Source organism: Etheostoma spectabile, chromosome 16 (assembly GCF_008692095.1).
Source record: "Etheostoma spectabile isolate EspeVRDwgs_2016 chromosome 16, UIUC_Espe_1.0, whole genome shotgun sequence".
NCBI classification, from domain to species: Eukaryota; Metazoa; Chordata; class Actinopteri; order Perciformes; family Percidae; genus Etheostoma; species Etheostoma spectabile.
In genome coordinates, this window is record NC_045748.1 from 25,956,982 (window position 1) to 26,029,070 (window position 72,089).

A 72,089-nucleotide genomic window follows, 5' to 3' on the forward strand; every position below is an offset into this window, starting at 1 on the left:
GGTAATCAGTTTAAATGAGCTCTGCTGATGTGTGAACAGCTGACCATTTATGTGCCCTATGTACAGTGGCTTGCATAAGTTTACACACCCTTCTGAAGTTGATTTAAAAAGAGGAATAAAAAAACATCTTTTGGAAATTGATCTTAATGCCTTAATCCAAAAAATTTACGAAAATCCAACCTTTTAAGGACACCGATTTGTGAATGAATAATGTATTGTAAATAAATAAATGATCTTTCTTTTAATACAGGGTGCATACACACCCCTATGTTAAATTCCCATAGATGCAGTCACATTTTTATTTTTAAAGGCCAGTTATTTCATGGCTCAGGATACTATGCATCCTGCTAAAGGTCCTTTGGCCTTAAGAATTAAAATAACCCCCCATCATCACATACCCTTCACCATACATAGAGATAGGCATGGGGAACTTTCCATAAGATCATCTCTCAATGCAAATCAATCCAGCTATTAAGCTAACTGAAATAACACCATGCCAATCTCTGACAGCCCATCAGTGACAGAGGAGGCCTCCCAGAGGTAACATTAAGTCAAATGGGTTTCATGCTTCTTGTAACCTAGTAACCTTCCTATTTAGTAAGAAATGGTGAACACTGATGATGGCTTCTAGCTGAAACACATTTTTGTTTTGCCCACATTAAATAAGAAGATAACTTATCTTTGAGTGACGTAGTTTTTAGTTTACTTTGATCCTGTCGCTGGACTCAATGCCCCGTCTAAGATTTAGCGCCTTGCTCCGACCATAGTCCTGAAGTAACAATGCTGTCATGAATGCACAAAGGATATGTCTGATGTGGGCTAGTCTATGTCCTGCAGTATATAAACACCTTCTCTGCTGTTTAGTTGCCACTTTGTGAAATAAAATGGTTAATTTTATAACAATGCTGTGCAGAGCCAGTGCTAATATATTTTAGCCTGAATAGATTAAAATTGACCGGTTTTTGTCTATATTGTTGTGTAAAAACCTTTTAGACTAAGCTTTGTTGGTTGAGCATGTTGTAGACAGTACTGCTATTGATGTTGTGTTGCAGTATACGTTGGAAGGTAAAATGGTTGCGGTTTTTTTCAGTTTGTCCTTTTTGCTACTTCTACATTCACACACTTTTGAAGTTGCCCACCCAAAATACTATTCCTGCCTACGCCTATGCATAACAAAGTGGCAATGTAGCAAACATAAGAGTCTGCTTTCCAAAAGTGTGAGTAACTTTCAAAAACTATTGTGAAAAAAAACAGGGAAGTGGTCAATGAAACACCTGGAATGATAACAGTATCACTAACTTGAAATTTCTGAGATATTTCTACATAACTGTACTCGAGAGGTCCTTCACATACTGTATTATAGAGGAATATGAAGATTGTAATTGATTAGACATTTTCAGGCCAGACATACAGTATGCACCATGTCCTTGTACAAATGTTGGCTGCCTTTCTTTTGTTTTTCTTGCTCTTTACGGAGTGGTGTTTTTTTGTTATCAACTAATATGCTGATGATGCAACACAATTTAATATTAAAGTCTCCAAACCAAGTTAATAAACCACTGTGGGAGTAAAACCATGGAAGTTGTCCATTGGTCTGTACTTTAGCGTCAGGCTCACATAAACAGGAATTGACTATGCAGAACAATATCTAGGATTTCAGATTAAAAGGTGGGTGGGTTGTAGGATGTAGTGAAGTTTGAATTAAGCCCACAACACCTCCAGAGGGATCAACACAAAGTTCTGGCACCAGAACCACCCACCTCCACATCAGCTCCCATTAGAGCGAGAGAAAACGGAGTGGGCACCTCTGGATGTATTGTGGTAATCTCCGTCAGGACCCTTCTCGTCACTGACACACTGATTTAATGCCCTCCTGGAGACGCCGATGCTTTTCATCTGTGGCCAACAGGTCTGCTGTGGTGCCAGAGTTCTGCTCTGCCTCTCTTTGAAATAAAACCAACCCTTATTATTGATATGGTCATATGTTCCTGTCCTCTGTAAAAAAAAAAACTGCTTAGAAACTGTTTAAACCACAAGTTACTGTATGTTTCCATTCAAAAGTTGGGGAAATTTACAAAACAAATGGCAAATTGTCTTTATTCTTTAACATATAATGGAGGCATGAAGCAGCATGCATCACTTGAAATGGAGTCCAGCTTTCTTCTTACACACCAACAATTGGAAAAATCCTGTTTAGTGCAAAAGGGAGACATGGAAATCTGGTTTTGGGGCTCTGTGGTACAGAATATTCCTACAGTTGATGTATGTTAGGGGGGAAAGTAGTAATAAAAGTCACAAACACACACACACACACAGCTGATATGGGCTCTGTCAGCTTTACAGAAAATTATGTTCCAGTAAATCTGCATATGCTGTAAAGGGGTTTTTATAGAAGGAAGGACCTCTGCACACACACACACACACACACACACACACCACACACACACACACACACACACACACACACACACACACATAAACACACACACACACACAAATCATTCGGTCTCCATTTGTTTGGGTTCATTATGTTTGCACCCTGCAGCATTTATTCACTTTGCATTAAAATAGCATCAAATTAGAATTGTATATATTACTGTTAGGTTGTGATGGTGCAATAGATAGGACACATGCCTTTGGTGTTGGATACCAGGGTTCAATTCCCACAGTGATACATCAACCAATGTGCCTGAGCAAGACACTTAACCCCTAGTTGCTCCAGTGCAACTTCTGACACATATAGCAATTGTAAGTCGCAGAGAACTGACGAGCAGTTAACCATAGTCCTCAGAAATCCACCGGAGGTTACAACGCCGACACGTAGAATGTGGAAGGAAACGGACAAAAAATCGGCAAAAATAAATGCATCCTGCAATTTCCTGCGGCACTGGAGCAATCCCGGAAGTGAAACATCGGGGATATAGACTACTCTCTCCCGGTCAGGGCAGATGGCTGCCTCTTTAAATTATAGTGTGGTAGACTGTAGACCTACTCTGTCTGTAAAATGTCCTGAGGTAACTCCTGTTATGTTGACACTATGGATGAAATGTAGCTCAGTGTGATTTCTTTAAGGAAGACCTAACCATTAATTGATGCACTCTTAAATCAAATCATCTGTCATTGAATGTATATATTATCATGGTGTGTATAAATGTCACATATCTGCAACCAGTCTCTCCTGACCTCCCTCTTAATCAATGCTCTACCTAACTCGAATCAGCTGTTGTTCACCTTCCTGCTAAACCAATCAGAATCGTTACACAATGGCAAGGGCCAATCACAGAGTCACAACCCTGCTTTAAACCTGTTTCTCCCTTTGCTATCAGCTGTCATTGCAGGCAAAGAGTGCAACCCTCCACCCCCCCTTCCACCTCCAGTCCTCTACTCCAGCTGACCGGTCCGGAGCCTCCTTCGGTCTGGTCTTCGGGCTCCTTCGTCACCACTGGTGTCTAGATTCTATCGGGGGGGGGGGGTCTAATGGTTCTTTACCCCTATATATAGATATACGAAAGATTCGTATAGCAATGGATTCCAATCGGCAAAGACTTTGGACATTTTTTTGAGCTGTACAATAAACCTCATTTGCATATCTGCCAACATGTCGCTCCTGATTGAAATGTAATTAAATTGAATTGGTCCACAAGATAAACTAAATCTTGTTATGCAAATTCCCTGACAAATGTGCATAAAATCTAAACACTAAAACAATTGACATGCAGTGAACGTGAAACTTTTGCCTCTGAGGGTCTGGGAAACGTACCCCGTTTGCCCAGTTAATAATGCAGTCTTGTCTTAGACAAAGCATTTTTCACCTAATCTAATGTTTTTTCAAGTGGTTCATTTAATCACAGGAGAGTTTTTCTTTCACTTGCACAACAAAAACATGTTTTTTACGGGTCAGCAATGGCATACGCAATACTTGTTATGTATCCATTGTTATTCTGTGTCTTTTAATGCAGTCTCACAATACAAATAATGTTAAAGTAAATCACCTGCAGTGCACTTGGATCAACCTTCCTTCTCTTGTAGCTCGTTTACTCCCCGGGAGCAATGTGTTCAAGTGGCAGAACATATGCAATTATTATATATACATACAGTAATTCATTAAATCTTTCCGGTATTATTCTCTCGACTCATTCATTTTTCTCCCATTGCTGCAGATCATTGGGCTTAAGAGCCTCATTTCCTCTGTGGGAAAGATGCTTGCAGTATTTAGGTCAATGCTACCTCAATCTCACTACCAAAACAAAGCTCTTCATCTCACTGCAGAGTTTCCTTTCTTCACATGCAGCCATACAAATGCAATCAGAAGCTCATGCCTACGTAACTCACCACACACACACACACACACACACACACACACACACACACACACACACACACACACACACACACATACTGTATATGGAAACAAATCAATGCACACAAACACACATAAAGCACATTCTGTTCTGTTCTCCATCCTCCCTGTCAGCCGAGCAGCTGCAGACACAAAACGCTCCTTCCCTCCCTCCCTCCCTCGCTCGCTCGCTTTCCTCTTTCTCGTTCTCTCGTACGCCATCTCATCGCCTCTCCTTCTGTCCTCCTCCTCTCCTCCTTTCTTCCTCTCTCCTGCCTGTCAGCCGAGCAGCAACGTGAAGCACCGATCAACGCCCACGCTCTCAGCCTTTTATATCGCTTCATGGAGTGGATGGCAAGGGGAAGATGGAGAGAAACATAAAGGGAGAGTGAGAGAGGATGACAGGGAAGATCACAAATATCGCTAGCAGTCAATTACATGGATAACTATGGCAGCCGACATAAACCACACAACATCTAACCTATGGAAGATGGATGGATGGATAAATGGGCCAGATCTCTCATTTCCAATTACCTTGAGAGAAATATTGATAACTACTAATTAATTTCATTATAAGATAATCTGCCAACCACTTTCTCGGTTATTCAATTAATCACTTTTAAAGTTAAAAGTTTATAGTAACATTAAACACTACAACAGATAAGACGTTTTCAGACAAAACCGCCACATGATACAAAAACATGAGCAGTATAACTAGACATACCCCTCTACATATACTATTATCAATTACACTAAATATATAAGAACTGAATATAGAAAAGATAAATCTTAGAACATCTTTGTATTCATATACATATTCCTATCATAGGTGCTATTGGCAAAGTACAAAAAAGCAGGAAGAAATACGGCGCACCCATGATGCGGCGACAGCACAACACACACACACACACACACACACACACACAAACACATCATCTATATACATGTAATGAAATACAGTGCAAAGTGCAAACTTTGCAAAACAGTGCACATTGAAAAACAACCAATCCTTTTAGGAAGGCCTTATACCATTTTGTATTTCTTTGAGATATTTTCCTTCAACTCTGGTCAGTTAGAAGACTTAGAGTCACTGAATGCCAGACTGCCAACCTGCATACTGAGAAAGTGTTCTTTATGAGATGTGTAATAGTACCATTGATGGGTGATTTTGGAAATCCAGGCTCTTTAGGTTGTAGGTTTTTAGGCTAAATGAAACCTCTCTCTGAATATTGTCTTTACTCTGTCTGAAAACAACATAAATTAGTGGATAAGATCATACTATTTCAGAATAATACATAATACACACACCCCACATCATAAAATGAACTGTTTTAGTTTAAAAGGAAGCTACAGAAATTGGGGCCAAGGCTTTGTATATGTAAAATTTTGCATGATGTTTTCATGAATTTATGTTCTACTACATGTAGTTTTTTTGACTATTTGATATATTCCTCCCCACTTTAAGAACAAGAGAATCCATATGCCGTGTCCAAAACAGTTCACCATCTAAAGTAACGCCAATAAGCTTTGTTTCCTCTACTTTTCCTTCTACAGCTACATTATTCAACATCAAATTCAGGTCTAGAGCTCAAGGAAGGATTTGTACCAAATGCAATGCTTTTAGCCTTTAACATGTAGAGAAGAATAATTTAGAATAATGTAGAATAATTCATTACTGGTAACCCATTCTAGTAATATGGTTATGGTTTTGTTTTTTCTTTGTCCTGTTTTCTCTCCCTTCTTCGTGTTCCCTCCCTGGTCTTGTGTTGTTGGTCCTGTCTCGTGTCCCCCTGAGTGTCTGTATGTTCTGTTTCCTGTTTTATTTTAAAGTCTGGTTGTTGTCGCGTCCTGTCTTTAGTTTTACTGCCTGTGTCTTCCCGCTCTTGTGATTACCTGATGTTTTCCACCGGCTTCCCTAACCCTCTTGTCACCTGCCTCTCGTTACATTGTTACCTTATCCTCTTGTTACCTTGTGTATATAATGTCTGTGCTTCCCTGGTCACTTGTCAGATTGTTTGGGTTCGTCTGCCTGTTTTTTTTTTTTTTTTACTACTTCGTCCTGCTGAGTAGTCCCGTTCCTGTGTCCTGTTTACCTGTGAGTCTTCTCTGCATTTTTTTTGTCCTGTTTGTTCTTGCCCTTTTTCCCCCGGGACCCCTGTGGATTGTGTGTTGTTGTTTTTTTTCCTCTTGGAGTTTTGGACAGTTTGTTCCCTTGTGGATCGTTCTGTTCTTTTTCAATAAATCATCCTAGCTTCGCCTGCCAACCTGCGTTTTGGTCCTCCTCCCTCTCCTGCTACACATCACAGCTATCTGCAACACTTTGTTGAGTGTTGCAGTTATTTCATTAATTGTAGGTGCATACGTGTAGATTGTTGTATCATCTGCATACATGGACACATGGGCTTTTTTAAAAAAAAAAGTGGAAGATCATTAATAAAAACAAAAAAATTGAAAAGGGCAAAGCAAACTTCCTTGTGGAATTCCACACTCTAAATGTTTTGTATCAGAAAAGCTTCCATTAAAGAAAACTTTATGTTCTGTAGGATAGATAACTTTCTATCCATAATAAAGCAGATGGATCGAAACCATAACATACAACTTTTTTTCAATAATCATTTGTGATCAAAAGCAGCAGCACTGCTACTTCCAAGGCTTAAATTAAAGATCTGGCAAATATGAGTAGTGTTTTGGTCAGCAACCATCCTCAATAGCTTTCCATTCAAGCTGTCAATGCCAGGTGGGTTCTCATTTTTGATAGACAACAAAACAGTTTTTCACCTTTTCTATATTCACTTTACACAATACAAAAGTACAGTTTTTGTCTTTCATTATTTGGTCTTTTACACCTTAATAAGATGGATCAAAACATGGCATTTCCTGCCTTGGTGTACACACTTTGCCAATTAAATGATCATTAAAATAATTAGCAATTTCTAAGACTGAAAGACTGATCTGACTCAGTGAAAGGTGGAGTTGGGTTACTCTTTCTGCCCATGATAGCATTAAAGGTACTCCAGAGGTTTTTTTCATCATACTTCATGTTATTTATTTTATTTTCATAAAACATAAGGGTTTATTTGGAGTTTGTATCCACATGACGAATATAAGTCGATATTGACTCTTCTTTAGTCACCACTGACTCAAGAGGAAAAAAATCTCGACCTCTTTAGCTGTTAAATTCTGCACTATGGTCACCAGTTCAGCTAGCTGCTACTTTTCTCCGCCTATGGTCTGGTTTTGGGCAGGTTGTGTAAAGTGTGTTCATCAGGGCTGAAAGCAGCTGCTTGCTGCTGCTGGAAAAGATCATAATGAGACCAATGAGATTGGTGGGCCAAAATACCAAAGCACTGAGCGAAACATCTAGTGAAGTGTATACTGATGACTATATAATTCAAACCTGTGTATGTCATTTTTTCCCCCAATAAATATATACATAGAAACTATCAAAATATCAGTCCCACAACTTCACATGGAGATCCACTCCACCAAGACTGGTGAAAATGCTTGAAAGGAGAGCAGAAGGGCACTTCACTGTTTCATATGTGACATTCTGAGGGTGCAAGAGAAAAATATCACCACATTTTTCTGAAGATTTATGTAGTCACCATACCAAAAATGTAGTCTGCAAAATCGATTGATTGTAAAGTTGTTTAAAGGACCGAGATCCAGAGGGACAGGAGTAGAAACGTCTTTGAACAAAAAGCTTCAGCCAGGGGGTGGGATATGAGTCAGAGAAAGATGAAAAATGTATGTACTGAAGACTATGTGGAGGGCAGCAAATGATGAGAGAGACACAGACAGGACCAGCCCGTCCATGACCTTCCCGCTGGGACGTCTATCCGGGGACAACACCACCCATCTGAAGCCGGCAGTACTAAAAGGTTGACAAGCTTTCAGTGTGTGAAAAAAAAACAGGACGCTGTTTGTCAAAATGGCTGTTTCCATAGATAGAGCCTGGAATGCATTAGAGAGTCCAGTGACCGGATAACAAATGACAGTCGATGTTCCTGTTTCGTTTGTGGTATATATGTAGCTCAGGGTAAATTCTTTAAGGGAGACTTCACTTCTATCTTATAGTGATAAGCTGTTTTGTGGCACTACTTTCAGTTAAACCAATTATTATCGGCCATGTGCTCACAAGCCAATCCCAGCGGGACACCCCTGTTTTAAATCTGTTCTGTCCTCTGCGGTTGTCATTTCAGGAAGAGTGCGGCCTTCCTCCTCCCCTTCTTCCTCCAGTCATCTTCGCTCAGGGCACCCTGGGTCTTCCTCCGGCTGTCCGATGGATCCGGTCTTCATGCTCCTTCACCACCACCAGGGTCTAGACTCCATCAGGGGGGTATGTCTGGGTTTAACATGGATAATACAATGGAGTCTAATCTCCAAAGACGTTGTACATTTCATATTGTTCACATGTAGCTTACTAATAAAGTTTTGCTTATCTGCAACAAAGTCTCTCCTGATTGAAATGTCTTTAAATCAGATAACATTAAAACGACTGCAGCAAAGGAAACATATGTAAATAACTGAATATTATGTCAATTGAGATTTTTAACAAGTCTCTTAAAGAGACTGTTAATGATTGCTTTTTTTAAGACTTAAGAAATCAAGTGATCCCTTGGCCCTGTGTTACCCCAGCCCTATGTTTTCTTAGCCCTGTGTTACTTCAGCCCTGTGTTACTTCAGCCCTATTTCCCCCCAGCCCCATGTTCCCTTAGCCCTATGTGATGTCTGGGGGTATTTTGAACAGGTAATTAATATATGTCTGAGGATGTCTCCAATGCGAGTGTGACATAGATTTTATGGTAAAATCTACAAAAAACAGTTGGAGCTGTTCAGGATTTTGCAAAGATTGCCGAGATTAAACTAAGCCTCTTAGTGGCAATTATATTTGTAGTGTAATGAGAGGTACTTCCACTCTTGGTTATGGGTAACCAGAGTACAAAGTCCCATGATCCTGCAGGGCCCATGGTGGATGGATGAGATGGTTTTGTCTGCATAGAGCAATGTTATTGGTCAACAAAGTTTGGGTTTCCACATTTATTGCCCCCCGATAACGTGTGTGGGGCAGCGGCTTGTTCATTGTTCCATACTAGCAGCCTAAAATCTTTTTAGCTATCTATTTTAACTGCTCTTTAATGTTTAATTTATCATACTGCAATGTCACTTTTATTATTTTAATCTTTTTGTGTAAAGCGCTTTGAATTGTTGCTGAAATGTGCTACACAGATAAAAAGCTGCCTTGCCTTGCCTATGTTCCCTCAAGCCTATTATCTGTGATTTTGTTCGGTATATGTTCCTGTGGCTTACTTTGGTTTATTAACCAGCATGCACACCGTTCATAGGCTATTTAAACAGTTTGTTGTGGGAGAACTTGACCAACCTGCCCAGAGCCTTGACCTCAACCCCTTCCTTTTGGTTCCTTTATCACACCTTGGTGATAAACTGGGACCCTTACTGAGACCTCATCACCAGACAAATCCCCAAAAGAGTGGAGGCTGCCATAGCAGCAGATTAATGACTCGGTCAACAAGCATATATGCAACCACATTCTTTGGCCAAGTATTTTGGGTGTGTCAAACGAGGGGCTACAACATATACTGAAATAATCTAGCAGTGATAAAACAGAGAGCCATATTGTTACCATGATTCATGTACTTTGTACATCATTGTTCACTTTGTGTGCAATCAGAGGTTGGGAAACGTAGGGGAAAAAATAGATTTAAAGTGTGATTTAAAGAAAATTGATGTTCTTCCTCTCTGCCCTGTCCATTATTGTCAATCATTTCCTAACATCAGTTATCGTTATGGCAGACATAAGTGCTCGCTGATTCTCCATTTCCAGAGCCAAACTCAGCACCACGCGGTTCTTCTTTTCTCCGTCTTTACCTCTTACCTCTGTGCTATTAGTCAAATGGATGAGGCTGCCAACTATTCATCTAAACATTTGCACTAATTGGTTTTAATGATCCTAATAACTCTCCTGGTAGTGCGCCCATGGACATCTGGTTCTTTGTGCAGAGAGCACTTCTCATTAATCGTCAAAGGAGGTCAGCACATTTAGATTGCAGGTGATTTTTATCCATGAGTCTCTCTCTGTCTCTCTAATGTTGGATAATTGTCCCCTACCAGCCACTAATGAACAGGGAATATGTTTTAAGTGTATGCCAAAAAGTGTTTAATGTGTTCATGTTAGACATGAGAGACAAACCACAAGTTCTGTCTGTGTGTGTGTGTGTGTGTGTGTGTGTTTGTGTGTTTGTGTGTGTGTGTGTGTGTGTGTGTTGTGTCCGTCCAGATGAAAAATGAGCAAACAAGCCAAAGGTGGTTTTCTCTTTAACAGTGTCATGTCAGCGCAGAAGCAGCTCTGTCTGCAGGATTTCATTAGCGCTCATTAATTGGATAACAGAAGCTAATTAAGCAATTAATCATTAGCTTATGTAGACGTGCTGCCCACCCCCTCCAACTCCCTCCCTCGGTGGGGCTCGGCTTTCTCTTCGCCGCCCCCGCCTCCATCCTTTCTCTTGCATGGCGAAAACCTTCGACTTTGGGCATCTAAAAAGTAGGGAAGGAATGACGTTACGATATTATGATGATACTTATGTCTGGATCCATTATTATTGTATTATATATATGGCAATTTATTACCTTTTTGGCAACATCAATATTAACTAGAACTGCAAGCAGTTAAAACGGGGTCCAAGCCTCCCCGCGCTAGTCGTCCCCAGCGACCCGGGGAAAAGTTCTATGTTGATGATAGCGCCCCCTAAGGGCCTGTCTTTACCAAATTTGGTACAGAGGCTCCGAGTGGGATGGTAAACAACCTTCACAAGTCTGGTATTGATAGCATTTATTGTGGCAGAAATATTGCAAGTGCAAATTTCCCATTTAAATGCATTGAGCGTATTGACAAAACTAATAAACGTTGATTATAGTGCTTCCTAATGTTCAATCTTTACCATATTTGGATTCGAGCACCAAGAGTGGGCCTAGCTGGCAACCATCAAAGTTTGTAAAATTCGGATCAGGATCCAGGGAACGCGTGGATATAAGGTTTTTGAATATCCGATGTACGGTTTTTTCTGCAATAGCACCACCTAGTGGTGGACATGGGTGACTTTTTGCGTCTGAGGTCTTTGCGGAGTTTTGGACCAGTCCTGTAAATGGCACGTTGCCACCATGTACGGTTTAGGCTGCTGCGGCAGTTTTATGTGGTGAAGAATAATGGAAAATAATCCCTAGGAAAACAATAGGGTTCCACAGCCCTGCTGTGTGAACCGAGTATCACGCGGTACACTCAGCCTCGGGCTTGGACCCCTAATAATGCATATTACATTTTATTTATAGGCGCCTTTCTTTGCAGTCGAGGACGCCATACAGGGTATACATACGTTACAAACATAAAAAAAAAAATACTATGCAACTAAAACAACAAAAGGCTGACATTCAAGTGGAATAGGCAGTTTGAATGGATGTCTTTTGAGTTTTGAAAAGAACGAATCAATGTTTCTTAGGTTTTATCTAAAAAAAGATACATTTCTCTGTTGTATCTCTGTATTTCACTTCAATGTTATAGCTGCAAACTCAACTGCACAGTCTAGCTGAGTGAAAAGGCCATTGAGTTTATTGTTCTAGCACCAAAAAGTTACAAAAGCTCTGAAAGGCAAAGTGAAAAAAAAAATTGTGGGTTTAAGTTTATCTCCTAAGTAGGAGATAGTATCTTATACGTATTGGCAGTTTCTGAGGGTCACAATTCTTCGGGACTCTGGCTGGTCACGGCGGTATTGGAGTCAATTTCACTGTTGGTAACGTGATAGGGATGGAATGGAGCATAGAAATCAACGGGAGCGGGATGGAGAAATGTGTGTTTTGAGTGTGAGAAGATCTCCGTTAGGAATTACGTAATGTGGGGCGGCCTCTGGCTCAACCGGTGGGAGTGTTGGCCCCATGTGGGCTGGGTCCTGCTGTGGTTCGGGTCCGGCCTGCAGCCCATGGCTGTGTGTCGTCCCCATCTCTCTCTCCCTTTCCTGTCTATCCACTCTCACTACAAGTGAAGGGAAAAGTAATGAAATCGCCTAGGCCTGCAGGTAATGCACGTATGGTGGAGCCTGAATTTCTGAGGCAACCTCAGTGATTTGACCTTGATTAACAAACTCGCACACAGGCTATATCAACTGGTCCCATATGCACGACGTCTCTTCCGCTGGGTAGCTCGCGGTGTGTCCACAAACGAGTCTGCAACAGAGTCTGATAACTTTAGGGACATGGGGAGAGGGACGGTATTCGGGAGTCTTTCTCTTGGGATTTTGCAGGACAGGATTTTTTTTTTGGGGAGGCAGTCACGTGATCAGGGTTTGACGGGAATATTTTCGGGGACTTGGGATGGATGGATGGAAACAACAATTGTTTCCTGTATCACCCTCTATTTGGCAGTGGCTGTCAGCGTCAGATATAAGGCAAAAAATCCCCCTTTAGCGTCTGTATGGAATGCACCGGGAAGAGCAGCAGCTACGCAGAGCTTGAAGGTGACGTGGTGTCAAGAGCGACAACGTTAGAGAGGCATATGAAAGCCGGAAAATCTGTGCAGGGAGATTGGTTTGGGTGTTGGATGGGTCAAACAACACAGGACTTTCACCCAGGAGACAGAGGTTTGTGTCTCGCGTGTCACCGAAACATACTTTTAATAAGCCCACCCATCTTTTCCAATTCACGAATAGTCCAGACTAAAATAAGACGCTAAAGCAGTCTATTAGCGTCGATAACAACTCCAAAGACACCTGACCAAGCATCTGTCTTTTACACAATGGGAGTGAGAATGTGTCGGTACGATATAGAAATTTAGGCTTTTGAGAGCGAGAAAGCTGTGCAGAATGAATCACACGAATCAATGGGAATTAATACACAATAATACAGCAATGATTTTACCTTCCAATAACAGGTATTTACTGTAAATCCGACAGAATGCAAGAGGGAATGAGAGGAGAGGGTTCGGTGGTTATTTATAAGAATACCAGAAGAGGCATGTCTGAGGTGTGGCCCCGCCCCTGCACCTATGATAGATAGCTTGAGTAACGAGTCAGTGGGTAATGTTGGGGCACTGCACTCAGTGTCTGATTGTTGAATGTTGTTCTGTACTGAAGATGAAACAGCCAAAGCATGCCAAATTAAGCTACTTGTTGGACTGCCTAGGGACTTTGTTGACAGATGCACTCTGCATGCATTTACTTTACACATATTCCTGATCTTTTTCAGACGTTATATAATTTGGATGGCACTTACGTAACAAGCTTGTCCATTCAGGTGTGTGGAGATTCCATCAGTCTATTGTTTGACTTCATTTTTCTCCCAGTGACTTCCGTTTACACCCTTTATAAACTATATATATATATATATGTGTGTGTGTGTGTGTGTGTGTGTGTGTGTGTGTGTGTGTGTGTAAACAACTGAAGTAAGAAATGTGCTTCGTGTTGGGTTGGCGGGACTAGCCTTCAGGTGTGCTCTGTGATGCAGTCTGCTTTTCCTGTTTACAGGGTGTGAAATTACCAGCAGCCACTTCTGATCAAGTCTGGCCACAGAGAGTAAGTCTGACTGCTGTAACACAAAGTCCACCCCGGTTACATCATGTCTGCAGTATGTCAACAAAAAGCCAAGACTGCCACTTGTGTCCGCCCTTCTGTAGCTGCTATTAAAAAAAACATTCAAACATTTATCCGTGACATTGGTCTCAGTGGCATGCATTTCAAAAGCCACCCAACAGGCCAGGTGTACACGATCATTATTGAAGCTCTAACCCTCATGTTGTCCTTGGGTCAAATTTGACCTGTCTTCAGTTTTTTTGGCACAAAAAATGGGCCGTCAAAATAAGCGCTGAAAATCCTCAATAACATCAAAAAAACACCCACAACACTGAAAAAGAGACAGAAAAAGGTTTTTTCATGGTTGACGGCAGTGGCTCATAGTCATGCAAAAGGTCAAATACACCACAAAATAATATAATCATATCTGTAGTGACTTTTTCAAACCTAACATCTCAATAAGCCACCGAGTGACAGCTGAACTTGTTTTGGGATGCATTTTCTAAGCAAAAAATGAACCTATGTCAAGCGTGTTGTATAATGTTAACCAAACACACACAACCAAACACAATTGTCCACAAATTCTGCGGGCCAATCACAGCATCACAACCCTGCTTTAAATCTGTTTCTCTCCCTGCTGTTGTCAGCTGTCGTTTCAAGCAAAGCGTGCAGCCCTCCCTCTCCCCCTCCACCTCCAGTCGTCATCACCCAGAGGCACCCTGGGTCTTCCTCCTACTGGATGCTCCGTCGACTCCTTCAGTCCGGTCTTTTGGCTCTTTTGCCACCACCACCACCACCAGTGTCTAGACTCCATCGGGGGGGATTGATGGAGTCTGAAGCTCCGAAGACTGTACATTTTATTATGATTATGTAATATAATAAACCTTTGCAAATGTGCAAACTAGTCTCTCCTGATTGAAATGCTACGTCATCTTCTCATTGACTTTTACATTGGCATTGTTTTCCGTGGTAGACTTTTCACCCATTCTGTGCCACCACCACATAATGCAGTAACACAGCTTGTGATCCTTCCACGCAATTCTGTGGGACCAGGCCGTGTATCATCATGTTTCCGTAGCTGGCAGAGACTGCTCAGGTGATCCTCTACTCTCTTCCCCTGTTGGCATGCATTGCTATGCTTTTCTTTGTCCTTCTTGCCCTATCCTGCACACAAGTACATTAACACTAAACTGTTTGGCAGTTCAGAGGTCTGTGCATCATGTCCTTTGCTCGAAACCCATCTCTGGTGCCCAGAGGTTCTTTATTCTTCATTACCTTGTCAATCAAGTGGGAAAAGACCTCTTCCTTTCTGAGAGCAAAGGTGGAGGGAATTGGTCTTCAATGGTGGAACTTAGTAGCCTAGAAATCTAGCTGCACCCTAGCAGCAGCAAATGTAATTTGCAGCCAGGGTCAGTCTAGCAACTCTCCGTTGGATTGCGAGCTGGAAAAAACAAATTGTGGTCATGCCAATCACATCGTGTACAGAGGCGGTGGGCGGGCTTAACATAAGGACGCTAGTGTTGCGACGGCTTAAAAACAAAGAAGATGGCTCTGCTGCTGGCGAACGGCGGTCTTTCCAATAGGGCTGTGCAATTAATTGAATTTAGATTTAGATTTTGGCTCCCAACAATCACCAAAATCAACAAAAAAAACATTATTTTACCATGTTCTGTTTTGCAATAACACTCTTATATTGACTTGTGTTCTGAATGACACGTGCATGTGCTCATCCACTGTGAGAAAGATGGCAGAAGGAGGGCAGCCACAGCACTGATTGGTGAGCAAAAAAGGCAAAACCAGCTCCCTTATCTGGGAAAAGTTAACGTTAGCTAACCCTGCGGCCCCTCTTCCTCCGCCCCCCCGCTGTAATAAATGATGATAAAGGACACTAAAAGATTGTTCCCCGGACACTATCCATTATAACCAAAGGTTAATGAGTAATGGTGTTAAATGATGGTGATTTCAATATATAGCGCTATTGTACTCGTGCCAAAAGACACCCGTTTATCTCGGCCTTTGGATTAAGCCCTGCCTATGGGGGGTTCCCAGACCCAACATCTGGGTCCGGGTCTGGCTTTTCAAGCTAGAAACGTAGCACGTTCTCTGTCCCACGCCTCCATACGCAAACAACGATAAAAGGAAAGCAGTCACTAGTAGACACACAGTCAGACTTATCTTGTTGCTGCTTTCTTGGGTAAGCTCTTCTTTTGAAAAGAGCTTTTTAATCTTCAGAGGAGCCCAGTGGTTAAATAAGTAAATAAATGTAATTTTTCTTATCTGTCACCTTTTCTTCTGCCTGTTCCCCTGAATCCCAAAGTATTTGAACATTGTCTTCACTTTCCCCAACTGCATTGTTAACTCTAATTTGTCATCCAATTTCTTGTCCCCTTAATGAGAATCCGTGTGCTGTCACAATTGGCAGGTACACGTCTTTCCAACTGTGGAGTAACAATTGAGTGTCATTTTATTTTGGGCCCTGCAGACTAGCAAGACAGATTTCAGAAGAGGAAGATTAATGCCAAAGACAACCTGGCTCACACGACAGTATTGAGAAAGTAAAGCCAGTATCACACTTGGTCTAAACACTCACACATGACAACCTTTCTGAACTGTGGATCCATTGGCTGCTTCTTTTGTTTTTGTCTGAGTACTTAAAGAGACAAATCACTCTTTAAGTCTTTACTTTCACAGTTGATCATCAGTTCAATCCTGATGGGGATGGGCAGATACAGCAGCAGAATGTGTTGTACTGTTACATTCTTTGTACGCTGACCAGTTTTATCTACTCAGCAATCATGTGCCACGTAAGGTTAGATGTGTAATAGAGAGTAAAACATTGGCTTTATGCTGCCAAACGATGATGTAAAGAATGCAGCTGGAGGGCCAGAATTGGTGCAATTTTTATTTTTTTTGTGTGTCAATTTGTAAGGTCAATTTTACAGTTCATTGTCCATCTGGATTTATTTTATATAAAAGCTTGTAAAACATCAACCCCGTTGTCAACAGTCAAGATATGACATTTTATTTAAGGACAAACTGGGTTATTGGAATATTTGGGCTGCAGTGAGGTCAGTTGAATGTTAAAAATGGTTGTAGGACCTTAAAGACGAAAAAATAAAATAAAATAGAACATGAATCTTCCAGATATGTATTGATATCACAGACAGATCAGTAAAACCTCTCTCTGTTCCTCTCTAAAACACTTCTCATATTTCTTGGGAGTCACACTGTGAAGAAACAACTTATACAGATGACAAAATACAAACATTTTTTCAAAGAAAGTCCAGACGCTTTTGCCCTCATGACATTTACTTATGCCAATAATAACATAATAATGTCATACTTATTGATATTACACCCACAGCAATGCTACACAAGCATTTGTGTTGTCTTAAAACAGTTCTCCTATATGCAAAAAATAAACACAATAAACATAACTCAAGTAAAGCACAAACTATTTACATTTCTTCAAAAAAGGCCCAAATATATGCCAGATCTCAAACCTGTGAGGCATTCTCCTAAATAATACGGTAGTTATCTATCTTGTCCGTTATGACATCTTTGATCACATACTAGACTAGTTTGACTTGGAGGATTACTATCTTTCCCACACTATACTCTTTGCTCTCGTTGTGGTAAATAAAACACATTCCAAAACACTAATGCATGTGGTCCGAGCCCTGTACTACAAAGCAAGATTTGACGTCAATCAGAATCAGAATCAGCTTTATTTTGCCACACATACGAGGAATTTTTCTTTGGAGCATCCTTACTCACACTGTGCTTACACATACAAAACAACCAAAACAAAATATGCACTCTAATAAATGCACAAAACTCTAAACAGAAACAATATGGAGGCATGAGAAGGTAACTTAAGGTTTAACCCAGGGTTTTCTGTATCACGACGGTGGATGCTGAACACCCAACCTGGTCGGGAGTTGTGTTGGAGATTTGAGATCAACAGGTGTAAAAGTATCGCCTACTGACAAATACTCGACAGCGTCACCATTCTTAGACAATCAACTGGACCAAGAGAGAGAGAGAGAGAAAGAGAGAGAGAGAGAGAGAGAGAGAGAGAGAGAGAGAGAGAGAGACTCTTAAAAGTTCAAAGATTTAGAGACCGAGAACCCCGTTAACATTCCCCGATGGGTATCTTTATGAAAAATAAAGATTTTCAGCGGAGGCTATTTTGTGTTTTACAATGAAAAAGGACTAATTGACTAATTATTTAAATGGCGCTTGGTGGGTTTGGTGATGGTAATTTCACCCTTAAATACACCCTTAAAATTAATAAATATAAAAATATATTTGAATGGGTCGGCTTCTTGAGCCGTGTGTTGCCAATGCGCGTATTTTAATTATGTTTTTTATATTTTTTATTTGCTCTCAGCTGACTTTTCACTGCCAGGGTATTATCCAAAATAATAGGCTAAAGAAATGACAGTTTATGGAATTCCAAGTGTAATCATGATCAGATCTCATGCTTTCCCTCATGGATGGAGAAGGGATATTGATGTGATATAAAGACAAGTGTTGTGATTTACACATTAACAGCATCTGCTTTTTTGCCAGCTTTCCTTCCGGTTTTAGGAAGCAGCGACTACATTTTGCCTGTAAATCTAAGTCTGTGTTTTTCATATTTATATAGTGTTATAGTTTGCTCTTCTTGTGTAAAATACATGGCTAGTGTAGATTTTTGCGATTGGTTGTGCTGTACACACACCGTCTCTTTTGTGTGAACGCGAGCTGCTTGATTGGGAAACCCGGTGTTGATTGAGCTAGTGGTTAACCACCGACATGACAGATTATGCGGGACTGCGGTGGTTAGCCTTGGTGAAGCCGGGTAACTGACAAAAAGGAATGATGATCTGGATTCGTAGTCCAGGCCTCTGCTCAGTATTAACATCTGGTTTAACGTGTTGTGAGATATTTATAGGTGTCCCGGGTCCCTACCGCCTGTCTGTTGTTGATGGTGCTTTGGGCGACACGTGGAATATGCCTGAAATCAGTGCACTTGTTCTTTGTTTATGACATGTTTTGCTGTTGGGACGCCTTGTCACATCTGTCAGTGTCACCCACAACAGGACCTTGACAAATTCCATTTTCGTCTCAATGACTGACAGTGAATGCCGCCTCACGCAACACTCCTACTCTGACTTTCTCCCCAGTTGACTAGACCACAGTGCTGTTCTGTGGCTCTGTGAAGCAGACACCGCCTTTTGATCTTAAATGATGATTTCTGCATTAAACTTCATTGTTTCTTCACTGGAACTGTTGCAACCTGATGTTTTAATGTCTATAATCAGCAGTTCAATATCCCTGAATGACAAAAATGATTGGGTCATGCCCCCCCCTGCCGTGACTTCCTCTCCGTGATAGCTGTGTTGTGTGAATGAGTTTTAGTTTAATTTCTTCCGTTTTGCCTGCTGTATGTTTGGTTTTCGGTCTGTGTTCTGTTTTCACCTTCATTTCTCCCAGTGTGTTGACACCACCCATCATGAGGTCATAAGGGGCAAGGTTACCTCCCCTTACACTTACAGTACATTAGATCTTCTACTTTGGGATTTTCTAACTTTTTTTTCTAGGGTTTAATTAATTTCTACCCTTATGCTGCTCAGTTGTAAAAAAAAAGAAAAGAGATCCAATAGCTGTGAAAAGGTAACGTATGAATGTATGCGTTCTCAAATCAAAAGTTTCAGACTTCCATCCCGTCTCACTCAGGGAAAGATTCAGTCTTTGCAAGGTTCGGGCAGGCCGATTGTGCTCCGTTTATTGTCCTTCCAATTAGTCAGCGAGACAGGTCTGGTGGAGCGTTTGTACACGAATCAGCCATGAGTCAACTTCTATTCAATTGAGGCATTGAAAGTGAACTGCCTGAGAGTTTGTGTGTGTGTGTCTGTGTGTGTGTGTGTGTATGTGTGTGGTGTGTGTGTGTGTGTGTGTGTGTGTGTATGCTCTTATTCTTCTATCTTTGCAAGGACTGGGAGTTTTAGACATAGGAACTTTGAAAAGTGAGGACATTTGGAACTTACTTTTTCAATGGTCGTGTTGGGTGGGATGTTCTGGGCCAGTCTGCCCTTCCTCAAAGAATGTGTTTTGGAAAGTAAGGATGTTTTGGTAAATCTTTTCTTTTTCTTTTTTAACGTAAGAGGGCATCTATGCCAATCATGGCTTCTAGTGAAGACATTTTGGCCAGTTACCACATCTTAGGGATTTTTTTTTTATATCAAGAATGGGCAGTTCTCATTTCTTTTTGGGAAAGTGAAAGAATTTGGCTAATTCAAAGGTCTTTTTGAAAAACATGACACAAAATATAGGTGTGTGTGTGTGTGTGTGTGGGTGTGTGCTCATTTAACTACATTTGTGGGGTCTGGACAGCTTTGTGGGGCCAAAATGCTGGATCCCACAACTTCAAAGGGTTGTTTGAGGGTTAAGACTTGGTTTTAGGGTTTACCGATTAGGGTTAGAATTAGGTTGTGTTAGTGTGAGGTTAAGGGTAAAGATTAGGCATTTGTTTGTGATTGTTAAGGTAAGGGTAAGGGGCTAGAGAATGCATTGTTTTAATGCCGGGTCCCCACAAAGATAGTGAGACACACTGTGTATGTGTGTTTTGCAGTGCTAACATTAGCAGGGTTAGAGGTTTTCATCCCTTTGGGGTCACCCATATTAAAACACATCTATCCATGCTATTGTTGCACTGTATGGCACTTTAGATAAAAGCTCTCTGAAATGGCAGGTGGTATTTCACAGAGAGATGGGTTGGTGTGTGCTCGGGTGGGTGCTTATATCGGGTTTTGTTTATTTTTAGGAAATGTTGAAAGGGCTCACTATGCCTTGCAAATATCAATCATTATATCACAAGCGTCCAAACAGGATGACCTTCCTGCCTTGCGTGGTCTCCAGACTCATTCACATTCATACGTCTCTATTGGCATTATTCAATAAGTTTATAATACTTTTAACCAAATTTAGATAGATAGATAGCACTTTATTGTCCGTAAACAAGGACATTTGTCTTGCAATACATGCTCCAGCAATTACAACACAACAACCTAAAGACAAAAAGTTAAAAACATATAGGCGTCATTAAAAATAAATAAGTAAAACATAAATAGATAATTAAATAATATGTGGGGAGCCCTTCGGTCTTTGTGAAGGTCAGTCATGGGATATGTTTTTTTCTTCAGATGTTTAAATTATGCCCTGTGTGCCAGTTTGTGGATAGGGTTCAAAAACACTGTAAGGTGGTGGTGGTGGTGCAGTAGATATGAAACATGCCTTTGGTGTGGGAGATCTGGGTTTGATTCCCACTGCGATACATCAACCAATATGTCCTTGAGCAAGACACGTAAACCCTAGTTACTCCAGAGGAATGCAACCTCTGACACATATAGCAATTGTAAGTCACTTTGGATAAAAAGGTCAGCTAAATGACATGCAATGTAATGTAATGGTAGCTATTCAACCCCCACAAGATACATAGTACAAATCCAGTAGCCCTGAATGAAAATATCACCAAGATTCACAAGATCTCTCTCGCTCAGTCTTTCTCTCTCCCTAGTTATATCCCTCCCAAATGAATCAACCCAGGGAGTTGGAGCTCTAATCTGAGATGTTGCCAAGGTGTATAGCCTGGAGCTGCTGCACTGATGATAAATAACTTGAGACTTTCATTGTCTGCAGAGTGTGTTTTCATTTACACAGTCAACCAGACTGGGTTGCTATAGACTCTGAAACAGAAATGGAGCCCATATTGTCAAGAGATCTGGTCGGATGTTGGCCCAATCGCCCATTGTCAGTCCTGTTTTCAATTGTTTAGCCACCACCCTAAAGCCAGAGCCCAAGTTCCAAAAAAGTGTCTGGTCCTATTATTCTGCTTCAGGGTTGAACAGCGTTGATCTTTCAAGAAATTATCTGTTCAATGGCAGTGTCTTAATGTGGCTCCAGCTTGTTATGCATCTGCTAAAAAAAAAAAGAAAGCAGGAGAATCAATGTCCCAAATAGCATTACATTTCCTAAACATGGCCTGGGGCAGCAGTGATCTTTACACCTGCCACAGAATTACATTTTTTTCCCCCTCCAACCTGCCTCATGGCAAACAGTTCCTTCAGTATGGAGATAAGATCAGACTTAATCGCTGTGCATCATTACTGCGTCCACTGACCAAGGCTGAGAAATGTAATCTTTTATCTCCCTTAAATCAACAGAATCAATATGACCACTGTTCATCAAAAGAAGACATGACACATTTTCTACAGACACCACCTGTGGAAAGGTGGAGAATCAGTAAAAAACAAACAAAAAACCCCACAATGGCTCATGTCAAAAGCCACTATTTTACGTTGTCTGAGGACAGACGCTATGAGGAATGTATCTGTCATGTATCTGTATTATCTGTTTATCTGTATTATCTGTTTTGTGCAATAACACTGGCCTGACATGTGTGCAATTTCAAATACTACAATTATTATTATTATTATTATTATTTAACTTTTCACCATTCCAAATCCTTAATTATGTTAATTATGTAAATAATGTATAATAACATTCCTTTATGTAAATACCGTACGTATCCAATTCTTATATTTCTTTATTTCTTGTATTTCTACTCTATTTATAATATTTGTGCAACTTCAACACAGAGTTTCCCTTCGGGGATCAATAAAGTATTTCTGATCTGATCTGATCTGAATACTCGATGGCTCCATTCTGAATATTCCCATGATACCAAAAAAAAACAATGCTCGTCCAGTTCTTCACTCCTTCACAGTACATGTTTTCTCTCTGGCTAAAAATAATGATGCATAGAAAGACAATAGCTAAGTTTTCCTCCACTTGTAAATGGAATTATCTGAAGTTTGGTGAAAAAAACTCATGCGAATAAAGCTGGTGAAAGTGATAAGAGTCCCCAAAAAACCAAGTATATCTGATGGAACGTGGCTGGTGAGGGTGGAGAGAGCAGATGCATGTAGATGGCAGAAGCTCAAGGATAGCTGGCTAGTCTAGAGAGAACAAGATGGTTTACACACTACTTCTGGAATGTAAAGTGCTTAACATTGACTGCACAGTGCCACACCACTAGTCGTGCATGAGAAGTAGAACATATATTATCAGAATCTGCACCAACTCGTTACTAAGGAGACATCTGGAGGCCCTCAACTCAGCACTGGAGTCTCCAAGGCCATTACATGAGAGCAGAGGGAGGCACTGTGGCATGTTTCCACCTCATTCTCACTCCTAACGCATCAAAAAACAATGCTTGGTCCGGTGCCTTTATTAGACGCTGATGCAAAAAGTCTTCTGTAGCGTCTAGCACGTGTCAAACTCAAGGTTCCCGGGCCAACTTTGGCCCCTTGTAGATTTAGTTCTGGCCGTATATCAATTTTGGTTTGGATTTTTTGAAGTTTTGGTCAATTTTTTCTATGGTGGCTATTTACGTCAACCAAACTGCAAGTGAGAAGACTACATGAGACATGCAATAATACAATCAAAGATATTTTACTTTTTCTATTTAACAAAAGCATGTCAATAAACTCTACATTGCCCTTGAAGTGATTCATATTTTCCAATGTGGCCCTTAGTGAAACTGAGTTTGACTCCTGGTCTAGCCCTTTGGTGTCATTTTTAGACTCTGGGACTCTTATTGATACTCTGGCTTCTGTTTTGGCCTCAACATTCGGTACCGATTTTGCCCAATATTTCAACATGCAGGGTAAAACCACTTAGTTAGGGCTAGGGAGCGATCATAGGTGGGTTGACAAAATGTACGTTTCAGTGAGAAACGGGACAAGAAAAGTACACAAACCCTGGTCTCCTGGGGAAAAGTCCTGTGTTGTTTGACCCATTCACCACCCAAACCTTTACCCCCTTTGCAGATTTTGGGTCTTTCATACTACTCTCTATCGTTGTCACTCTTGATACTGCGTCGTTGTCAGGGCCCATTAGAGCTGCTGCTTTTACAACAGTTACTTTATATGTATGTATTTGGTTTTCTGTATTTATTGTTACTTTCATATTAATATTTAACGTATGTTTGTTTATGTATGGACATTTTGCCAATGCAATTTCCACATGAGTGTACTTATTGTGGCAATCAAACCTTTTCTAATTCAGATTTTTGCATTTGTATCTGAAGCTGAGAGCCTCCAAGCATCGGTATTTGACGAGTTGGAAATAAGAACAAGAGAAAAAAAATGAGCAATCTTTTAATCAGCAAAACTGACTTTTCCTTTACATATAATACATAAAGAGGAATGCCGAAGGCATGTTTTTAGCATGCTGAGAATCAAATCAGCATCACAACTTGAAACTATAACAGAAAAGTGTTGTGTAGAGAACAGACTGAAGACTCTTCTGAAACTGACTTAGATGGGACATACAGTAGTCATGGCTCCGCCAAAACAACACAGGTGCATCCGGTGGACATCCAGGATGAAGAAGGTAGGGTGGGGGGTTCAACAATGAAAAAAAAAACATCATCCACCATCAACCAAAAAAAAATGGATGTAGATTTTAAGAGTTTGTTTTTTGTTCTTATTGGACAACATGTTGGCCTCATGGTATCATGTGTCCATTCCTTTATCGCATGCTTGATGTTCGTTAGCAGCTGCTAATTGTATGTAATAGTTGTATGTAATAGCACTGACGGCATTTAGTCAACCAGTTACTCAGTGGCTGATCTTTTAAATGCACCTTTTACTATGTCAGTAAGCATGGCTTTCTAACACATTTTAGACCAAGACTCCTAATACACTTCCACATATCTCTGTTTCTCCGCCGTTCTTTCCTCAGCTCCCTCTCTCTCCCTATGACTTCAAAGTCTCTGAGTAACAGGGTCCCTGACCTTGGGCGGTGCTGATAACAACCCTTTGAAACCCAAACTGGAAAGATCACACGTTCCCGGCGTGGCTCTCTCGCCCCGCGCCCCTCTCTCTTTACACCCCCCGCCGCTGCGCAGACACTCAACACTCATCCAGTCTGCTGTCAATCAGCGGCGTGCAGAGGCTGCTGCCTTCAGCCTCCGGAGCCGCGTGACGCTCTGAGTCGTGGAAAATGTCTCAAGTTCCGTGACAGCCGACAGAGTTGTTGTTAACGTCACATCAAGACGATGACCTTGTTGGCTAGACTTTTTATTGCAATGGTATATTTTTTAAGAGTTTGCAAAGCAGTGTTGTGATGTTACAAAGTAGAAATACTTTATTACTGTACTTAAGTAGAATTTTCACACATCTATACTTCCTAATTTATATTTCTGTAAACTTCTAACTTTTAATCTACTACAAATCCTGAATTAAATGTATACTTTTACTGCACTCACAGGTGTAATTTACAGGGGGGTTGGGGGGGGAACAACCCCCAATTATCCAAAACTGGCCAGTGCAACCCCCCCAAAAACTATTATCATTCCCTTGCAGCTTAATTTGATGCAGAAAAGGCACAAAGTGTTGCAGAACAGAACGCAGCAAAATGAAGTGTTTAATGTGCTCAAAAATGCCATTTTACACACAAGTTTAGAATTCCCCCCCCCCCCCTCCCCAATGTTAGACACTTGAGTGACTCCACTACATTTCCACTAAGTGGCTTCGTTACTCGTTACATGGAAGAGATGTTTTGGAATGAAGACTCTTTCTGGATAGTACTGGTCTAGATTTATAGGGATTGGTTGTAGTTTTCTTTGTGATGGTACCTGTTGCTCACATTTGTATTAGGGATTGATTATAGTTTTTTATAAACGTCTATTTATCCATTTATTTATCTGGATTTAATTGCACTGGCACTTTAAAATGGAATACTTGGCACCTTAATTTTGGATTATAGGACTTTAACCACTTTACATTGTGTGATTATTGTATTCCATGTGCTTATCTTCAGTGCTTCACTTGATTGTGCATTTCCTTTTGCTGTCGTTTGTTGTGCTGTGTATCTGATTACATGTACGCAATGCTGCAGCACAAATTGCTCCTCAAAGACGATATCAATGTTAAAAAGTACCTAACCCTAACCCTAACTTCTGAAGAATCTGTAATCTGAAAGTAATTGTTCATTTCTAAAACTGCACTTTGACTTTAATTCTTGTGTTTCAAACCTGTAGTATTCTATTTTCCATGTATTTATAGTCTCTTGACATGTTTTTAACTGATCTTTAAAGTTTTGTGTAAAGCATGTTGTCTCTACAAGTACTTTACAGAACAATTGTGTGTTTATTTAGCTAGTATCTACCTTCCACTCCAAGAACTCCTGCAGGTACTGCACAGTACTGTACTACCTCTGCCAATACCATACTCCTGGGAGATATAAATATTCATGTCGACACCCCCTCATGTCATCCCGCGCCGATTTACTTCAGCTGCTAGACTGCCTCAACTTACAACATGTTAATGTCAACACAATCCAACCACTCCTTCGGCTCTCCTGCCAACATCCACACTGACCACCTGCCTGGGGAGATAGAGGCGTACGCGCATGAAGCTCAACTTCCTTCAGCTGAACAGTTCCAAAACGGAAGCCATCTTAGTTGGCACACCACATCCGCTCCGCCTTTCCACCATCACCAGCATCACTTTCTCTGGCCAAAACATCTCCTGTCACCAACTTTGGTGTTAAAATGGATCCTTAACTCACCTTTGACACAAACACTCGATCACTTCTGTAAGGTATCATTCTACCAACTCGAGAACATGATTATAATTCATTTTAATTGACTTAGATTTCTTTAACTGCATTATATGCTCTGCAGCACTTTGAGATTGCGGTAATGTAAAGTGCAGTACAAATAAACTGAATTATTATTATTATAGTTGCAGTTAAACTCCATGCCTTCTCTTTTCTGGTGTTGTCTTTTATGAACAAACATCTGTGATGTCTATTATGTTTATTAACCTACAAGATAAATCTTTTGTCGTTCGAGGTATAGAGGAGACATTTGGGGGGGGGGGCTTTTGGTAAATTGACAGGATACTCTCGCTGTTTCACTTCCTGCCTGGCTGACCGGACACCCAGCGGCTCGCATGAAAATAGTCAAAAAACATCCAAAAAGCAGCCTGTCATAGGACCTTTAACAATGAAATATGGATCCTTTAGCACATGTTTGGGTTGTTTTGGTTTTGAACCATAGAGCGCCGCTCAGGTGGTTCCTCTTGAAGGGCTGAGATGTACAACAACAAGTGCATAACTCTTAGAACAATAGTGTAGATTTGGGGGAACTCTAGAATAAGACGAGAGCGTGTTGCTGACTTGTGCTTGCCAAGTCTTACATAACACCAACATCAGTTCCTATTACACATCAGGCCTGTGGTGGAACATGCACATTAAAAATGTAAGCGCCACAATTTAACAAGGCCACGTTGTGGTTTTTGGGAATCTCAAAAGTGTAAGCCGATCATCCTTACTTTACCTCTTATTCACAGACACACGCGCGCACACACACACACACACACACACACACACCACACACACACACCACATACACAGCAAGCCTTTTCTCTTATGTAAAGACACAATGTTTTAGGTTTCCCATCTTTGCACTTTGTTACAGTTGCAGTGCATTAACATCTCAGTGCATTAGTGTTGGCAGTCATTATCAAAGCCTTTATGTTCTACATCCTCGAGGCTCGACCAGCCACCACTCCGTCTATCTAGAGGAGTTCAACTTTGAGAAGATGAGTCAGCATACTCACCAATTTCAAGCCTTCATGCATTAATTCACTGCAGCGGCCATCTAAAGTGGTCGAGGGGTTTTGCGTTTTGCTCTAGCCCGCTTCAGTTAACACCACCTGTGTAACCCTGACACCTCTGTTTCTTTTGACATTTTCACTTTTTGTTGGATCAATGTCCTGTACTTTCCCTTCAGCAGCTTGTTAGTACGGAGTTTGTTCATAGAACCAACTCAAGTTCTGATGTGCAGGTTTTACAAAGTTACCAATACAACACTCACTAGTATTACGTACTACTGTATTAATTCATAAAAGAAAGGCTTGTACATTCTTTCTGATTTCACTGCCACCTTGTTTTTGAGTCTTTGCATGGGATTTTTCTGTTACTGAGTCTGGTTTAGATGTCTTCACAGGGCCACCTCAGGTCTTGGGTCCTGAGGTTTAGAAAGAGTTAACTGATGAGTGCAAGAAAATTACATAAATTGTTGCTCATCAAGCGTTGGAGCATCATGCTGTTATTGCTGCATCCCACTGTCGTAGGTCCCTTTCAGATCACTTTTATCTATTTTTTTGTCTTTATTTTTAGGTTTGGGTAGGTTTCAAGGGGGGCGTTACAGAGGACGTCCAAAATGTCCATTTTGGACAAGTTAACACATCTAATCTGTACAAAAGTTGATACAGCAAGAATGCTTCATTAAGTAAAGACAGATTCAAATTAAATTTGGATTGTTTTACTAGCATAGCCTTTGTCACCCAAATTATTTTGTGATGAAGTACTACAGTATAATTAGCCCTGCAATGTCTTGACACATCACATTTTGCTCTGGTAAATTTTCAGGTAAAGAAAGTATGACTAGAGGTGCACTTCTAGGTCGCAGACCTCCACCATTCAGGTGAATTTTCCTAGTCAGGAACTCCTTTTTCCGATTATACAGACACCACATGAATGCAGCACAATGCCCTATCTTGCAATGGTATTGAAAGTATTGCCCCGTGATTCAGAAGAAGATAGGCTCTTCTTTGGCCCACACTACACCCCCTCCCCCAAGTTTGAAAATCGGGCCAGAAAACAGACCTTGGTGAAGGTAATAAAGACTGAAGCAAATGGAAATTCTATTCTTAATGGATATTCATTCGTGGCAATGGTGTTTCCTAGTATTAACTTGACTAAACAAGAGCAGAGTTTTACAGAATGACTCGCTAATGGAAACCATCATCGAGTATTTCTTGTGTGTGTGTGTGTGTGTGTGTGTGTGTGTGTGTGTGTGTGTGTGTGTGTGTGTGTGTTTGTGCGTGTAGTGAGAGCTACTGTAGCCATCACCGAGTGCAGTGCAGATCAGCGGGTTTTGCCGGTAATGGCAGCTCCAGCAGCTTGTTTTAGCCTAACAAGAGCTGGAGCCACTATGACTTCAAACCGGCTTTTTCGGCCTGGTGATACGGAGCCCTGACAAGCTGATTTAAAGCTGTAGTCCTTAAAAAGGCATACCGAGTGCCAGCCACCATGTCATTAAAATTTGCTCCAAGACATGCTCATATAGGTGTCACGCTAGTCCTTCTTTCATTTTACATGGACTTTGTGGTTTCAGCAAGCCCAACATAAGCTGTAAAATGAACACCTTTCAAGCGCTTCTTTTACATTTCTGTACAGCAAATATGGTCCGTGAAAGATGTTCATCTTTGAGGTTTTGTCTCTTATGATATCAAGTGCTCACTGCTTTGTAGTTCCTGCAAGTTACGCAGTATGGCTGAGTCTCTAAAGTCATCGTCTAAAGTTTGGTTTTCTGTACGTGTCATTGTAGGTGTGTTGTTGGCTCTCTCTTCTAAACAATCCAGTTATTTTTATTTCAATCAATGCAGGGATAGCACAGGTAGAAGACGCCAGGGAAGTACAGTGTGTAAATATCAATACCATACACACACTGTATGAGAAAAAAAATGGTGTCCAGCAGGCATCTATTAAGTAGTCTTTAATTCTTTTCAGTGGTAATTATTGATTGTTTTCTGCTTGAAATTCACGTCTCCACTGTTGACTGTGAATGCTCCGTTCCTTAAATATGACATTTACAAAAACGCAACTTGAGCTCTTAAGCACTTAAAAGCAGTTGCACTTTTTAATGGGGTTCAGCCACAAATGCAGATTTCTGCCCTACTTTGTTCCAATTTGTCTACAGAACAGTTTTGTTTATGTCTCTACTGCTGCAGAAGACAGCGTCACTATAAACAGAAATATGAGTCATAGTTGCTTGAACAAAAAAACATGTGGGTGTTTTTAAGGGGAGGACTGTCTTTGCTAATACCCACGTCACCACCTCAGTGGCCAAACGGCAAGTAGACTTTCAGGGGCCAGACCACTTTCAGTGGCCAGACCGGCTCTTTAAATGTCCTTCTTTGTCTGCATGTTCGTCTGTGGATTTTGTTGTTGAATCATTGCAGTTTTATTAGCCTCTTTGGGCTTGTGTCTCCAACTGCCAAGATAAATAAAGCAAACTAGCCTGAACACATTGCGGAGTATTCATCCACAGGCGCAGAAGTGGTGACCTTTTCTGCAGTGTCTCCACAAAGTGCCGGGGCCCTGGCTCTTTAAGCCGGCTAATGATCCATAAAGGGAGCCCCGTGGCTCAACGTCTGTAATTATACTCTCTCTCTCTGTGTTTTCCCGAACTCGCCCTATCACTCTCTGTCAGCCTTCTCCTTCTCTGTCACACATCCACACTTTTTTTTGCTCTCAGTTATTCATCCTCTCCATTCTCGTTTTCTATTCCTCTCTCTGATCCACTACTTACTTTTATTCCTCTGCTTGTCTTTGTTTCCCTCTTTTCCACTCTCTCATCCTCCCTCCCTTCGTCCCTCTCTCCCTTTCTCTCTAGCCATCGTCGCTCTGTCTCCTGCAGATTGATTACTCTCTAATATATGCACAGCTCTCCTCCCAGGGAACCCTCCTCCACATCTAGCACCCCTACTCTTGGACTGAATAATGGAGCTGTTCCAACTCAGCACGAGGCAGCCCACATGGGTGGAGCAGCAGGCTCAAAGGAAACACTAGAATAGATGACAATCTGTCTGTCATGTTGGGGATATGGACAGCGATATTTGTCCTTATCCTGTGCATATCACCGATATACCATCCTCTAATTGAGAAACTTCTGACTACAAGTCCAAATGTACGCATGTATCAGGGTTCATTTGAAACCTAAATTCTTCCACTTTCTGACAATGTGCTTGCTTAACATGTAAGTAAAACACAACCTATACTATGTCAGATCAAAGTTGGAGTTTTAAATTATTTCACCTTTGACCTAGATGCCGCTGACATTTGTGCAACCAATTCTAGAAGCAACGATGACGTATACCTGCGCTATACTTGCCTCTGTACTATGCGCAGTACCTCATGGTTCTAACATGGATCATGGGTAGTTGGCTTAAGACATGCTTTATGCCACACCCTACAAAACCCCCCACACACCTTCTACACCTGTGAGCTAGGGAGTTTTCAGTGTGTGCTGTCACCGGTGTTGCCGAACCTTGCTGGCAACCCAATAGATACGAACAGGACGTACAAGGGTTTTTCTCCTCTTCATTAACAATTCACATTCAATTCAATTTCCCAATTGGGACAAAACTGTCTTCTCCAGAACAACAACAGCAAGGCGACGATGATCTTTGTTCCGTTGAAAGATCATCTTTGCATTAGGATGCAACTGGGAAACGGGGTGACATGCGACTCTCTCCCTCTTGTGTAGGTGGCTGCCATGCAGTCACTCCTGTGGTCTGATCGATTTACATACAGGCTCACATACATGGTGTACAAGTCCTTTCACTCTCACACCTGTCTCACGTTCACCTGTTTGTTCACGCTGATTGAGATAACACATTGACAGAAGCTGAATATAGAACCAACACATTCTCATGAATAGGTTTGCACGGAATCATATGAAATGTTGTGCACACCAATTTGATGCACACCATGATGATATCCTATGAAATTAGGCTCAGCGGCAGTTGCCAGTTGAGTTTAGCAGACCAAAAGTTACTGGGAGCCGGCTACAGGGCACTGTGAGATGATGTTCTTTTCGGGGCTGTGGCAGTTGAGTTTAGTTGGCAACAAGTGAGCATGAAGCCGCAACAAAAGTAAGATTCAGGCACCAAAGTGTAATTAAAACACTCCACCCAATTTGGGCTAGGGGATAGGGGTGGGAGTTAGTTGTGTGTTTTATGAGCCACTCATCCACCTTGACCTCCTCCATACACGGCCCACAGTGTTCTCATACAGCAGCAGTCAATTCTTGGGATGAACCAAACCCAGAGTTCGGGTTCGGGTTCAGCTGAACTTTGGGCTTTTTGACGGAGTTCGGGTACTGACAAACTTTAGAATTTACTAAAGAACGCTACCCAAGAGAAGTAACAAGAGGAGAAACTCGAGATAAAGAGGCTAACCTGTTGAGTTTATGCTCTTGTCAAAAAGTTTATAAGTAACAAGAAGCAAAACTCCATTGCAACAAACACACCCATGACTAAGCTGCAGCTCCGCCATCTTGGACTGAACGCAACACAACGTTCCATTGAGCCTCTTGTTACTTCTATACTCTTTGAGCGATACGCTGGTCGACGTAATGACGCCACCGTTGATTACAGGAAGGTGTTGACGTAGGTGGACCGTTCATTGCCGTAGGCTGTGAGAAAAGGAAAATGGAACTCATGAGCAGAAAAAGTGATGTTTGGCAGGACTTTTGGTCAAAAGAAGGACATTCAAGTTGAGCTACATGTTCAGTCTGAAAAATCAATTTGTCTCTTGGTGCCAAGATCCCTAAACAATACACAACATTGCAGCTGTTAAGACATTTGCGTATGAAACATAAGAAAGAATATGACTTGTGCATGAAGGAATCTACATCAAAATGAAGCAACTTCAGGTACAGCAAAGGAAGGACAGTCACAGCTAAAAACTGTTGACCAGACGACCATTACCAGCTTTGCTTACCCTACACCGAACCAACTATGGGCATCGCATAACCCATGAGCCAAAGCCATTCATGCAGGAACTGGGAAACTGATAGTCACTGACTTGCAGCCCTATAGAGTAGTGGCACCGGATTTACCGACCTACTCCATCTGCTTGAGTCACGTTGCAAAATCTTGATTGGATCTTGACATAGGATAGACATTGTCTTTGTCAAAAATAATTTATCCCACTTGTGTGCCTGGCATAATGTTCCCTTTTTTTTTTTTTTTACAGTTAAACTAAAATGAAAAATGCACTGCTGTGGACATTGTTTACTTCATTAATGGACTGAGGATGGGATTAGGGTTTGGTTCAGCAGAATCTTAACCAGTATGTTCGGTATTTGGAAAAAAAAACCCAAAAATCTGGGTTCGGTGCATCCCTAGTCAATTCAGCAAAAAAAATGTGTAATACATACAAATTACATTGCATTACTTTACGTACCTACATGTGCGTATAGTTACATCCTAAAAACGTAGACTTACTCATATTTTTCTTTTGAACAAAGGCTTTCTTCACAATATCAGTACTTTGATAAACTTGGTTAAGATAGTTTTTGTGTTACCTCACGGGACACAACATCAGACAGGCAGCAGCTTCAAAGGTAAAAATGCAAATCAGACATTATTATTCACCTGTCTGGAATTCTTCACTTGGCTCCGTTCTCTGCAGAGTTTGTGGCCTAAACTGAACTGCAAGCCAACAGCTCTCCCCCCCCCCCCCCCCCCACCCCCCCACGCCCCTCAGCATCAATAGCATCTGCATCAGCACCCAAAGGTGCAGCACCGCAAGCTCCAGCTGCTCCTTTGTGCCAAACACCATCAGTCACAACAGCCCCAGTCAGCTGGCAGGGAGCAAAGGGCTTGTTTGGTGACATCCTGTAGTTCACTGCTGTCACTCTTTTATTTGTTTTTTTACATCTTTTATTTAAAGGATGTATGGCATGAAAATTTCACTTTATGAGGTTTTTTTACATTAATATGCGTCCCCCCAGGCTGCATATGGTCCCCCAGTGGCTAGAAATGGTGATAGGTGTAAACTGAGCCCTGGGTATCCTGCTCTGCCTTTGAGAAAATAAAAACTCTTGCTCCTTATGAGGTCATAAAGGGAAAGGTTGCCTCCCCTTTCTCTGCTTGGCCCGCCCAGAGAATTTGGCCCGCCCATGAGAGAGAGAGAGAGACATCATGGCTTTCTAACGAGTATTGTGGCAGTTGGTCAAGCCCCCCCCCCAAGCTCATTGTGGGACTGGCTCTAGTGGCTGTAATTCTGCACCAAGGCTGAATTTTGGGAAAGAGACTTCAGATACAGTATTAGGGGACCACTAAGGTCTATATAAAAGAGACTTCAGATACAGTATTAGGGACCACTAAGGTCTATATAAAAGAGACTTCAGATACAGTATTAGGGGACCACTAAGGTCTATATAAAAGAGACTTCAGATACAGTATTAGGGACCACTAAGGTCTATATAAAAGAGACTTCAGATACAGTATTAGGGGACCACTAAGGTCTATATAAAAGAGACTTCAGACACAGTATTAGGGGACCACTAAGGTCTATATAAAAGAGACTTCAGATACAGTATTAGGGGACCACTAAGGTCTATATAAAAGAGATTTCAGATACAGTATTAGGGACCACTAAGGTCTATATAAAAGAGACTTCAGATACAGAATTAGGGACCACTAAGGTCTATATAAAAGCATCCCAAGAGCACCATGTCATGGGACCTTTAAAGAAGTATTGGAGTGCATATTTCCACATATCAAACACTTGTGCTGCTTCTTTACATATGAAATTTGCTACAGTTTACAGCTGCTTTTTCTTGATTATGCCTCATTTAGGGTCTGGCTGTTCAGCATAATCTATTTGAGTTCTGATTCAGTGGAATTGTTCTCTGGGATTGCCTAAGCGCAAATCTGAAGACTTTTCCAAACCAGTCATTCTATTTCAAAATATTTTTCTCATCCTACAAAAATAGTACCCAAAGATAAAATATAGTATGGTAAGAGAATGGATGTAGCCAATTGCGTTTTTTTAATGAAATAAAACCTCAAGCAATAAAACTGCATACTCTCTGTATTTGGGTACACCATTCTCCGCATCCGCAGCGGATTCCTTTAAATGCATGTCTGTACAAGACTTTGGACCAATCACAACACATGTAGCATTTTTTCCTTCCATGCTGAATCCAAATACTTGCACTGTAAATGGATTTCCTTAAACTAACGTTTATTAAGATTTTACATATTTGAATACATTTGACGTGTCAAGTGAGAAACATCGGCATCGACCCACTCTTAGGCACTTTGGGCATTTGTGCCTTGCTCAAAAGCTATAACACTTTTTATTGAGAAGGGTCATCCCAATCGTAGACTCTCTCTCCATTTTCCTCTTCCAGTCCCTCCATTACCTTCCTCCTCCTCACATATTATGCTTTACAAGACAAGAAAGAAAGCAGCATGTTTTCAACTGAACCTGCAGGTCTTTTTTTGACCCTTTCCTCATTCTTCTCAGTTAATAGAATAAGTAAAAGAGTTTATAACAATTTTAAAAAGAAAGAACCAGACTTGAAAAGTGATATATCTCCCTTTTATATGTATTAATTGCATTACACTGCAGAAGATGGCAGAGCTGACATGGCTCTGGAAATTTGTCAGCCGTATCAGAACCATCTGCTCAGAATATCAGCCAGAATGTGGGAGTTTTAAAAAGGCAATAGTTCAGATGATGGTTTTATGAGTAAGGTTGCAGAAAAAACAATACGTGGTCTTTTTAAGGGGGTAGATTATATTAGACATTTCTGTTCAAGGAAGGTCTTTGGCGTTGGAATTTCTATACTTTGCATGTTATGAGATACAGTAAGTAAAAGAACATTTTCCTATTCTTACCTCTCTTACTTTATAGGTTTTGCTTCTACAAGTGTCCAAGTCTGATAACCACTGGAACGGGAGAAGATGAGCAAGAAAGGAGCAGGAAAACTACAGGATTGCAGAGGAGTGAACGGTGGTGGGGGGATGACGGCCGGGGGGGGGTCTAGCCGCCTGCGGTTGGGTGAGTGTGATAGAAAGAGTTGTCTACTGTGTGAGCCTACCTCCCAGGGCGTTCCTCTGGGCGTGACACGGTTTCACGGGAAAAAGGGAGCTTGAGTTTCGGTTCAATTACTCCCCCAGAGACCGCAATGCCCCCCAGTCCCCGCAACAGACTTGTCCCCCCTCAGGCCAGCCGTCACCCAGGGTGTGTGACTGTGTGAGAAAAGAGGAAGAATGAAGAGAGGAAAAATTGAGAAGCAGGAGAAGCCATGGTAGAAGGGAGGTACAAGGAATTACAAGAAGCTACAGCAGAATCGAGACCACAGAGAGAATAGAATGAGGAAAACGAGAGGAAACTTCCACGCAAGTCCCTATTTAGATCGGTGTCTGTGTGTATAGCTGTAGTTGCAGTTGTTGGAAAAAGGACAGTTGACTGGCCTGAGTTTCTCCATTTGCAGACTTGGCCAGACAAAGACGCGACCCCTTATTAGGCACGCTGTTTTGGATTCCTCATCTTTTGACCTTTTGGGCTTTTTTTTTTTTAATTATTTTATCTAAATGTTGTAGTTTTTTTCATTTTAAAACACGGTAAGTGTTTGGCTTTGCTCACCCCTGATTTTAATTTACTGAATTTTTTTCCAACATTTTAATCTTGAATTGGTTTTATAGAGGTTCTAGGCCTCCAAAAAAAAACTAGGTGGCGTTGTCGGCTCCACATTTCAACATTAGCATTTTAACCCGCTTCCTCACTTCGACTGGGACATTATAATGGAGGGTGTTGGAGATCTAGACAGCGATCTGCATTAAGACTCTGAGACAGCTGTGTGTGTGTGTGTGTGTGTGTGGATTTTTTATCTGGACAACCACTAAATTAAGTAAGTTTTTATACCAAAATGCACCTAACATATGCCTAACAATACATGTAAATAATAACCAAAAACCTTGTCAAACCTCTTATCAAATTGGTAAGCCATTATGCACATGTGGTGGATGCACTATTCATTTAAAAAATGTTTATTTTAGCTGATTTGGTTAACATATTTAAACTAAAATAAACTTTTCGATAACGGCAATATTGTTGTGTCAAACTAGTGTTTGTGAATAGAGGCAGACTATCGGTACATGAGAGGTTCGGGACTAGTAGTGAATTTGAAATACAAGAAAGAAAATAGATGCCCAACGTCTTCCAAAACAAGAACAAAACCACGTCACGGCACAATCTTCCTATTGGTTGGCCAGGCTGAGGTGGGAGGGGTTGACCTAGTCAGAGATTGGGGAGTTTGTAAAACGGACGTTGTTGTCCTAAGTGTCATCTAAGGAGAATCCTTTTTTTCACCCCCATCAAGTTTTAATGTTACTATCCGCATCTTAGATGTTGACAAGTGATCTGTCAACGGAGTACCACCGCTGACCAGCGGCGGCCCACAGAGTGAGCTGGGCGAATGATGAATCGAAGCGAGGATCGGTAGACCTTCTCATTTTACATGTAGCCTCGCAGCCGAATCTTCAACTCTGTGGATTCGTGCGGCCAAACCTTGGGAGCTCCTAGACAAGAGACGATTGTATCAAGTTTTCCCGGGGTTGTAGTTATGCCATGACAACTGTCAGAGAACAGACCACCGGAATCTCTGATCACATTTAGAAAAACCAACTCAGTTAATAAATACATCGAAGTCAACATCCATAAAACTCCTAACTTTTCCTTTATGTCATAACCATCGATGGAAAGGATGTACAAGCTGCTGATCTCATTTTTGATGTAAAATAGCTTGAGCGGGTTCTCCGAAATCCTCCCCTGTGTAAATATCTATGGTACCGATCTATCTCATTTCCATGATAATATGCTTACAGATCTATAATTTGCTAAGCCTTTTTTTTTTTTTTTTTTTTGCAGCGCGCTAACAGCCGGCTCTACTGCTGCTGCTGCCATGGAAATGAGCTGAAGGCAAAGACAAACAACAGTCAGTGCCAACGTACTGTTTTGTTCGTCTGTTTTGCTGATGAAGTTGGATAAGTGCTGATTTATGCTCAGCTGAGAATTCATGGTCGCTGCTTGGGCTTGGAGGGCGTGTGCGATATATCACTCCAGAATTCAAAGGGCTGGGGAGGCAAACGTTATGAAGGAAGGGGAACTTGGTGATCACCCTTCTCAGTTTTATGTTACTTTGAAACTTGCACACTTATCCCACAATTCATTAATCAGCATCATAAATATATCTTCTTGTGCTGAATGTCTGTTCTTGGTCTTGGATTTTGTGAAATAAATTTCTAAATAAATGCGACTTATAGTCTTATAGTATCTGTCAAATAAAGTTGTTCTGAATGATGAAGAAAAATCCTGCCGAGGTATAGATATTATGTCTTTGTTTTATTACATCTCAGACATGCACACACATACTAATCATGTTGTGTTATGATGAACAGCACATGGGTATATGTAGAGGGAGAGGAAACTGTAAGACATGAGGCCACCACACACACACGCACACACACTAATCATGTTATATTGCATGTGGATGTTGCATGACTGTAAGGATGCAGAAGCCAGACTGTACACACAAACACACACAAACACACACTCTAACCTAGTTATGCAGTATAGCCTTCTGCAGTGTGAGTGCCTGATTATAGAGCTGAGGCAGATAGACACTTTACAATTTCTAGCACAACTAACCTGTAGGTAATTGAGCCACAATAAACAGGCAACACACGCACACACGCACACACACACACACACACACACACACACACACACACGCGGTGTAACCTGGTTATGGGGAGGAGCGTGACTGTTGAGATGGGAGACTTGGCTGCCTGGCTTCTCTCAAACTTTATTACATTGCCTCACTCATTCACACTCTATTAGAGAGAGAGAGAGAGGAAAGAAATAAAGAGAGAGACCGAAACGAGGAGGACGAGGAGGAGGGGGCAGGAGAGAACGGGGATTCAGGGAATGTTTAGACATAAAAGGAGAAAGTGAAGAGATATCATTCTTTGTCTTCAGTCATCGAAGAAGAGCATCAGATCACAGTCTCTTCGTGTCACTCCTCCAACATGGCAGGATGTCCTCAGGAAGACGTGCATGTTCTTTTTCTTTTGTTTTTAAGAATATTTTTGGCCATTTTAGGCCTTTATTATTACATACGACAGCTGAAGACATGAAAGGGGAGAGAGAAGGGGATTGACATGCAGCAAAGGGTCGCAGGTCAGAGTCGAACCTGCATCCGCTGCTTAGAGGTATAAACCTCCATATATGGGCGTGCGCGCTACCAGGTGAGCTACCCAGGCGCAGAGCGGTGTATGTTCTGCACTGGGACAATCTGCTCATCCAAATGCTGTAATGTAGCATTGTGAAAAATCTCAAACATATTTGAGGTGGAACACCTTCAGAAATGTCTAGCCTTCATATATACAAGTGTGATATATGTTATCTATCTATCTATCTATCTATCTATCTATCTATCTATCTATCTATCTATCTATCTATCTATCTATCTATCTATCTATTATATGCCTATTGTAAGGATGTTTTGATCAATGACTGAAGCTGGTTCAGGTGATTGACATTTGGTTGTCACAATGTCTGTCTCAGTTGTTATTTTACTCAGTCTGCCTCTCGGGACCTGTCCCCAGCCACCTGTCATTTACCCGCATTGCCGTCCTCCATCCATCCACCAGATGCCCTCAGACTCTCCCACTTGTCCCACTTATCCTCTCTGCAGAATATCACCGTCCCTTTCCCACGCATTGCCAGCCACATTGTCTGTCTTCTGTCACGCATTGCTTTCCAGCCACCTGACTCTGTATCCTTCCTTTTTATACACCACAAACAAGACGTTAATGGAGAATATTTTTAGTGTCATTCCCCTCTCATTCTGTTGCTGGTTGTGTAGCCATGAGGCATTTCAGACACATATTTCAGCTGTAGGTTGCACACACGTCTGATGGAACAGATGCGCTTGAATTTGAATCAATACAGTCTTTAGGCTTCCAGTCTCTTTTGTTTTGTTTTACATGCTTGAATATAAGTGATTGTGTTCAGGGCACTGAGTAATGCCAAAACACACAGTCTGTATCCACGACGTCCCACTTATCGGATTGCTCCGTTGCCGCCGGCAATTCCTCCAGATGATAAATACTGTACAGTATATAGCGCATGACAACTAGCTAACACTGCATCCTTCTGGCCAAAAACACAAAACTCAAAACTTAAAGGCCGTTTCTTTAATATGATGAAGCTACTTGTATGTGTGATTAGCATTTTGGAAAGTTGACTAAAATTGTAACCTATATTGATGATATTTTGGAGATCCTAGAACAGCATTTTTATACCAGAGTCTACCTGATGTTTACATGCAAACTAATTGACAAGGATTTCTGCAGTTAAAGGTCCCATGGCATTAAGATTTCACTGAGGTTTTTTAACATCAATATGCATTCCCCCAACCTGCCTATGGCCCCCCAGTGGCTAGAAATGTTGATAGGTTTAAACCGAGCCATGAGTATTCTGCACAGCTTTTGAGAAAATGAAAGTTCAGATGGGCCGATCTGGAATGTTGCTCCTTATGAGGTCATAAGGGGCCAAGTTACCTCCCCTTTTTCTGCTTTGCCCGTCCAGAGAATTTGGCCCACCCATGAGAGAGAGAGACATCATGGCTTTCAAACGAGCAAAGTGGCAGTTGGTCAAGTCCACACCCCCAAGCTTCAGATACAGTATTAGGGGACCACTAAGGTCTATATAAAAGAGACTTCAGAGACAGTATTAGAGACCACTAAGGTCTATATAAAAGAGACTTCAGATACAGTATTAGGGGACCACTAAGGTCTATATAAAAGAGACTTCAGATACAGTATTAGGGACCACTAAGGTCTATATAAAAGAGACTTCAGAGACAGTATTAGAGACCACTAAGGTCTATATAAAAGAGACTTCAGATACAGTATTAGGGAACCACTAAGGTCTATAAAAGAGACTTCAGATACAGTATTAGGGACCACTAAGGTCTATATAAAAGCATCCAAAGAGCACCATGTCATAGGACCTTTAAGACAAAAAAACAACCTTTAATTGACCAATGTCATGTCTCGTCACTGTCAACTTTGTGTCTTGTGTTTAGTTTCCCATCAGGGTTTACGTACCTTCTTATCTCACTTCAGATCTATAGACTTCCTGGTTCTTTGTCCTCCTTACAGCCTGTGTGATTACCTGTCCCCGCCCCTATATGTTGCACCTGCATCTCATTGTCCCCCCTGTTTCATGTATTTAAGTTCAGTAACATTAAACAAGGCAAAACTTTTAGATGGAATACTGTTCCAGATCTGACCAATGGGAAAGCAATCCCAGATCATGTGAAGCTTTGTGCTTTGTGCTTTTCTTGGGCAGAAAGTGCATAACGGGCTGTTAATTATGTTCATGTAGTGCATTTGCACATGGGGGAGCTATGTCCTATGAATGAAACTGTAGTGAATCTGGTGATGGTCTGGATTGCGAGATACTTCTGGAATGCTAGACCATACATAATGCCAGTCGAGATCGATACCCCGGCCAGGGCAATCCCGTTCCCAGGTCCTCTCAGTAGGAAGGGCAGATATCACTAAGAACTGATAAAGCCAAGATACCATACCACAGGTTTCTTGGCTGCAAAGTAAATAACTTCTGGATAGGATGGATGGGTAAAGGCCTCTGCCAGGGGAAGCCGCATGCTTCAAGGGCTGATCTTAAGGTCTGAAGGTAAAAGAAAAAAGAGGAAAGCTGTAACAAAAAAGGTAACAAGCTAGCTAAAAAGGTCTTTTAGACAATGAACCCCCCTTTGTTCCCATTGTGGGGCCGTTATCAGCCTCCAACCAATCAGGAATGCTGTATTGTATTGAATATAGGGGAAAAGTGTGCAAGTTACAAGCTATATGGCAGTATGTTTCAGCCAATCCCCAAGTCTAGATAAAATGTGATACAATGGGGCCAAACCATAGCTGGCACTGTATGTTAGAAATATTGGCAAAAAAGGTCTGTCCTTGACTCAGTCTCAACCCCTCAAAGTCTTGGTCTTGTATCGGTCTCAATACACTCTGATCTTGGTTTAGGTTGTCATGACCACAAAAATGACACACGGTATCTCAAACAGTTCCTGGCATTGGTGAAGCGGCGAGAGTGCCGGTGGGTGAAGTGTGGCCTGTCAGCGCGCCACACATGTAATCTGATGCGGCATGGGCTCCGGCTTTGTCCTCAACATGTAATTAACACACGGGTTAATTCAGCTCAGATGGTAATCTGATAGAACAGGTTGAAGCTCCCACTTTGACCTTTACATCCAAACCTATTGTGGGATCTTAATTTGATTTGTTTAATTAATCTCAGTGCGCTCGACAAGATACGCACGCCATTAGCTGCAGACGTTGACTAATGATAGCCCTCTCGGGCACTCTGTCCCCACAAGTCTTACTGTCTCCCCATCTGATGGATCTCTCCATCATATTCTAATCCTCGTTCATCTCCTTGTGTTTGTCTTTCTCGTCTTCTTGCATATCTTTCTGTCCGTCAAAATGATCACACTATTTGATATCTCATGCAGTCGCGTGTACATGTGCACACACCACATCACACAGCAGCAGTGTACGTGTGTCTTCACACAAGCAGTGTATTCACAGCTGTTAAAGCCGGCAGTAGGCCTGTCCATTCCACTGACCTTCTCCAGTGCATGTGTGTGTGTGTGTGTGTGTGTGTGTAGTCCATTAACCCCCTCACTGTGTTTGGCCTGCTGTCTTGAACCATACATTAAAAAAGCTACAAAAAGTTAAGCCCTTTATGTAAGTGGTAGTTTTTTTTTCCCGGTGTTTGCTCCACATTGATCACTGCTGTATAAGAATGTGGCTGGCTGCATACAGAGTAGGTTTTATTTTATTAATTTGTTATTTTTTATTACATATTTTGACAGCGTACATCCTAGTAATGTAATTCATTTATTTATTTCAAGACATGAACAGCGCACAATGAAACATTAATCTTGTACAACAAGAGAATATGCGCTGTGCCAGATGTCGCCATCACAACTTACAAGACATATGCATCATCCACTGACCCATTTTTAGAATACAGAAGGAAGAAAAAGAAAAAACAACAACATGTGCCTTACATTATTTTACATTATTCTACCAGACAAACGTTATATTGGATTAGATCAGAACCAGTGCCTTATATTCAGACAGACAGCCCCTCTATTGCCATCAAAAACGAGTCCCAGACTTAAAGAAATCCTCCCTCCACATTACTCTGTAAGTGACTAGCTCATATGTAGCTCATCATTCTTGTCGTTTGTTCAGTCCATTCCTTAAAGCAGCACAGAGTAGGTGACTTCCAGTGCCTCAGGATTATTCTACATCCTGTTGTAGCCAGCCGTATCCATAGTCTTTGTCTTCTGGTCAGAGTGTTATTGTCCAGCAGCAGACCCACAATACACAACACTGTATCTTGTGGTCTTACAACCCCATACCACAAATGTGTATTTTTTTTCACAAGAATACAACATGTGTACCAGAGTACCCACTTTCTTCTCAGACCTCCAACATGTGTTACTGTTCTTAAGTTTCACTTTGCCCCTTTTACTGGGGGTCCAGTGGTTTCAGTTAAATAATTTGTACTAAATAAGATGAAAATGTGCTTCACGAGAGCAGTCATGCCAGTACGCAACCAACTTCATCCATCTATCAGCTGAGATCGTTTCTCCCAGCATAGTCTCAACTCTTTCTGATGGGGTGTTCGAGCCTCCCTGAAAATCTGGAATAAAAATTTAGAGGCTCCACATTTTTTATGTCTAGTTACCAGGACTATCTCCTGAAGCCTGGTCACGGGGTCAGGGTTCTTCCCCCGAGTAGCTTTAATCCAGTGCCCAATTTGTAGGAATTTCCAAAAATCCTCTTGTGTAATGTTATATTCTTGCTTAATTTCATCAAATCACCTCAAACCATTTTCACTAAGCAAGTCACACAGCAAATTTATTCCAGCTTTTGCCCATTTCTCCCACATTAATTTTTTTTTTTGCTATACCAAATAGAGGATTTAGGGGTAAGATGCGGGCTACATTTTATATGTTGATGAGCATTCATCCAGGTTTCTTGTACAAAGGTCAAAACTGGGTCCTTAAAGGGTACTGGTCTTCCCATCTGAGTAAAAAACGCCTGAAGTGAGGATGGAGCCACCTGTTCCTCTTCAATTTTAACCCAGGAAGGCATCTGCTCCCGCAAATTACTTATCTTAGCTAACTGGGAGAGTGAAAAGGCAAAATGATACCACTCTATTTTAAACAATGAAGAGCCTCCACTTTCTTTGGCCCCATATAATTTTAATCGGTTAGAGCTTGGTTTTCTGTCTGCCCACATATACCTTTCCACAACAGAATTGTATAGTTTCAAGAGGCTAGGAGGAAAAAGTAATGGTAGCATGTACAGAATATGTTGGATTTTAGGGGAGATGACCATCTTGAACAAGTTAATCTTAAGTAACAGAGATATATTCAAGTTTGCCCGGTTTTGTAAGAGAGGCTGAATAGCCAGAATAACCGAAGAAATGTTAGATTGTATTATTTTGTCCAATCCTGGAGTCAGTTTGATCCCTAAATAGGTCAGGCCTGCTGGCATCCACTTGTACTGCCACTATTCCCCAACGTCCGGAGGACATATTTTAGAGATTGGCATGGACTCTGACTTAGCCCAATTGATTGGGTAGCCAGAGATTTCTGAAAATATGTCAATAATGGAAGAGATCTTGGATACTGTTGTATTTGGGTTACCTGCAATCAAAGCAGTGTCATCAGCGTACAACAAAAGCTAATTTACTGTACTTCATGTCCCACTTGAACCACTTTAATATCTTTACTTTCCAGCAGAGCAATTGCCAGTGATTCCAGAAATAAGGCAAATATCAGCGGCTATAGGGACGAACTAGTGTCACGACTAAGTTTGAATGAAGGCAACATCACACCATTAGTAATTACTGTAGCCATTGGCTCTGTATATACTAGCTGTAACCACTTCCTAAAGGATGGACCGAACTCGAATTTCTCCAATGTGTGAAAGCAAATTCAACTTTATTAAAATCCTTCTCCGCATCTAGGGAGAAGGCAACTATGGGGGCCATCCCTGCTTTTCCACATTATGTGTAATATTCTGCGGGGATTGTCAACTGAGCACCTATTTTTAACAAACCCAACCTGATCAGCAGACTGGGAAGCACCTGTTCCAGCCTGGCAGCGAGAACCTTGGAGATAATTATCGAGGTTGGACGATAGTTTCCACAATGTTGTGGGTCTTTCCCTTTTTTATGGAGTAAAGTGATAACAGCTTATCTCATACTAGCTAGGAGTTTACCCTTACACAAAGCATCCTGGTGATCAGCTTACAATCTTGGGGCAAGATCTTCCACATACAGTATTTCTTCTAAAATCAGACGGAAATCCATCATTTCCAGGAGCTTTGCCTCACCGGAGACTGTGGATTGCTTGTTTAATTTCTGCTAACGTAACTTCTCCCTGCAATAAGTTTCTTTGTTCCTCCATTTGAGTTGAAATTTTAATGGACAAAAAAGAGGACCTCATTTTCTGTTTATTTGTTTCCTTGCAATGTATATAATTTTTGGTAACATATTGGAAATACGCCATTAATCAGCTTGTTATTGTGATCAAATTTGGATGGGATTAAGGTACCCTATGCGCTGAAACCTTACCTGCTCTCTCACCTCGTTCAAAGTACTTTTGATTGGAACAGAATAGTGCATATTCAACTTTTTTTCTGTAGATTATTGTTTATCTTATATTTTAAATTAATCAACTTGTTCCATATTTCCCTCTCCGGGTGGTGCATATGTTGCATATGTTTCTCCAGTTCCTTGCTATCTTGCTCTAGCTTCTGTAATTTATCCCTCTCCACTTTTTTTACTTAAGAGCTGTATTGAATGAGAGGAGGATATATCCAAACACACAACCCATAACCTGGTTAAAGTCTCCAATTATGATGTTATCATTCCATATACCCCTTACTATGTTGCAGACATCATGAAAAAAACTCTGGTTGTGATGTGTTAGGCGCATAAGCATTTACAAAAGTTATTTTCTGACCCTTTAACACAGCATCCTCAATAACCCAGCTACCTTGTAATGTATCAGTATGAGAAAGTTCTTCCTAACCAAAATCTTCACCTCTCTTTTCCTATTGGAATAGGCGCTAAAATAAACTTGACCCACCCAGTCCCGTTTTAATTTTAAGGCTTTATCCTCATTTGTCTTCTGAATAAAAACGAGGTCTTTTTTTTGTTCATACAGGTGAGGATCTTTTTCCTTTCCACAACATTGTGGCAACGAGTTATATTCCATGACACTATTTTTATTCATCTGGCAGTGTTTAATTATATCTGTCTAACTAGGCAGCAACGCCCAAAGAGCCCTGTCTGTCCTATCCACGCAGAGTTAGAGCTAATTTCCTTGTCAAAATAAGCATGAGGGTACAACATGTTGGCACAATACTTCAATTCAATTCAATTTTATTTATATAGCGCTAAATCACAACAACAGTTATCTCATTGTGCTTTTCATTAAAGAGCAGGTCTAGATCGCACTCTGTGGTGTTATTTACAGAAACCCAACAGTTCCCATCAAGAGCAAGCACTAGGCCACAGAGGCAAGGAAACACTTTCTTGAAGAGGCAGAAACCTCGAGCAGAACCATGGCTCAGGGTGGGGGGGCATCTGCCTCGACCGGTTGGGGGTGAGAGAGAGAGAGAGAGAGAGAGAGAGAGAGAGAGAGAGAGAGAGGAGAGAGAAGGGTGGAAAATAGTGTCAAGTTTTGAAAAAGTTAAAAACATCGAGAAAAAGCCTCAACAAAAGTGTTGATTTTTTTTTTCGGGAAGACAACCGAAGGGTTAATGTGGCTCGGGAAAGGGAAGTTTGGGGTCCCCTGCTGGAGCTGCTCCCCCCGCGACCCGATATCAGATAAGCGGACGAAGATAGATAGAGGGATGGATGGATGGATGGATGGATGGATGATGGATAGGTAGATAAATTCTAATTATTGTGCTTCTGAGGTTAAAAACTGAAGCTGACCTACGTATGTTGGTTCTATATCTTGCACAAACAGGGCCCTTTGACGTTCAGTGGCCTGCCCTGAAGACCCAGAACAGAGAGCTGCGACTGTCACAACAACAACTGACTGAAGGTATTTATAAATGATTACATAAAAGACGAAAAGTGTTGTCTACAACGCTCCGCTCAAGGTTAATGCATGGATTATGGAGATATGCATGTGCTCTAAAGGTTTATTATTTCAAGACTTCCATCTTAACTTTCATCTTGTACCAAACCATAATGTTTTGTTGTTTGTCATGAGAGGGTTTCTGGTGAATAGGATTTAAGTTGGATATATTCATGCATATTCATAATGTATTCAGGAACAATGCTATCTTTCTTAATATACACATGACATGTACATGACTAATGCACCATATCTCACTCATTTCTCCCGTGATATTCTCTCTTTTTCTGCTCTGTTTGTGCCAGTGCTGCTGTCTCTCATCCCCCTCATTCTTATTCTCAGTTTGTCTCCTTCTCTCTCTCTCTCTCTCTCTCTCCCTCTCTCTCTCTCTCTCCCTCTCTCTCTCTCTCTGTCTCTCTCTCTCTCTCTGTGGGTTCCCTGTTTCTGTCCTTTCTCTTTCATGTTACCACATGCCTCTCTCTCTCTCTCTGTCTCTCTCCCTCTCTCCCCTCACTTTCCTTCATCTTTCCCTGTCACTCTCAGCTCCCCCGATGACTACTTCTCTCTCTTTATCTCATCTTTCCATCCAACACCTGCTCGCTGTGCCCGTTTCTCCTCCCCCCTTCCCCCCCAGGTCCAACGTTTCCATCTTTTATTCCATACCTCCATTCTGTAATTTTCTCAGCCTGTTTTTTTTTTTTAATTTAGCTCTTTCTGTTCTTTGCGTTCTCTCTATTCTTGCTTTTCTGCCCTATAGGCCTGAAGAGCCAGTGCCCTTTTAAATCACTTCCCACATCCTGTCTCTTTTTTTTTCTTTTTTATGCTATGTAGGCTCAGCTTCCTTTTTATCTCGATATTATTTTTAGTTGTCTAGATTTTAATTGCCATTTTAATCCTGGTGCAACCATGTTTTGAAAAGTGACTATTCACAGTAAAATAGCTCTTTCCCTCCCTCTACATCTTCTCTCTCACTTTCAGACTTCACCCCCCTAGCTTTCCTTTTTCTTTTGCTGTGTATTGTTAAGGCGATGTGCCCCAGCCACCACTATCTGTCATATTTTTTGTTTATCTGGTATTAAATTGTTATTTGCTATCTTATTTGGATATGGTCCTAGAGCTCATAGTGTCCACAGAGATGAAACTGGGAATCAAATCTGTCAGGAAATAATCCGGAGGGGAATCCGATTCCAGCCAGTGTCAGCCAGGTGGAAATACAATTCATGCATTGTGCATAAGTGTTTTTACCCAGGTGGCAGAAACATGCCAAGCCATAGCCAGAACATCTTTCGGGGTAGATAGGTGGTCTGAAACACCCCCAAGAGCTGCTGACAGGTCTAATATTGCATAGTCTATATCAAGGATGTTACATTTTCGGGATTGTTCAGGTGATGCCGGATGTCCCTCATTATTAGCCCGATGTCCGGTAACCTTCCTCTTCTTTTGTGTTGTGATTCTAACCTCTGGTGGATTTCTGAGGACTATGGTTATCTGGTCCTCAGATCTCTGCAGGGTAAATCCAGACAGCTAGCTAGACTATCTGTCCAATCTGAGGACTATGGTTCCCTGGTCCTCAGATCTCTGCAGGGTAAATCCAGACAGCTAGCTAGACTATCTGTCCAATCTGAGTTTTCTGTTTCACGACTAAAACTACTTTTGAACGTACACATGTTCCAACAAAACTAGTTCCTTCCCGAGGCTGTTTTGCAGAGTCACCTTTGCTCGGCGCTTAGGCACGATTGTGATTGTTTTTAAGAAATGCCAATTATTCACACAAATTTCCATTTATTTATCGTAAACAGCCAGCACATAACTGTTCAGATTAGCTGCAGACTTTGGTTGATCTCAGACCAACCACTCAATTTGCATTGTCCTGCATAAATATACATCCACTTGGATTTTGTCATTGGACTTACCTGCAATCATGGTACTCTAATGTTTGGTTTGCTAAAGGAAAGAGTTGTTACCATTTACCTTACCAATGAGATTGCTTTTCTTTTTCTTTGATATCTGGGATGTATGTTAAATACTACGTGCTTATATTATGCTTTTGGATTTTTCCCTTTCCTTTCCTTTGTTGTGTTTTATATCTTTTTTTGTGCATGTTAAGGGTTTACAAAGTGAAAAAGGCCAAAGTCCCCCCCCCCAAAGGGTCTTACCCTCTCCAACAGAAACACTGATCACAAACTGCTCCAAACAGCTCTATCGTAGTCCAGCCTTTACTTCCATGACACGCAAAACACGTGCGTGACTTTGTGACATGTTATAATGTTCGCCTACCTGTTTGCGTGGCACACCCTCATACTCTGCTTCTGACTGGCTAGTAGTCCTTACCTAGGTACTGTCAGGGCCCTCATACTCTGCTTCTGACTGGCTAGTAGTCCTTACCTAGGTACTGTCAGGACCCTCATACTCTGCTTCTGACTGGCTAGTAGTCCTTACCTAGGTACTGTCAGGGCCCTCATACTCTGCTTCTGACTGGCTAGTAGTGAAACCACATACACCTATTCTGGTACGTCTTAATACAATTATTACAGAACTTGTTTTGGTGGAACATGTGTATGGTCAAAAGTTGTTTTAGTCATGTAACAGAAAACTTGGATTGGACAGATGGTCTAGCTAGCTGTCTGGATTTACCCTGCAGAGATCTGAGGACCAGGGAACCATAGTCCTCAGATTGGACAGATAGTCTAGCTAGCTGTCTGGATTTACCCTGAAGAGATCTGAGGACCAGGAAACCATAGTCCTCAGATTGGACAGATAGTCTAGCTAGCTGTCTGGATTTACCCTGCAGAGACCTGAGGACCAGGTAACCATAGTCCTCAGATTGGACAGATAGTCTAGCTAGCTGTCTGGATTTACCCTGCAGAGATCTGAGGACCAGGTAACCATAGTCCTCAGAAATCCACCGGAAGGTGACGGACATCCGGCCATAAGAGTGGTTGTACCTGAACAATCCCAGGGATGAAATGTTGTCATTACAGACTATAGCAGGTAATGCAACAGCTGAAACAAGCTCACTTTAAACATGCTGTTATTTTTTTGCAGTGTAGCAGGCTGTTTGCCAGAAAATATCTTCATTCATGGCACTCAAACCCTCTGTTGATCTAACTCATTAGCATCATTATTACCCAGCCTGGGGCAAAGAGCTGGCACTTCTCCTCCTCTCTTCCTCTACACCTCCTCGTCCTCCATTCTCTCTGGTATGCCGTCTTCCTCCCCTCATTCCTCACCGGTGTCCCTCGTGGACACTTGGCACCATCATCCCCCTTATTTTTCTTCCATCATTTACACCCTGGCAACACACATTCTCTCTCTTCCCATCCACTCTTTCCCTCCAAAGTTTTACAGGGAGGGATGGAAAAAGAAAGATAGTGTTTGACTGAGAGAGAGGGGGAAAAGAGAGAGAGAGGCTGATGAAGCAGATGTCTCTATTCCATTAAGAGAGTAATGAGCAGAGCAAGAAGCAACCTCGCCAAACACACATCTCACAGCGGGATGTGCTGGAGGGTCCAGCTCTACAGAGCGGAGAGACAGCAACACCTGGTTACTTTTCTGTACAACATCGCAAATTATCTCTTCCTCTCCTCTCCTTTCATGCCATCTCTGCTCTACTATTCCTCCCTCCATCCTGCTTGCCTTCTGCATTTCCCTTCACATCTCTTTTTTTAGTTCACGGTCACTTAGTCTCACTTTTCCACTGTTATCCTATGTAAATATGTTGTTCTGCAGTTTACATACAGTACAGTACATTGGCTGTCCAGTAGGAAACGTCCAAAACAACGGTTTTAGGAGGAAATGCACGTTAGAACCAAATGGCAACTTCAGGGTCTGAGAAGTGAAGCCAATGCCAAAGTAAATTGACCCTCGTGTTTTCTTCCCGTCAAAATTGAAAATCAACACTTTTGTTGATGCTTTTAATCGGCGTGTTTAACTTTTTCTGACATTTTTGTCCCTTTTTTCAACACTTGCTGTTTTTCTTCAATGTGTCACTTTTTTAACACTACGTAACACTAATATATTAACTTTAGTTTTATAGATATCTTTGGAATTGATGGTCAATAAACCTCATTTATAGGAAATTATACCTAATGTTTGAGTAAGAAAAGCAGAAATTAGGAATTATTTAGACTAAAATTAAAGGAATGGATGTTGATGGATAATCACAGACTGGAATATGTCAACTTTTACTCAATACTATTTCAAAATCACTTTTTTTTCAAATGCAATAAAAGTGAATAAGACGCCACAAAATTAATGAAAGTAGAGATTTGTACTTGGCAAAGAGCGTTGGGTGGAATTAATCATGTTATTTTGGGTATTTAAAAAGAACACTGATGAAAAAAAAGGGGGCCATTTGACCCGAGGACAACATGAGGGTAAAGCGAGAAATAGGCCATACAGTTGCTGAATCAGTTTTATTTTGATAGAAAAAAAATTTCGTCAGATTTTGAGAGCCGGCGAGCCGAGCCGACCGCACCACAAGTGGAGCAGGTGGATGTATTAAGAGAACGGTGGAGTGTGGAGAGCTGCAGGCCACGTCACATGTAGAAATGGCTAGTGGAAGAGATAAGGAAGGCTGCCCGGAGCTGGAAGGTGCGCCAGCGTCGTGTAAGTCGTGCAGGGACCGTGGTGGATGAGATGGTAAAGACATATGGTTCCGCCTGTGTAGAACATTACTTTATTGGTCAACAACGTGTCATGGTTTGGGGTTTTGTTTTGGGTTATTCCCCTTCGTTGGTTCTGTCTTGTCTCCTTGTGTTTGTATCTCAGTTCCTCCCCGGTCTTGTGTGGTTGTCTCTGTCTTGTGTTCCCCCGGTAAGTGTCTGTTTGTTCTGCTTCCTGTTTTGTTTTGATAGTTTGGTTTCCTGTCTTGTCCAGCTTTGCTTTGTGCCTGTCTGATTGTCCCGCCCCGCCCTAATGTGATTCACCTGACGTCTCACCTGTTCCCCGTTAACTCGTTACCTCTTGTATTTAACCCCTGTGTTCCCTTTGTCCCTTGTCAGATCCTTTTGTCTTGTCCTTGTGAAGTTTGTGGTCCTGTTGTCATGCCCTGTGTTACCTACTGTTTTCCTGTTGGATTTTTTCCTGTGACTTTTTTGCTTCCCTGTATTTCTTTTTATTCCCTTTGGATTTTTCCCTGTGTTTTCCAGCCTTCGCTGTATTTTTTGTCGTTTAGCTTGGACTTTGTTGCTCTGATTTGTGTTTTATAAAAGCTTGTTCAGCACTGCCTAATCTGCATTTCGGTCCTCCTTCATGTCAAATTGTCAAACAAAGTTTGGTTTTCCACACAATGGTTCACTGATTAAGCAACAAAAGGGAAACATTATCATCATTATTGTTGGCTAAAACAAATATTAAAGTAAACTGAGTAACTTAGTACCTTCTGGGTTGTTTTTGTTAACAATTTGTGAGATTAGAGTTGTGGCCATTCTGGAGGTATTTCTGATCAAGAAACATATTTCTGAGGATGTCTCCAACGTGGGTGTGACATAGATTGTATGTTAAAATTTACAAGAAACAATTGGAGCTGTTCATGATTTTGCAAAGTTTGCCGTGATTAAACTAAGACTCCTAGCGACAACTATATTTTAGTATAATAAGAGAAGTACTTCCACTCTTTGTTATGGGTAACCAGAGTGGAAAGTCCCATGATCCTGCGGGGCCCGTGGTGGATGGATGAGATGGTAAAGACATACGGTTCTGCCTGTATAGAGCAACCTTATTGGTCAAAAAAGTTTGAGTTTCCACATAATGGTTATTGCGCTCCGGCAACATGTGTGGGGGGGCGACTTATACTCTGTCCCATACTAATAGGCTAAAATCTTTTTAGCTATCTATTTTAACGGCTCTTTAATGTTTCATTTCTTGTACTGCACTGTAACTTTTATTATTTCAATCCTTTTATGTAAATCACTTTGAATTGCCCTGTTGCTGAAATGTGCTGTACAAATAAAGCTGCCTTGCCTTGCTTAAGTCTGGTGTGTGGGAACATTTTTATATATCATATGCTGAAGTTTATTTCTGGAGTGTTAAAGATTAAAAGGAAAAATAACAAGAACCGTACAGAACCGAAAACCGTGACACTAAAATTGATACGAATGAATTTTCAGAGCCCTAGTCGGGGCCGTAGATTCTAACTTGCTCTATCTCAGTCAAATGAACAATCAATGAGTCAGGCAGGGTGTGTATGTGTGTGTGTGTGTGTGTGTGTGTGTGTGTGTGTGTGTGTGTGTGTGTGTGTGTGTTGTGTGTTTTGTGTTGGAGAATTAGCATGGAAAGAAAGAGAACTGTGTGTGGTAATGGGTGTGAGAGGAACAAGTGACAGCCATTTTGTGTTTCATGCACCTACAACACAGTGTGAATTAATGTGTGCTTCTGTTCTTCTGTGTGTGTGTGTGTGTGTGTGTGTGTTTGTGTGTTTCCTCTGTGAAATATGATTGTGCTATCCCAGGTGATTCACCCTCTTTACAATTTATGTATTTCAGCCGCAGCCTCGGTTAGGATCCTCCCAGATGACAGTCACCATCCTATCCAGCCAAATATCCCATCACCACACACACACACACACACACACCACACACACACACACCCACACACACACACACACACACACACACACACACACCCTTATATCAGACACAACAGGATGCCGTAGGGGGCATCTAAATCCTTCAGAAATGGACTGAGCCACAAAAAAACGATTCCCCCTATAGCCAGGAGATAATACACATTTAAATGCACAAAGATGCACACACTGTCACCATGTAAACAGTTTCTCACATCCACACACTTTCTCTTTTCTGGACCCCCCCCCCCCCCCCCCCCACACACACACACACACACGCACACACACACCAACAGACACCAATTACTCTTCCCTGCGCCTCCAAACACTCAACTCATCATCACGGAAACCCCTCGAACACCATGAGTTATAAGGTCTGCCACACAGACTGCTGATACCTTCGATTCACACGGTAATGGACGCCGTTAGCCAGGTCATATACATCTTCCGGTTGCTAAAAATGATGGCGTAGGTGTTAACTTCTTCCTTTCTAAAGACCTCATCAATAAGACCCATGGCTTCTGTCATCAGACACTATGAAATAGGGAGACTTACATGAGTCCTTGCCCTGCCACAAAAACCCAGGAATCTATTATGCTACTTTTACCCTATGCTTACTTTCTAATTCAATTATTGCATTAATGAGTTTTTAAAAGACTTTTAAGTTAATGCAAAATAATTTAGGAGCCTTTTCATTCACACAACGGGGAGCCCATCAAAGTGTCGGCAACCACTGGACTGTTGCAGTTCATTGCTGGATAATATTTCTCACAATATTTTCCATGATTATACACAGCACTCTCTTCATCACCACAACCCAAGTCCTCTTTAATTAGTACAGAGAACATTGCTTCAGAATGTTTCCTTTGAATAGTTATCTTCAAAGTCAATGGCTCTGAAAAAAAGCTTTTCAAAAGCAATATACAGGGGCATCTAAACCAGGGGCGTCCAACTTTCAAGAAAAAGGAATCACGTGAAGGGCCAGACATGTAAGCATTGACCTGTATTTAGACATGCTTTTGTTTCGGAGAAAAGTCGAATATCTTTGACTGTTTTATTGCCTGTGTTATAAAGTCTTCTTAATTACAGTTTGGTCTGGGGGGGGGGGGCCTTGATCAACTGCCACTTTCCTCGTTTGAAAGCCATGATGTCTCTCTCTCATGGGGGGCAAATTCTCTGGGCGGACAAAGCAGAGAAAGGGGAGGAAACCTTTCCCCTTATGACCTCATTAAGAGCAAGATTCCAGATCGGCCCATCTGAGCTTTCATCTTCTCAAAGGTAGAGCAGGATACCCAGGGCTCGGTTTACACCCATTTCTTGCCACTGGGGGGTCATAGGTAGGCTGGGGGAACGCCTATTAATGTTAATGTAAAAAAAACCTCAAAGTGACATTTTCATGCCATATGGCCTTTTAAATGACTAAAACTATGTTTCAAATGTGAGTCAATATAAACCTGAAAAATCGGTAAACAAAGTTGTTATTTGTTAAAGCGTGAACGTGTAAATTCATTTGTGGAATCTCAAGGACTCGGCTCCGATTACAGATAGTAGCCAACACTAGCAGGCTTTTATTATCCCAAAAGTAAAATCTTTTCAAAGTTCAGGCAAAACAGCTCTGCATTACATGAAGAGATAACAAGATTATATTTCAGTTACTGATTGGGTGTAGATGAGCTGGACAATCGCTAGCGGGGGACAACAGTCTAATGCAATTTCAGAGGCTTGTGTTCATTTGAGCAGGCTTAGAGATGGAAGAAAGTGGTCATGGAAATTCCTAACATTTGGAAATTTCAATTTTGTTTTCGGGCCACCATGTCGTGTAGCACTGCCATTAGCAGGCTCCATAAACCGAATGGTTAGCTTGGTGCATCAAAAGTGTCTTATTGGGAGCAAAACATAGCTTTTTGTAGGTAACAAGTCCCAAGGAAGCTATTTTGTTCTTGACTCTGGCTCCTAAAAGTGCTTTCGAGTTGGGAGTAGTATGTTCTTCCTTTGCTAAGAACATGCAGACAGGGGCAGTCCACGAAAAGTCGGGCTCAAACCATTTCCTTAATGAACACTGTCGAGTGCTTTGGTACGAAAACCCCTGCCATAGTACCAAGCAGCAACTGCTTCATTCTCAGAACACTGTGTCTTCCCAAGCACCCCCCCAATACGAACCAGTCAGGCTCACGAATGTACATTGTTAGTATGTGGGCCGCTGCTAACATCCTCCTCTGGCGAATTGAGGAGAGTTTGAGCAAAGCCTCGTCATGGGGTTGTCCCGTATAAAATCTTGAGTGTTCCTGTCCATACCCCTGGCCAAGTACACAACCACACTTGTGATTTCCAGCACTCGTTTCAAACAATCTTCCCAATACCCGTTAATACCAATCACAAATTTCCCATTGTTAGTATGTGTGGTCCTGACCTAAAACCCCGTCTCACTGTCGGGAAAATTAGATGAGCCTCGTGAGGTTGCTTTAAGACATCTCAATGTAATGAAGATTAGTGGTTCTGCCACATATCAGCGTGTGGAGTGGCTACAACTGGATGAGAAAAATCTCTGTTGCGTTCTAAACCATCCATCTTGGTCGCTGGCTCGTGTGTACTCAGAGGAACTTGTTTTGGTGGAACCTCGCAAAAGAAAACGCCACAAACAATATTAAATTAAGTTATCTGCTCACGCAATGCAGTGATGTGAGCTACTTAAATTGGCTGGACACATGGTCAAACGTCATTTGCTCCTATCCTCGTTTCGCTGTGTGTATCAGCAGAGCAGGCCTGCTTGGTGCAAGGGCCACACTTTCTTCAAAACTTGCCACTTTCAGTGTAAAACTTGCTAGCTCGAAGTTTTTTCTTGTTTCCCAAAGTGAAAGGAGTTTAACAACGCCAACACACAGAGAGCACAGAAGCACTTGTATGAAAAAATTCTTCAGCTTGTCTCATTGCCACAAATACAACAAAGATGAAGTGACTTTGTGTCAACTCTTGTAACCAAGAACTCTTCAAGGGTCTGATCAATGGAGCTTTAAGATATCTCAGTCCAGACGGTGTTATTGTGCCTTCAGCTCTCCTCTGTGACCCCCGCACCCCCCATGACTTCTTTAATAGGTTCCATACGCTAAGACACACACACACACACACACACACACACACACACACACACACACACACACACACACACACACACACACACACACACAATTAAGGCCCATGGTTTATTTGGTTATTGTTGACAGCAGTGGGCAAGCTTTAGTCCATCTGTCTCCTCACAGCAACAAACTATATTTATATCTATGTGTGTGTGTGTGTGTGTGTGTCTCCATTTGTGCATGTGTGGGTCTTCATTTGTGTGAGTATGTCATGGAGATAGACTGTGTGTGTGTGGGGGCGGCTAGACTGATGCGCCTCCTGCTCCCTGTGGACAGCAGAGATGAGCCACAGTGCCCTACCTGCCCACACACACACACGCACACACACATACGCACACGCACACACACAAATGAAGACAATACAAATGAGCAACGGCACTGTACCAGCCAATTCACTCTCATTGTGCTAAACATACTTACTGATACTGTTTCTGTTCCCAGCATGTGTGGATGTGTTGCTCCTGCAGGATCTGCCTTACATCCACCACACACCGCTTCCTCCAAGCATCACTTTTCTGTCAGAGGTCAAAGTCACTGCAGTCTAGAGCTGCATGGCAATTCATTTCAATTCATGTGCCAGATCCACCGAAGCGTGCGGCCAGTTAAGTGGACTCTTACTGTAAGAAACCCTGAGGGCTGAACCTGAGACAAAATGAATAGTTTAGTTTTTCCTCTTCAGCTTGTGAATTCAAATATATTCAAGCTTATCACCAGGAGGCTGCCCTTTAAATTGGCCGACCCGATGTCTGAGCTCCTCACGCCATCACTAAGGGTGAGCCCACAAATGCCCTCCGAAGGAAACTCATTTCAGCTTCTTCCGTCACTACCCAGAGTTCGTCTCCATAGGTGAGGGTTGAAACGTGTAGATTGACTCGTAAATCAAGTAATTCCCCTTCCCGCTTAACTCGCTCCTCTCTGCGACAGCCCGGTGCTAAGCCTGCGTCACTGCTAATGGCAAACCACAATATCTGAAGTGACAATAACAATAAATTAGATAGATAGACAATAGATTGCCATGGCAATGCAGGTGCAAATGTATTTATGCTATCTGACATATTCAAAACTGAAAACTGTTACAGGAGAAGCCAAATACTCCCAGGAGTACTATTTCAATGGACCCGTGTTTTAACCAAAAATACAATTTTCCCTGATCTTACCTAGTTGTTTATGGCCTAATCTTAAAGATCCAGTGTGTAACAAGTTTAGTTCACTATCAAAATCTCTGCTGCCCGTTCACAAACTTGTCCTTTTTTCATGAAATGAACTGACAAAAACATCAAACGAAGCGCCCAAAACATCAGAGGACGTGGCAAACACGTTGGGGGAAAAAATTGGGGTAAAAGTGACAGAATGTTTTTTAAAAGTGCCAAAAAAACACAAACTAGGTGGGACAAAATTTATAGGGATCCTAAATTGATATGCGGGCCGGATCAAAGTCTGCAAGGGGCCAGATTTGGCCCGCAGGCCTTTAGTTTGACACATGCACTCTAAACTCTGAATCCATTTTTATGACTCATGCCTCGAGACCTTTATTGGTCCCCGAGGGGCGATTAGTTTTGCTGCAGTAGCAAAGAAGTTGACGTACAGCACATGACAACAAAGACAACAACATCGATTAAAAATCAGACCATATGGGGAAATGAATACCACAACATTTAAAGTTTAAGTTCAAGTGTGCCGACGATTCACAGTCGTCAACTTTTCTTTGCAGAGGTAAGCAGAGAGATAGCAGAGGGTACAGAGGAGAATTTCTATCTATTGGTTTTGGCTGGTGGCTGACCGAAGCGGGAACCAGAGGGCAGCGACTTAAATTCTACATGCAGGGGGTGAGAACTATCGGCCATGATGGATTCTGCCTTTTTAAGCACATGTCTATTGTACAGTTCAGTTGGTTTCATCTGCTGAATCCCAATGAATTTGCTGCTTACTTTATTTACCATGAGTAAGACTTTAGATGTTTTTATTTGCAAGTATATCCCAGTTGTGTAACCAGTTCTTATAGGTTACCCAACCTTTACTTTCCACAACATGTTTTTTTCATGAGTGTTTACCACCACCGTCAATTCCAAGTGTTCCTTTTGGCTTGAAATGTTACATTTCCATTTACATGAACTGGGGTAGATGCTCCATAGTCATGCTCCATCTTGAACTACGTTAGCCGGTGAGGGACATACAGGAAATACTGCTGCTCCTCTCATGTTTTTGCTGTCACATGATACACTCACAGCTGCTCCTAATGTTGCTAATGGCTATCGTCGCTTCCCGGCCCCAGCAAGTTTGGAGAAAATAAAATTATTTATAATCTTAAATCTTAAGTATCTAACTAGAAGGAAACATGGAGGACCACACGTATTTAAAATCCAAATGTCAGGAACAGGAGTCTTCTTCTTTGCCCAGAAAAAGAAAAAAGGATATTGAAAAGAGCAAGAGACCGGCTTATTGAAGCGTGAAGGCTATCGCAGCTGTAATACGTACTTTGAACTGGGTGGCGCGAGAGAGTTGATTGTGAAATATGATCTCAACGCTAGATGGGAGAAGTTCCAACACGTCGTCACCTTAATTACCTAAAGACATTCACCCTGGAAATGCGTTTGTTTTGTTTTAATCCAAACCACGATCTTATTCCTAAACCTAACTTGTTTTTTTGTCTAATCTTAACCGTCGGCTCACGGTGCTCTGTACCCGGATCCTCAACCTTTTCTGAGCTTGATTTAACTATGCTTAACTTAAATGTCATGTGACCGGCCGTCGGTCAACGCAATTTTGTAGGATATTATACAAATTGTTGTGCAAAAGTCTTCATACCATATGAACCCATTAATTAAAATGACATGATATTAATAAATATTGTATTTGGGTTCAGAAAATCTGATAGTTGAGCATTACTTTATTATTCTCATACAACGGTGGTTTTACAATGGTATGGTTTCCATCTGTTCCATCTTGTGTTTGAATGGATCAAAGTAGGAAAGTGGTCTTCTCCTAGTTCAGAATTCATATTTCCTAATTCAATACGCAGGTTCAGCCGCAAACACAATAAGTACTTTCACAAACCATTTGGTTTACACATGATGTCATGATCTTAGTATTGATGATGTCAAGGCTTATAATGTCCTGATGTGTTTGCCGATGATATATATATACATGGATTTATAGTCAAGCTTCTTGTATCTTTTTGTTTTCATGATTCATACTGTTGACAGCTGAGACTTGAAAGGGCAGAGAGAAGGTGGATGAAGCTTCTGCATATGGGCGTGTGCGCTATCATGTGACCTACCCGGGCACCCTTCTTATATCTTTTCTCGTAATGTCTTATAGGTTAAATAAGTCATCATGAATACAAAATCAGTCCACAGTGTCTTAATGGAGATGAGGTAAAAGCTCCTGTCAGAATCCCTAAAGATTTTATCAGGATCCAAAACATTGTTATAAAGTACCAGTTGTGACAGAAAGCCTTATGTGCTAATTATTTCTAACTTTCCCAACTTTCCTGAAATGTCAGGCCTCGTCACGGCTCAGACAGCTTAATATGTTGTGGCCCCGACAGCTTTAGAAAAGCAATTTGTCTGGTTTCTTCTTCACCAACTCCAAACTGTGTGTCTGTGTCTCTCAAAAAAACACATTAAATATACAAGATAAGTGGAACAAACATTTAAGGTGAAGTAGCGATGAAGAGGCATTGCCTCGTTTGTGTCATCAGAACAGGAACCCAGAAGCAGACCAGGACGAGGTAAGTATGAATAATAAGGTGAGCATTTATTAGACTGGCAATGTAACAACGGGTCTATCCAGAAGGTAGGCAGTGGGTGGAATAGTTGGTTGGAGGATTTGTGGAGGTCCGGGAATGTAGTTGAAGTAGACGGCCAAGCAGGAACGATTTCCAATCCAGATGATACTGCAGACAGAGAAACAGGAGGCCGGTTAGCAGCAGGCACACCGAGATAAAGCAACAGACTTTCAAAAATCAACAAAAGGCTAGAGACCAGAGCTAAACATACTGCTTATGCTAACGAGTAAGACCACACTGTATAATATCCAAGGACCCAACAGTTCTAGTGGTTTCCTCCAGAGCAAGCAGCAGTGCGACAGTAGCGAGGAAAAACCTGGGACAGACCTAGTAGTTCATGACATAGCAGGGCATCGCAGGACGTGTAGCAGGACCACGGCGACAGCTGCCACCATGATTGCATATTTGTACATATTGCTTTGGAAAATAACGTACTGTAATTCGTATGTATTCCACGTATTTATTACTCTACGACTGCTGCTGTAAGACCAATCTGGTCCGCGTAGTGAGGAAATCAGGATGTATTAGTGGGTCGTAAAACACAGCAGGGGAGCAGAGGTTGTCGCATGGAAAACACTAATGCGGCCCAACCTGTTGGAACTGGATTAGAACGCAAATTTGGGTTCCTTATTTCGGTTCCACTTAATGCGTCGACTGAATATTTTCCCTCAAAACAAACGTAAAAATATCACACTTTCTCTGTAGTCTACCGTTAGCTAGCTACTGGAAATGTAGGCAACTTTTTTTGTGATAACATTTTTTTAATTAACCCTCGTGTTGTCTTCCCATCAACCTGCAACTTTGTGTTTTTCCAGGCTGAAATTTCTACATTTTGATGTTTTTTTTCTACACTTTTCTCAACGTTTTTGTAGATTTCTTTTCCAATTTTTTTGTCACTTTTATTATGTTTTTGTCACCTTTGTAGTTTTTTTTGGTCACATTTACCAATTTTTTTTGTCACTTCTTTTTAACAAGTTTTTGTCACCTTCGGCAATTTTTTCCAATTAAGTTTGGTCACGTTTTTTCAGCGTTTAAAAAAAAAAGTTTTTAATGAATTTTTCCGGTGTTTTTTAAGCTTTTTACAACGTTTGTCACTATTTTTCAACGTTCTTTGGTCATAGTTCTGATATACAATTCTTGAGTAATAGGGTCAATTTGACCCCGAGGACAAAAGGAGGGTTAAATGTAGGCTACATTTTAAAATGCCATATTTTCCCTCTGGTGTTATGGTCCGGCTGTTGTTTTCCCCGTCCGGCCTGTTTTCCTCTTCCCTTGTCCCCTGTGTTTCTGTCTCGGTTTGTCTTTACCTGCCGAGGCGAGAGACACTGTCTGAGGATCTAGGTCTAGGCGTGGCCTCTCCCTTTCCTCTAATCACCTCTGCAGTTCATCTACCAGGGCTGTTCACCTCTTCAGCGCCCGATCGCTCCACCCATACATAGTGTGTAGTAACTCCACTCCTAGAAATCCTGCTTTTTTTTTTGCTCTGTGCTTTGTTCTTCTTCGGCTTAACTTTGTCTCCTCTGTTCCGATCCCGTCCCCAGATCCTGAACCTGCAGTCTCCTGCTGTTCCCTTCTTGCCTGCTGCTAGCTCGCCTCGCTACTCAGCTCTCATCCCTCTCTCGACCGGACCCCTTGGTGAGCAAACACTGGACGCTCACTGTCCCCCAACTTCGAGTCTCTTCACTCTGCCTCCCTCGGCTTTGATCCCGATTTCCTCTCTGCACCTTTTCAAGACAAATAAATATTTGAGCTGACTTTCTGTGTCCGTGCTGTGTGTCTCTGTGTTCTGGGTCAAAGAAAAAGCTTAACATCTGGCCTCTGGTTAGCAAACCAACTCAACTTTTATTTGCTGCTTATTTATTGTTAAATTATTGCAGTTGTGTGTTAGGTGACGTAGGTTGACGTATTATATGTTTAAATACTGTAAAACCTTAATATATTAATTTAAATAATTTTCAATTTAAAAACAACTCTATAAAAGAGCTTTTCTTTGTCATTTTTCAGCTTTTCAAGAATCGGTTCAGGAATCGGAATCGTTTTTTTAAAAGTACCAGTTCAGCATCGTAAAAATCCAAACGACACCCATCCCTAACTGCCAGTGAAATACTGGGCGGACAGTAACTAAAACTTCTTCTTCTTTGTTTTGTGGCGGGTTGCAACCATAAAATGACCTAAAACTTAATCGCAATTCATTATTTATTCAGAAAATAATGTTTCCATTAGCGTTTATCGCATAAGCCGTATATCAGTCAAGAGAAAATCCGATGAGACCGAACGTCGATATTCATGAACTTCAATCGAATTTCACTGTTTCCATAAGGCACTTTTTTATTCAATAAAATTTGGGTAAAAACATGCGGATGAAAACATAGCTATTGTGTATCTGCAGTGCTTTAAACACAGGAAAATAGATTCTCACATAGAAGAATATGCTTGGGGTTGCATTCACAAGTATAAAGGGAAGATGCTGATAGAGTCAGGTTTGGAAAGAGTTCACATTGATGTCTCAGAAAGAAGACACCCATCACTGATCTGTTGTATACATAAAAAAAACAAATGCCAGCGGCCAACTGGCCAAGTAAGAATTTATAAGGTAATAAAAACGAGATATGTCACCCGTATCCATAATTTTGACGGCAAAGTTTTTAGGATTGTCAGTAGTTTTCACAAAGCAGGACATGTTTGACCACCTGGGTTTCAAACACACACTCTGTCAGCGTTGTGCTGGGAGAGAAGACACTGAGAGGCAGTAAAGAGCTAGTTAGCATTCTCTGGAGGCGTGTGTGTGTGTGTGTGTGTGTGTGTGTGTGTGTGTGTGTGTGTGTGTGGTGTGTGTGTGTGTGTGCGTGCATGTACTGTATTAGCAGGAATCCTCAAAGGAGAGCAGATAAGACTCTCACAGCAGTGAAGAGAGCAAACACTCACCCACCCACACAATCACTGCTTCTTTCTTCCTCTTCTAAAACTTGCTTTTCTTTTCCTCTAATCACTTTACCTCAATCCCCCATCGCCCCCCCCCCCCCCCATTTCCTCCTTATATCTTCTCTTGTCCAATTGTTTTCTCTCTTATTTTCTCACGCGGTTTCCAACACTTCACATTTGTCTTTGTCCTCCTTTGCTTCTTGCTTTTCCTCTTCCTCTTCTTTTTGTTCCCCCTTTTCTCTCATCTCTTCTCATCATGACACGCACAATTGTGATGCGTTGTCACTTTTAACCCTCCTGTTGTCCTCTGGACACAAAAAGTTTCTATATCAGAAATTTGGGTTTCCTTCAAAAAAATTCTATAAAAGTGTAACGGGGATGGTTCCACACAACGCTCTTCACGAGTTAAATAACTGATCAGTTCCCTATTTTATTTGAATTTGGGTGTTTTATAGCATTTTATTTAAGAAAAAAGGCATGGTTGGTTGTTTTTTTTCCTCGATTCATCTCTCCTTCTCCCCTCTATTTTACACATTTTCTCCAATTTTCTCCTTCACTTTTTCTCTCTTCTTTTTATTTAATGTTTTCCATTAGTCCTCATCCCTCTTTTTTCCCCTTTCTTCTCTTCTATATTCTTTCCTTTTTCCCTTCTGTCCATCTTCTCTTTGCCTTTTTTCATCCTGCACTTTTCTCCTCACTTTTTCACCTCCTCTGATTCTCTCCTCTTCGCAATTCATTTCGCTTTTCTGTGTGTGTGTGTGTGTGTGTGTGTGTGTGTGTGTGTGTGTGTGACAGAGAAAAAGAGAAATTAATTCAGTATGTGGTGAGTATTCACCGCAGTACACATCATGCTGGCCCACCCCCTCCTCTCGGCTACCGGATATGTGACTCCGTGTGTGAGAGTGTGTGTGTGTGTGTGGTGTGTGTGTGTGTGTGTGTGTGTGTGTGGCTGTCAGTCTCGTAAATCTACATAGCGGGACATTAGTAGTCGTCTGACATCTTCCCTTGCTGTCCCTCAAATGTCGCTGCTCTCTCGCTCTTTCTATCATTTTCCCTCTTACTTTTTGAGTTTCTGTTCCAGTAAAATGATGCTGTATCTTTCTATATGTTGCAAAAAAAGTATCCTATATTAAATTAAACAAGCTTCCCTTGTCATGTTGGAGATCTTTTTTTATCTAAAAATTCAAGCAAATGTCAATTATTTGTTTAGCATTCAGTCATGCTTAGCCTCATGGGAGCTGAAGTTTTTTCCAGTTTTAGTGCTGACACTACATTTACATTTAGCCTCCTCTTTCTCAGCTACATTTACCTGTAAAGGCCGTCAAACTTAACTGGGGCACGTTCAACCTCAAAAGGGCGTGCACGGTGTGAAATGGTGCGTAACCGGCTTTGAGGAATGTTTTCTGTCAATAGGTGGGTGTGTCGCAGATGTCACCCAATCAGTCGTTTATGTTCACGGCGTTCCACTTCTGGGATTCCTCTCGTTCTACCGGATATTCTTCCGGATGTCGCTCCTTTCAGATGTCCCGTTACGGTGTGAAACATCTAGCAGCTAAAGAGCCAGATCATTTTTTCAGAAGTCAATGATCAGGTTGACATGACTCCAAATGAAGGATAATGTTTCTCAGTGTGTTTCAGTGTGAGCTTGCTTGTGGTTTGCTAACTAAATAGTTAAAGAAGATGAATAAGTCGCTGGTACGTGAGGGCTGTGCTTCTGTCTGCCCCCTAGTGGTCAGACACTAAATGCTACGTCAATCCTCGTGTTGTTCTTGGGTCAAATTGACCTGTTTCAAAGTGTTTTATACCAGAAATATAGATTTCTTTCAACCGAACTGCCCAAAAATAACATGGATCCATACAACATTACTTTCAATGAATTTTTGGGGTTCTTTAGTTAGTCTTTTAGCATTTGAATTATTTTGTTTGATGGTTTCAAAACATTATCCGGACTAAGCTTTGACGTCTACCCATCTGTGATCCACTCAACATCCTCTGATCTCAACTATTAGTCAAAAATAATTCATAATTTCGGCTTTTTTAACTAAAAACGGATGTATATTTTATTATAAATGAGGTTTGTTGACCTTGAATTCCAAGAATAAGAATAAAAAAAACTATTATTAAACCAGCTCAAGTTTTTTTCTAGAAACCCAAGAGCTGGAAAAAGGGACAAATAAACCAGAAAAAGCAACAAAAACATTGAAAAAGCCCCAAAAAATATTCGTTTTCAATTTTGACCGGGAAGGGCAAGTTCATGGTTAACGGGAAGACATCGTCGCTGTTTGGCAGAAAGCTTGTACCTCAACGAGTAATTGAATTTTTTTTTAATCCATGAATCAACATTGGTCATCCTTTAAGTCTATTTGTGGGTTGTACAAATATTTAAACAATTACAATGGGATTGTTGATTTTTTGGTTCCCTCGTTCTCTTGTTTCTGTAAACCGGCGGATGCATTTTGCTGTTGACCTCCAGTTTTTTCCTGTTGTCTCACATCTGGATGTTTTTTTTTGTATGCAGCTCTAGATTTGTGCCTGGCTGCTGATCCTGTTCCCTGTGGTTCGACGTCTGTTTGCCTCTATCACTCTGTTCCACCAAAACAAGTTCCTTCCCAATATTTATTGCTCCACTTGGCGTTCACAGCCTGCCAAGATGATTGTGGTTGGTTTAAAGAAATGCCAATTAACCAGGCTGTGTGGACTAGCCAGACCCTCCTCTGCAGCATTGTTGAGGAGGGCCTGGCAGTGCGAAGCTATTCCCAATTGGTAGGGCTGGGCAATATATCAATATTATATCGATTTTGATATACAGTATATGGGGCTTGATATCGTCTTAAATTTTGGATATTGTAATATCGTGATATGACACAAGTGCTTTACAGTACAGTGATGTAATATTCTGAACACACCAGACTGTTCCAGCTGTAGCCATTATTTGCATTTACCCACGGAGTTATTATATCAACATGACTGATTATTTATTAAAAATCACATTGTGTGCATTTTTTGGGAAAGCACCAGTTGTCAACCCTTGAATATCGCCACAATAAAGTGTACATTACATTATTATTATTACATATTGATATTGAGGTATTTGGTAAAAGATATCGGGATATTTGATTTCCTCCATATCGCCCAGCTCGACCAATCGGTAGTGACGTGTAAGGAAATTTGTGGAAATAAAAAGGCAGAGCTCTTGCACACATAGTAGGGTCTACAACACACCCCTGTTTCAGGCAGCAATTTCCGATGGAAATGACAGCGTACAGGGAGAAATATGCTCGCCTCTATCACTCCCACACCGCCGCACAACCAACACTTTTGTTATGTTTACTCAGTGTGTTTATATTCAATTTAAAGCCATGTTACCCGCTGCATCTCCTAAGACCCCAGCCGGTCTGAAATCCCTCAGAATCTCCTTCTCAGACCCCCTCAGCCGTCTGACGGCTGGAAGAATGAAAGCAAGATTAAGATAAATGGCTGGTGATTATAAATCCTAGCGGGAACACTGGGTCAATAAAGCAATAAATAGCAAAAAAACTTGTAATAACACTAATGTAATGAAAGATAAAAACAAAGTAATTGATGCCAACAAAGTGCTGAGATTGGGTCTAAAAGGAGATCTCACTGTGATTTTTAAATTGTTGTATTGACTGATTTACAGGTCGAGAGATAGTTGCAGTGTGCACTTTGATGGGACACCTGCTGTAAAATCGCCGACCATCAATCCTTATCATCTTAATCAATACTAGAGACTGTAAGACGCGCATACTCCATCTGTCCTGTAAAATCTTATTTGAGTTATTTTTTTTACAGAATCGCCGGCTTTGTACCCCAGCTTACTGGATTTTAAAGATCCCATGGCATGAAAATGTCACTTTGAGGTTTTTAACATTAATATGAGTCCCCCCAGCCTGCTTATGGCCCCCCAGCGGCTAGAAATGGTGATAGGTGTAAACCAAACCCTGGATATCTTGCTCTGCCTTTAAGGAAAATGAAAGCTCAGATGGGCCGATCCTGCCCCTTTCTCTGCTTTGCCCGCACAGAGAATTTGGCCCACCCATGAGTGACCCAGCACTGGATTGTCAGTTCTGTCCCGCCCAATCCCGAGTTTATTTTATCCAATCTGTACATTAAAAAAAAACCTAATGTTATGAGGATTCCCACCCACTTTGACACTTCCTGTGTCAAAGTATTCAACCTGTTCAAGGCGGCCTCAGGCTGGTAAAGTGACACTAGCTACAGGGGCCAAGGCTCCATGACGGCGTCTTTCAGCAGCAGTTGGGAGTTGAGTTACCTGACAATTGGGGGCTTTGATCCGCGTAGAGCTGTGTGTTTACCAGCTTCATCATGACCCCTTATTATGTTTCCATTAGGTCATCTAATGCCTCCAATCACAGGTGGACAGGATGACTATCCCATTGTCAGACACAACGATAGCTTGGCGAGTTTGCGAAACGGCATCTGATGTGAGGGAGCAGTTAATTGAGAAGCTGAAATCGGCGGAAGCCTTTTCTTTACAGCTGGATGAGTCTGTGGACGCATCCAAAGACACACAGCTCCTGGGATTTGTGTTTGTTTGTTGACCAAGACGAAATGTATGAGCACAACAAGCTTTGCCATTTTCAAAGTTATTGATGGCTTATTCAGAGCAAATAACTAGATTAGAGAATACTTCATTTATCCCACAATGGGGAAATTCCCTTTTAACAGCAGCAGTATTTCTACAGTGAAAGCAAACCTACAAATAAGCAAACAAACAACAGGCAAACCACAGATAAAATGCAAAAAGTACTGAATGAATGTAAAAGTGGCATTATATAACACAGTTTTTTAAAGTAAGTAAAGTAAGGCGACCATGGTACGAAAATTGTTTGCAATGTAAGTAAGTGACATGAAATTAAATTGAATAATATGTAATTAAATAATATAGCATAAGTAACCATGATATAAATGATATCGAAGTGTGACAATAATATAAATAATGTTACAAAAGTAAGTACTCGGAATGGAAAAATATAAACATATACAGATGTACATACATCTCTGTACAGATATACATAGAGCTTAGATGAACGCCCTGCGGTACCTCTCCTTACACCGTGGGTGTAGCAGTCTGCTGCTGAAGGAGCTGCTCAGGGACCCCCCAGTGTCATGTAAAGTTAGATAATCTGGGCAAGGTGTGTTGCGGTGTGTATTGACGGTGTGTGTGCTATGACTGGTCAGAAAAGTAGACTGATGGAGCTCATCAAAAAAGTCGCCTAAAAAGTTCACTGCATGTTCCCCAGAGAATCTCTCGCTGCCAAAGAAATGATTGCTGACTTTGCTGACGTTATGGACACTGTTGTGAAGACAGTCAATTTGATTAAGGAAAGGACATTTCGAGGTCAGAAGGCTTCCTCGTGTATCAATATTGGCCGGTGTGTATGAGTTTCATGAGTGTTTAGCTGGTCAAAACCGCGCAGAGCTGGCTGCACATTTCAATGACAATGTCTGGCTCACTACACTGGCATATCTTGTGAATATTTTCTCAGAGTAGAACAAACTCAACAGTTCCATGCAGGGGCGTAATACACATGCCATTCAGCTGTATGACAAGTTGGAAAGCTTTCCAAAGAGAAGGAGATGGAGGAGTTTGCTGATTCCACAACGTTCAATTAATAGGCACTAGAAAGTAAATTTTAAGAAGTATTTTTCTGAGGCTGAATACTGGAGAAGGAACAAGACATGGATACGGCTTTCATTCAAAGACAAGGCATATGACATATGTTCAAACTTAACAGCCTCTGAGGACGATCGGTTGATAGAACGATCCACAGGCAGCACGCACAAGAATGTGTACAAGTGAAGGCGTCTCATTAAGTTCTGGACTCATTCCCCCCAGCTCACTGCAAAGGCGATCCTGAGCCTTTTGCCTTCTGCAACAACCTATCTTTGAGAAAGTGGATTTTCCTCCCTTACGTACCTGAAGAGAAAACACCGGTGCAGACTGCATCCTGAGGATCAAATGGTGCTCCAACAGATTGTCACTCCCATCGCGTAAAATACAGATGCTTGGTCAGGTGCCTTTGGCGTTATTGGCGACATACCTAAACATGCTTTGTCGGGACTATTGGCGTCACTTTTGACACAGTTAAGGAAAAGATCGTGGGCAGGCTTACGTTTCCACGACATGCGGAAAGACAGGACGGTTGGGTTTAGGAAAGGTAGAAAGCGACGGTTGGGTTAAGGAAACGTGATACGATCCCCAGGTCTCCAGGGTGAGAGTGTTTGACCCATCCACCACCCCAACCAAGCTCATGCAGATTTTTGGCCTTTCACACTACTCGCTACCATAGTCTCGTTACCATTCTCGTTACGTCATCTCTCCCTGGTGCTTTCTTCAGACACACTGTCCAAAGTGAGTGAGTATGAGTGAAAGTGAGGGAATGCTCTGCCTGACCAACTCCATCTCCCCCAGAATAGAGTTTTCTTTATTCATCTTTGTATTTTTTCAGGGGAGGTTTTCACTGAGAGGCAGCCTCTCTTTTGCAGGAACGCCTTGACCACATTCACAACCACAGTCTGGTGAGCGGTTGGGGAGTTTAGGGCCTTGCTCAAAGGCACCTCAGTTATGAGATCTGTATCTGGGGATTGAACCGATGACCTCCTGGTCACAAGCTTTCTAACCTCTAGGCCACCACTGCCCTTCTCACTACGGTAGGCCGATGTGTCATCCTGAAGCTGAATACACCCAAATGTAGACCTCAAAAATAATAATTATAATGAACAAAAAAATGTTTAATCAAACATAAACATAATAACTGAGTATTTAAATAACCAAACTCCTGCAAACCACCCCGGTAAATAATGAAATATGGCTTTCCTGCCCACAAGCAACAAATACAGATACTCCAACTCTATGTAGACAACGGTTACTGTAGAGTGAAAGGCAACGTTTCTTTAAAATCCCCACTATCGGAGGTTCAGTCAAGAGCTCGGGTATACATGATTTTATTATATGGCCAATGGTAAAACCCAATATTAATTATGTATATATCAGAAATCAACCATAAACAAAATAACTGAGTACAAAAAAAGGTTAATATAGGGGAGGAATATGTTAGTGGATGGCCAGGCTCAAAATGTAACAGCTTTTTTTTATCTGGGGGAGGGGGGGGGGGGGTGTACATGTCCTATTTCACTAGAACGGCTAAGAGGTCCCTGGGCTGAAAAAGGTTGAAGACCCCGGCTTTAAAATGGATCCTGCGGTGAAACAAGGTCACTGCACAGTAACAGGAGTCAACAAGGAGGAAAGGAAGCACACACACACACACACACACACACACACACACACACACACACCCGGAGCACACACCAGCAGTAACAACTACACTGCAAGTGAATAAATGATAATGCTGTAATGGAGGGATACCAATCGAAACAAGTTATATATAGAGCATCAAGCGTGTAATTTATCTTTCATTTTCACACAAGTTAATGCTGTTTTATCCTGTTTGTCTGAGTCAGCCCAATGGTCCCACAACCATATGGTCCCACAGCCCGATGGTCCCACAACCCTATGGTCCCACAGTCCAATGTTCCCACAATCCAAATGTTCCACAGCCCAATGGTCCCAGAGCCCAATGGTCCTACAGCCCAATGGTTCCACCACCCAATGGTCCCACAGCCCAGTGGTCCTACAGCCCAATGGTACCACAGTCCAAATGTCCCACAGCCCATTGGTCCCACAGTCCAATGGTCCTAGAGCCCAACGGTCCTACAGCCAAATGATCCCACAGCCAAATGGTCCCACAGTCCAAATGCTCCACAGCCCAGTGGTCCTATAGCCCAATGGTCCCACAGCCCAATGGTACCAATGTCCAAATGTCCCACAGCCCATTGGTCACACAGTCCAATGGTCCCACAGCCCAATGGTCCTAGAGCCCAATGGTCCCACAGCCCAATGGTCCCACAGCCCAATGATCCTACAGTCCAATGGTTCCACAGCCCAATGGTCCCACAGCCCAATGATCCTACAGCCCAATGGTCCCACAGCCCAATGGTCCCACAGCCCAATGGTCCCACGGCCCTATGATCCCACAGCACGGAGCTCTGCAGCCAATATCACATGACCAGTCAGAGGTCTCCTTGTTTCCGCATGATAATCATGCGTTTTAGTGTGCATAACATTTTGTACAACATCAACAAACAAACCCATTCATGAGAATGATCTGTCTCTGTGGCTGCTCAAAGTAAAAAAATAACCACAGTACTCTTTATCATTCTGGTTAAATTAGTCTTTTAATTGACAGAGATGATTAACATCTGTTACTGTCAGATGTGATAACCGCCTCAAAATATTAATGAACATGTTCGCCAGCTCATAATCCTCAACATTAGATTCATCACTACTGTCTCTGTCACATCCAGCTGATGGAGTGTTTTCAGGTATCCCTTTAAGCTACACCGTGTGTGTGTGTGTGTGTGTATAAACAAGTGTCAGCTTGCGTTGATATGGACACTCCTCATCATTTCCTCTTGGGTTTCTAAGCAAGCAATATTTTTTTCCCCTCTAACCCTCTCTGTCTTTCTTTTCTTCTTCTCTGCAAGTCATTCGCTATTGTGTCTTGCTCTTTGTTTGCCCATCCTCCGTCAGCCTTTCTCTCTCTCCGTTTATATACGTTTTGTTGTCACTCATCCTTTCAATCTCTTCAGTGACTGTCTGACTTTCGCCCACGGTCTCTCTGCAGTCAATCTGTCTTTATTTTCGCTTTCTCTCTCTCTCTCTCTCTCTCCGTCCTGATTGACTCTTATCAAGACCTATTACGGTGCTTCGGCCAACACACACACACACACGCACAAACTCAC

The 72,089-nt window shown here is 41.6% G+C and overlaps 1 long non-coding RNA gene across 1 annotated transcript; it reads right to left on the bottom strand.

Annotated features, from left to right (window-relative positions):
- Window positions 1-7,311: 7,311 nt before the first annotated feature.
- On the bottom strand, window positions 7,312-52,562 carry LOC116704646 (uncharacterized). Its single transcript, XR_004335736.1, has 6 exons — window positions 52,553-52,562; window positions 47,035-47,038; window positions 43,794-43,799; window positions 32,153-32,338; window positions 12,852-12,857; window positions 7,312-7,322 (listed from the first exon to the last, which is right to left on the bottom strand). It is a non-coding gene; the product is annotated as an uncharacterized LOC116704646 (long non-coding RNA).
- Between the last annotated feature and the right edge of the window lie 19,527 nt (window positions 52,563-72,089).